The 51,282-nt window shown below is 44.0% G+C and overlaps 1 protein-coding gene across 2 annotated transcripts; it reads left to right on the plus strand.

Moving 5' to 3' along the window:
* Positions 1 to 4,472: 4,472 nt before the first annotated feature.
* On the plus strand, positions 4,473 to 50,939 carry atp2a3 (ATPase sarcoplasmic/endoplasmic reticulum Ca2+ transporting 3). 2 transcript variants are annotated; one of them, XM_068729526.1, is made up of 22 exons: positions 4,473 to 4,822; positions 16,657 to 16,674; positions 16,967 to 17,049; positions 20,701 to 20,805; positions 21,329 to 21,467; positions 29,343 to 29,423; positions 29,682 to 29,767; positions 30,076 to 30,540; positions 37,218 to 37,306; positions 38,123 to 38,225; positions 38,988 to 39,119; positions 40,706 to 40,822; positions 40,943 to 41,161; positions 41,442 to 41,777; positions 42,667 to 42,887; positions 42,987 to 43,189; positions 44,072 to 44,157; positions 44,598 to 44,731; positions 45,438 to 45,555; positions 46,512 to 46,629; positions 46,821 to 46,854; positions 46,973 to 50,939. In XM_068729526.1, the coding sequence occupies exons 1-21, from the start codon at positions 4,705 to 4,707 to the stop codon at positions 46,823 to 46,825; spliced, it is 2,976 nt and encodes a 991-aa protein (XP_068585627.1). In that variant the 5' UTR covers positions 4,473 to 4,704; the 3' UTR covers positions 46,826 to 46,854; positions 46,973 to 50,939. The 2 variants fall into 2 exon arrangements, with proteins under 2 accessions (XP_068585627.1, XP_068585626.1); XM_068729525.1 differs by lacking the exon at positions 46,821 to 46,854.
* Positions 50,940 to 51,282: the final 343 nt, after the last annotated feature.

Genomic DNA, 51,282 nt, shown 5'->3' on the forward strand with positions numbered 1-51,282 from the left:
TGCTTGTCAGGTACAGCTGCTCCAGACTGTTTTTGTTTTTTTCGACTCACGTCTCCTTGATTCAAAGTCAATGGCAGCAGCAGCTGTTTGTCCCCCAAAACTCCAGCCTCCTGTACAGGCAGCAGAGAGATTTTAAATGCACCGAGCTCTGAAGAAAAAACATTGAATAATCTTGTTCTCATATCGAATGTAAAAAAAACTAAAAAACAGGTGTGCAGAGAATATCACGTCTTGTCTTAGATGGAGGTGCAATAGGTTTGTGATGAATCACGTGCAATGTGGAGGGAAACGTCTTTTTTTTATCATGCTTGGAAGCCCACGGCTCATTTCCCTCATGCAAATGAGAGCTGTGAGCAAAAAGGCGGAAGGCAAATGCTATTGGAAGGCTGACAGCTCCGTGTGGAAAATGTTGTGCGACTGGCGCTGAGACCAGCACAGTCCCCCAGTGTGTGCCACTGAGGGGAAAGAGGGAGTGAGACATAGAGGGGTGGGGATGGGGGTAGGTCGGGATTTCCTTTTTTCATGTGAGCTTTGGCATTGAAGGGGTTCTCTCAAAAATGTATGTCACCATGAGTGAGGGGCTGGCGAGAGGGCTTCCAAACCATGAACAGACACCGAAAACGACAATGTCACTGACTGCGGGTAGCGAGGAGAGTTGATGGAACCTGTGGTAGTAGCCAGTGAGTGTGAGTGTCTGCTGCTGGGACACGAATAGCTGCTGTGAGGTCACATTTTTACGAAATAGAGAAATCTTTTGGATCTGAATATTGATGCCTAGGCAAAGACAGAACCTCCAGAGCGAGTGACTTGTGGGCACTCAGCATCCAAGTACTTCATGTAGCCAGCTACCATCCTCCAGACAGCAGTTCTGGAAGTTACGTAAGCTCCAGATATAAATATACTTCTTTTTTTTCTTCACTGTAAGCGAAGAGGCCAGCTGTGAGCGAGGACAGAATTGGAGCACCTTGTTCCTTTTATATTTTGTGCACCAACGAGGTCCCAGTCCAGCGCCCGTGATCTCCAACAGTAGACCCATTTCAGCACATGCACACTGTGGGGAGATTGTGCCGCAGTAACCTCACACTCAGGATAAAGCGACGGAAGGGAAATCTGGAAAACTGGTCTCCCTACTTGCTTTCAGTTCGTTCCAAGTCAAGGATGACTGAGTAAATTCATTAAACTACTACTTGAACTGCTGAGGGCCAACTCCACATGGGGCTCCACACGCATAGAGCATTTTAAATAGTTTAAAAAATGAACAGTTCAGCTTTATAATAGTTTGAGGCCGGCTTTGGGAACCATTATGTTGCGAGGGTGAGGGTGCAGTCACACAAGCAGCCAAGACACAAAGTAAAGTATCTAAAGTTTAAACCAATGGGATATTAGACAGAGGGAGAGAAGGAGTTTGATTGGATCATAGACGCAGAGGGCGGGATCACAAATGTGTGACGGATTTATTGGTTGGAATTTTAGGTGAGGTCACCTTTACCGTTTTCAACGCAGTGACAGTTTTCCAGGAAGTTGAAGGGATTAAAATGTGAAATAGCTTTGGGCAGTTTAATGCGACTGGTGTCACTCTGAAAGCTGTTACGTTTTTATAGACGAACAGGAGGTGCGGAGAGAGTATTGTGTGCATCTATGTGTGATGACTGTTTAAAAAGGAACACACTCCAAACACTCAAGTAGATGTCAAACTTGTTTATAGTACTGTTATCTGTTTGTTGTGCACTTTATTTTATATTCTTTTATATTCCATTGTAAATGTTAATATGTTTCTATTTCTTGCACTGTGTTGATTGTTTGTTATGCACCACCCGCCATGACAAATTCCTTGTATGTGCAACATACATTGGCAATAAACGGTTTCTGATTCTGATTCTGAAAAATAACATTCATCATTAAATTTGATATTAGAATACACCAATGTGGCCCACTTGCTGAAATGTGTTGTCTGTAGCCATTTTTGTATTGTTTTATGCCATTACTTGGCCACGGATGAATGTTTATGTTTTCTATTTAAAACAATATTTCCAGTGGAAATGAATTCATTTACTCAAGTACATTTTTGAGCTACAGTATTTCTACCTTAGTTGAGTATTTCAATTTCATGCTTCTTCATTTTTCCACTCCACTGCTTTTCAGAGGGAAATATTTGACTTTAGATAGATTTTTTTTTTCACATTTTCTTCACATCTTTTCAACTGCAGAAAACAAACAAAACAACAAAATGATACCACAATATACTTGTTTAGAGTAATACTTTTACAAGTCAGATTTATAAATAAAAATTGTTTTTCAAAAGAGTTAACTGAAGGAGCCTGCACGACATCCTCTGGAAGATCGTTCCATGCTGTTACAGCCCAAGTGTGAAGACGTTTAGCTTTTTCTCTTTTGAGGGAAACTCTTTAGTGAGAATCATTTTAAGGAGTTCTCTCTTAATCATATATTATTATGAAAGTGGATGACTGGTTTGGCTGTGATATCATATAGTCAGTATGAACTCCACTACATTTATCTGACTGCTGTAGGTACTTTTCAGATTAAGAAATTACAGTAAAAATATGATAAATTTATGATATACAATTTTAAATCCCCTTAAAAAAAGCAGGTTCTAGTTACTACTACTATTACTACTTATACTACTACTACTACTACTACCACTTATGCATTAATAATCAAATCATTTTTGAGTATATACTTTTACCTTTGATACGTTATTTTACTGTCTGGCAAGTAAACCCCACCCAGCCGCCCGGTTATTTTACTTTTTAATTCAGGACTGTAATTTAATTGTAATGGGAGTATTTTTTGGATGTAAACCATGAGGTAATTTCTCTGTGGTTACTTTTGTTGCATGAAAAATGACAATATTCAATTTTTTTTAAATATGTTACACACATAACCGTACACATGTGAACGTACCTATAATTAACAATCACTTCCTGGGTCTTGATGTAAGCTGTAGTGGAAGTCACTGGACTTCCTGGGTTCAAGCCCGGCATCCTCTGAAGCAGTGGTATTTAACTGTGGCCCTTTGGGCTCGGAGGCTGTCTCTCAATACCAGGATGGACCGTCCTGCCTCGGGGCGATTGGTTGCCCCGTCGCTCAAAGGTCCTGGCGGCCGATCTACCCGGTCACGGCTGTTTTCTGTCCTGGCCCCACAGTGGTGGAATGAACTTCCCACTGACGTCAGGACAGCAGAGTCGCTGCCCATCTTTCGGCGCAGGCTGAAAACCCACCTCTTCAGGAAATGCTACCCTGAGCCTTCCACTTAGCACTTATTGTTTTCATACTAGCTTGTTGCACTTATTGTATTTGTATTACTTATAGCACTAACTGTTTTTCTTGTTACTGTACTTTGGCTCTGAGTTATGCTCTGCTTCATGCTCTTAGATGCTTGTTTGGAAAAGGAAATGTACTTATGACTTCTGGTGACTAGTAGTTCTTTTGATTACCAATGTTGATGCACTTATTGTAAGTCGCTTTGGATAAAAGCGTCTGCTAAATGACTGTAATGTAATGTAATGTAATGAGAAGGGTGTTCATGTCACATTCTGTTTGGCTGCTATCGTGCGGCTCATTCCACCAGCGACAGGACAACATCACCGTCTGAGCGTGTTTGCCTTGTTTAGATTACATTTATTTTGTTGTTTTTACATTGCACATTCTGCCACTCTATTTTTACACGCTCATTGTATTCATTCTATTTTCCTTTTCGTAAAAGCTCTGCATCCAAATGAGTCAAATAAAACCATAGTTATAAAACTATCTGGTACATTTTTATTTTTTATTTTCAAACATCCCATGCAAGCTATTACTCTCATCTCTTGCGCGCACGGCTAAACCATGCATGGAGACATTTGGTGATGTGTGAATGACATAAATTCAAAAATACATACAATGCAGTGATCACAGGCCATCTTAAGGAACATGTTTGTTTTGCGAACTCTACAACGAACCAACAATTAAAGCCAGTGTTTTCACTCAGCTTTTGTCAGCTTTAAGGACGACTGATTGCTGTCTCTGTAAGCTTAAATTTAGTCAGTCTTATTCTGTCTATAGTCTGAGAGCACACCTGAAACTGGCCTAATTGACTTAAACTAATCCTTGAGCAGCTGGCCGCAGGGCTGCTTCCCAAACTCACAGTCAAACTAGTCCTGTCTACACCGCTCTCACGTAAACAGCAGTAGTCTGGGTGCTTGACACCCATTGTGGTAATGGTGTCCTTGAGCAAGGCACTTTGTCCCCCCCTTTCAGCTCCAGGGGCGCTGATGAGTTTACGTCTACAACCGAGGAGATCGTTTCTCGGAGCAAATAAATTGACGTCACGTGACAGCACAAGGCAGATGTTTAAAGTGTCCGCACGAGGCACAGGTACGGCGCAGCCAATGGTAGCGCAGGAGGGAAGGGGGGGTGCTCAACAGCGAAGAGGCGGTCCGCCCCGGCGCCGACAGCGCACACCTTCAGATGGAGATGAAGTAGCAGCAGCAGCAGCAGCCACAGAGCGACAACAGCGCCTGCGCCGCGGATCCGGAGTGTTTTTTCTTCAGGTGGGGGAACAGGTGACGCAGCGGACCGACCGACACTCTCAGCCGCCTCGACGTGCATCGGTGGAAATTACTGTTCCACCCCCACTACCCTCCACAGTAGATGTCCCTCAACTACATGCATTTCGAGCCGATCATCTAAGCCCAGTCCGCCAAGATGGAAAACGCGCACACTAAATCGGCGACCGAAGTTTTAGACAACTTCGGCGTGAACGAAAACACCGGGCTGACTCTGGAGCAAGTCAAAGTCAACGTGGAGAGATACGGACCGAACGGTGAGTAGTAGTCCTCTGTGGTCTGATTCATCTTCATTTCGGGTCAAAGCTGCTGCGTATATCTCGCGGCGCGTATCGAATCGTTTGGCCAAGAAATCCAACTGCTGCTGTTATATTTCAGGCTGCTGCGAATCGTGCGTGTAAAAAAAAAAAGAAACCCTGTTCCCGCTTACGTACAGTCGGAAATGTCAGTGGCACATTCATTGATCCACACGCCTGTATTTAAATCATTCCTTGCATATCACAACGGTTAAAGTTCGACACATCTGGGGGGGGGGGCAAATAAACCCAGTTAGGCTTATTAAGATCAATTAATTAATCCGATTTTAAATTCAGCTCGTCCCCTGAGGTTGCCTCCTATCAGGTCTCGTTTGAAAAAAAAATCATCCAAGGTGTTGACACGGTAATGTGACATCCCTGGCTGTCATGCATGGGGATCAGGAAGTACAGAGCAGGCAGGCCACTGGAGTGGAAGAGGATGTGGCTGTGAGAATGAAACGGATCATCTTGAACAACCTGTTTTCACTTTCAACAGTTGTTCCCTACACATGGCGTATAGTTTCCGTTTCAAATTACGAAATAACAGAGGGAAATATAATAATGCCGTGTCATTTAACATGTTTCCGGTGATAAAGATCGCAAAGAAGTAAACCTCTACTGTCCAAATAGTATCAGTGCAAGTTATGTTACTTTTGAAGTAGATGGCTTTCAGGTGAGGATAAAGTCTCTGTTGAGCATTGTGGCTCAGCAGCAGCTCTCACACAGCAATCCCCCCCCCCCCCCCTTACACTCAGCTGGTGATCAATATGTGTTTTCGTGTTGGGGCCCGGACCACCTGATATCACATCACCTTTCCCTCCCGGCCTGTCATTTGCATGTGTGGCCAAGCTGCCGAGCAGAGCGGCACATTGTGCCAGTCAAACAGTAGCCCTTTTGTTTCAGCCAGCCACCCTACCCAGGGGCCCGTGATGACTTCATGAAAACAGAGCAACGTCTTGCCACAAGATAACATCTCTTTAATTTTTAGCTGTGAACTTCCTGCCCGCCTTGTGCACAGCGCATTACAGATGCATACCAGAGGGAAGGAACACCCCCCCCCCCCCCCCCCCCCTTATTTTTTTGGCTTCTGAGGGTTATTCACTATAGCTGCTCATCCACGAGCCCAAAAAAGGGGAAGTAACTGCATGAAAGTTGCATTGGTTTGTTTAGTATTTTAGTAAATGCTGTCGCAGGCTGCTAAACGTCTCTTTCCCCGTACCAGGGACCGTCCGTTTCAGAGCTGTTGGTACGCTTACCTCGCCCCCACCGGCGCACAATGTTTTATTCTGAGGCATAGTTAGCAGGGTCTCATTACATGCAGGATCATTAACCTAAATCAACATGTCCACAAATACAGATCTCCACTGTGCGTCTCAAACACAGTTTGGACACGACAAGGCGGAATCACCGTCATCGCGCTGCTCAGAGTGTCCGTAGGAGGACGACGATGTGACATGTTTTGGCTCACATGTGACAATCCTGGAAAGGTTTCAACCCGCTCGGTCGGCCTCCAGATATCTTGGATGGATGAGCGGTTTCTAAAAACATTCGAGATATGTCTGTTAGCTGTTAGTGGCCCCTTCGACCCCACAATTAAAACACAACGAACCCGTCTTGCCTCATTGCTTCTGTAGATAACTTTGGAGTGGAAAAGAGGTCAGATGTTTTGGCCTTGGTTCTCGGCTTTTGTATACATGGCGACATCCGTTCAAACTCAAAGCTGAGCGCTCTCATTTGTTTCTCTTAAAGTCAGAATGACTCAAGTTCGTGCACTCTAACCTCATGGGGGGGGGGGGGGGGGGGGCGTATTTTCAATTTTACCTCCTTGATGGTATAGATTCTTGGGTTTTATGATTCTTTTAGTTACAGAAAATTGCATAAAATGTTGCCTAGCTGTAAGTAAAGACATGTGAATGCCGTCCGGGCTTCCCGGCTTTGTGTTGGCGCTTTCATGTGCTTTTGATGGTAAAACCCAGCTGAGCGGCGTCAGGGTTTCTGATCCCTCTCTGAGATGTTGGAAAATTAGCTTAGCCCGCCACATCTGGACCGTCTTTTACTACAAAGCAGTGTGTGCCGCAGACAGGAGATGGCTGACCTTTTATTCACACCTTTCATTTAGAGTTTTATTTGTTACCTCATCACAGGAATTGCAAATTTACTGTTGGGAACTACAAGCATCTCAATTTACAAGGCAGTTTATCACTTTGATTGTGAAATAGATGGTTCTGATGTAGTGGAGGAAGTCACAGGCCTCTCTCTCTGTCTCTATGTGTGTAGGTGCATCAAGAATGTTTGTGCTGTTGCAGCTTGTGGTGTTTGATGGTTGTGTCCTGTGCACTCGCAACCCCAATTTATAAAGCACAGTCCATTCACTTTCAGGAAGGACACATTGTCCTCAAGAGCAATCGATGTGTTTTTAGGAGGGGTTGACCTCGCCAGTGATTCTCAAAGGTGCTGACGAACAGGTGAGGGAGTGTCTGTGGAGGACGGGCCTCTTCACAGGGGTGCGTTTCATTTATTGATCCCTCTCCTTTTTTTTAAAAGCGTTTCAGAGACTTTCCTACTTCGTCAGACTTTGAAATATTAAAGTGTTGTTAAATTGAGAAGCATTATTGATCAAAGCACGTCAAATAAATCCCTTTTTTTTATTCAAGAGCATTCAAGGTTGGTCTTGGTTGTGAAATTGTCCATTTGACACTCCTTTCAGGAGAGGGAGGGCTATTGTGCAACATATTCTGGTTAAACAACCCAGATGCCGCCAGATGCATGCCATTGCACCATCAAGATACAGTATCCAATGTAAGATAGCTTTCAGCTGTATCAAAGACGATCCGCACCACATCCACAAACCAATCCACCTCTTCATCTGTGGTGCACTCTGCACACAAGCTCCACTAAGCCTATTTTCATCCCGTAGACATTAAGACATTTGTATTATTTGAGTGATTCGATTGTTAGACGACGTGTGGGCTTGTTTCCCCCTCAAAAAGTGTTTTTGTTTCTCAGGCGCCAAAGTGATCCCGTGGAGGGTAGGTGACGTTGCTGCTTGTGATTATTGGGTGATGCCATCCTCTGTAAGTTATCCAATGCAGCTGCACTTCCCTCACACTGGTTTCTGCCTCGAATAATGATTACAACCTCCTCTTGTGGGATCTCACTCTGTGTCGTTTCTCTTCCTGTTCTGCAACTCGACTCATTCGCTCCTGCGTTTGAAATACGAGAGTCGTTCTGCCGTTTCCTCCCCCTCCCCCTCCTCCACACGACACACACAGGTTGCACATTGCAGCGCACTCCTTAAGCCGGGGTTTGTCGGACTCCACATCACTGTCACTCGTTCTGGTCCAGTTGAGAGTTAAACTGTGGTAGCAGCACCAGAGTTTTTGTGTGGGCTAAAAAAAGGAGAGTTAAGTTGTAGAAACGTAATTTGAAGTCCTCAGGGTGTTGAGTCACTTCCCTGTTCTAGTGGTGTGTGTGTGTGTGTGTGTGTGTGTGTGTGTGTGTGTGTGTGTGTGTGTGTGTGTGTGTGTGTGTGTGTGTGTGTGTGTGTGTGTGTGTGTGTGTGTGTGTGTGTGTGTGTGTGTGTGTGTGTGTGTGTGTGTGTGCCCAGCCGCCTTCAAAGGAGCTGTGATCCTGTTCTAGCTTGTCACTTGTCTTTCCCGCCTCCCTCCCACCTCTGCATCTGTCAGTCACCATCATCATGCCCTTATTGTTAGATGACGTTGAGTCATCGGGCTCTAATGCGCGGCCGCCTGCCGTCCGCCGAGGAAAGGGTTTCAACCCAAAGGTGTATGTGTACGCTGCACGCAGGTACGTGTCTGATCTCGGGGCCAGGGACGTGCGGTCATCATGACAAGTAAAAAACAAATAATGCTAAAATAAAATAAATATTAATATTTCTCTACTGATCTGTGCTATAAATGTAATTTCTGTATGATTCCAATCATTTCAAGCATTTTTATAATCAAAATCGCTGAATTAGCGCATGTCCTGTTCAAACAGAGGAGACACGTGAGGTGAGGCAGGACGAGCTGTGCCTCACCTCAGATTGTGAATCCCTCACAAACTGGGTTGAGCGCGTGCCTTTTGCTTTCTCATTGTTTGTCACCACTGTAATATTTGTAGACATTTTTATTATATGTCCTTTCTTTCCATAGAATAGGTAATGTATTTCACGTCTGTGTAGAACATATTTAGTGTTGCTGATCTGACAGAAACCGCAGTGAAAAAGCACAGAGAGGCAAACGGTACCTCTGCCTCAAAGAAGAGGGCATGCGAGAGCCCACGGGTCGGGTTTATGCTTGTTCTGTCGTTGCTCTTCTTCTACACTTTTCTTCTTATATTTTGCTTTCTCCACAAAAATGTAAGATTCTATATCCACGTGTTTTTATATATATATATATATATATATATATATATATATATATATATATATATATATATATTTATTTTGCCATTTAGAAAATGGTTCTCCAGTTTGAAATTGACACTAGTTTGACTGGCCTCCATTGCTGCAGGGCTCAGATTGGTAACGTTGTACTACACCAGGCATTTGATTGGATACCAGTGTCGCTCTGGTTTCTAAACCTAGAATGAACCCTATAAATAGCATAATGTTAACACAGATATTTCAGCATGCCATTCGGGGGATCGCAGACTATTTTTCACAGCATTCAGCTTCTCCCATTGGCTTACGCGGGTGGCCGGGTGCCATCCTCCCCGCTAGCCTGTTGGGATATTAAAAGAAAATGGTTCTTCGCACAGCTGTGACCTTAAAGAGGAAGCTCCGAGCCCCGACGAGATATGAGCTCTGTTCTAATCACCTCATGCATGTGCTGCTCAGTTGACAGGCCCTGTTCCTTTTCCTCTGTACCTCGCCAGCAGAACTCATCATACTGTTGACTGCTAAAATGTGGAGCAAGGCGCTTATTTTGGTGTGCCTCAGAGTGTTTGCAACAAGCAGTAAACTGTGTGTGCACTTAGAGACCAGTTGTGTGCAGTGAAATGCAATTGTGGCAAATTCAATTTCTTATCAGATTGACCAAAATGGTTTGATTTCCAGATAAACTAGTAGTTTCAGTAAGATCCGATTTGTGAAAATCCTGAAAATATGCAACTCAAAATATACATGGTACTCGCATGCACAGGTGAAACGCCTTAGATACTCTCACAGGGCGAACATGAGAGTGATGCTGCACTTAAATTTCAGCACGAGCTGATGAGTTGAATCTGTTTTTAATTGACTAGAAAAGATAAAAAATGTCCACTTTGAAACTATTCTCTATTGCTCACAGTCTTTCAGAGACAAGCCTCACAACAGAACTTATCTCTATGCAGCTTTGACAGTTGATGTAATTTCCTCTCTACAGGTTGATCAGTTATTTAAACACACATAGCTGCTGAAATACTCATATTGAGCAGGATAGCTCACCATTATTCGCCACTGCATTTCCCCTGTGCATGGTTATATCATTATTTACCTCTCTCTGAAATGGAACCATTATTTCCTTTGTTTGTCAAGAATGTGCAACACGACGCTAAAGTCAAAGTCATCTTCGCTTGGGAGTCTGGATGTGTCAGCAGGTTTTAAATATTTGCCTAATGTTAGTTGGGAAAATGTAACGGCAGCTCGAGGCTCATCCTGTTGCAACGAACTGAAGAAAATCTACTGTGGTTTGAAACTGCTTCTTAACTCGAGCATTGCAATCCCATTTGCCCGTTTTTTAAACGTTCACTTGGTATTACAAAATCAGTGACAAAGAACCTCAAACCTTTTGCGACATTCTAGGCAATAAAAGGCAGCTTTATTTATATCAAACACAAATTAAATTTCTGTACGCACCAATCAAAAGCATTAGAATGACAACTACAAACAATAAGCATTTAAACCACAATTAAATCAATTTAGATAGAATTTAAAATTAAAAATGAGATTACATAAAATGAAGTTGAATACAAATGGAATAGACCAGTAATACACAGTGCAATAATAAGTTGTAAGTGGCCCCTAAGGCATCAAAGGAATTAAAACTGCAGTAGAGAATATAGAGAACAGTGTGGAAATATTTTACTATAATTATTCCTCCTAATAACTAGATACATACTGATCTATTTTTTGATAAAACATTAATTACTTTCAAATATATAGCAAAATTGTACTACTAATACATCCAAACCAAAGAAACTGTCTGTAAACACATTTCTTTGGCTAAATTACTATTAGCCAATTAAAAAGCTATGCTGTCAAAACAGTTGAGGTAGTTTAGCTCTAGGGGGGATGTTCTAGATGGGGATGTTGATCCGTTGTTTGGTCCACCAGTCTAGTACAGACTGAAATATGCACATTGGAAGAATCTCCTTGAAATTTTGTACAGACATTCATGGTCCCCAGAGGATGAATCCACCAGATGGTCATTTTCATGTATCCTGTGAAATATCTAGAAATATTTTGGATGGATTGTCACACTATTTTGGAAAGACACTCGTGGTCACCAGAGGATGTATTCTACTGATGTATTCCTTCAGGATGGAGTGTAACCACTTCAGTGACCCCTTAATGTTTACAATTAGTGGTGCAACGGATAATAAAACTCACTGTTCGGATCGTATCACGGATCAGTCACGGATTGGATCAGCACAAAATAAAGAAACGGATCAAATAAAAAAGATCCCTGATCATGTTTTTTTGCCACCGATGCTACCGGTAATTGTTGATCAGTGATGATCCATAATGGCAGATGCAGATCCCTTTGTTGTTAGATTATAGCAGCTGTTATCCTTTTACTTTGTTATAGTGATCCATAGTGTTTAAATGTTTAATTTAAATGATTAGGACAGAAAACATTGTATTTTTATGGATTACAACCAATCTTGTCATTAGTAGTTTTAATGATGTATTATAGCTGCTTAGAGCTAGTGTAAATAGGTCATAGTTCATCTCTAATATCTATTTATGTTGCTCCTATTTATTGATTTATCTATTAATGATCTCCTTCAAACAACTGGATTTATTCAAGTTTCTCACAAACACTACATTTTACGAGATTACATGTGAACACATCATGATTACATTTTAATTTACGCAATACTCATTTTCACTGGACAGAGCCGACTAGTATTCCACACTGTGATTGTAAACCTTAAACTGTGTAATTAATCGGTGGTTCACATGCGTGCCGAACTGTGATGAGCAATCCTTGCGGATCATGGATCGACAGTGGTCCGTTACACAACTATTAGCAAGCTAACAGGCTAAACTGAGAAGTTTGAAACATTATACCTGCTAAGTGTTAGTAAAAGATTCCACTTTGCGAGGCGTAATATAAATTAGTTCAGCTCACAAATCATTGTTTGGTCACCTGACATTAGCACCGGTTTCCATGTTTTTACGTGTCTCCAACAAGCAAGCAGGCTCTCAGGAAGTGACGTGCTAATTATGGTTCAATGCGTAAGATGCATAGTATTGTTTCTTCACAAAGTAGGAACGACGGTACACATTTTGAATATGCACGTGTGCATAGAATGTAATTTTGGACGCTGCGTTTTTCTTGGTTTGTTGGATCCTTGGGTTTTGAGTGCAGGAGCTTTAATCCGGTATGAGGGTTTTCCGGGCTTACAGGAGAGTAGCTGCATGTCGTTATGCTGCAGAGGAATGATTAGTGACTAGTTGGTTCCACTTCCTCCTCTGCTCCAGATATTCGGGGTTAGTGATCAGAGGTTGGCGGGGCTGCAGAAGATAGCCGCTGACACTCACCCACTTGACATGGCTGCGTAGGACTTCCTCAGAGAAGGGCATAGTACAGACGTTTATGTAAATGGCGGAAACATTGACTTTGCCGGCAGACTGCAGATGTCTCTTCTGCAGTTACCTGCGATGCATTTATAATTCACATTTGATACGGTTAATGCATTCAGACCTTCCGGTGGGAGAATACATTAGAAGAGTGAGCGGATATAGGAAGCTGTAGTAGACCGTGTTGTTAGGGGTTTCCATCATGGTATTTATAGGCCTGTTTTACATTCTCATGGTCAGCGGATGAAGCTGGGGCCACTTACTGAAGCAGCACAGGTCTTTACCTCCGTGCACCTACTCTACCTACACCTCCCCGCTCACACTTAACCGGCTGGCAGCCGGCTGTTTATTTAGAGGCGTGTCTGCTTGCCTACATGCTAGCAATCCTGCTAACTCTGTATTAGCAGCCTGCGGGGGCTCGGGATTATCGTGTGTGTGTGTGTGTGTGTGTGTGTGTGTGTGTGTGTGTGTGTGTGTGTGTGTGTGTGTGTGTGTGTGTGTGTGTGTGTGTGTGTGTGTGTGTGTGTGTGTGTGTGTGTGGCATCAAGGCGTCGTTGATTGCATAAGTTATTCTTGGTAAATTTTGACAGACACTGGCACATTACCTCGCGAAACTCTCGTTTTGAAGGAGCCTTTATGAGCCAAGTCGCCATGGTAACTGCTGAAAACTTTCTTAGGCTATAATTTGGTAATGGTCAGACTAGAGGGAGAAGCGTAAGAAGAGTTTGCGGTGAAAGCTCCTTTAATAAAAAAAAAAAATTTAAATTAATAATGTATCTATTTTTTTATCAGCAGATAGTTCACAGTGCAGAGAGATAGATTAGTCAGTTTCCGGCTTTTCTTCCTGACCCTCTGGACACAGAAACCAGCTCCTTGCTGTTGTTGGCAACCGTCTCCAGGAAGTGTCTCCCCTCTGCGTGTAAACAAGCGCTTTTATTCATTGTCAGAGAGAGAGAGAGAGAGAGAGAGAGAGAGAGAGAGAGAGAGAGAGAGAGAGAGAGAGAGAGAGAGAGAGAGAGAGAGAGAGAGAGAGAGAGAGAGAGAGAGAGAGAGAGAGAGAGAGAGAGAGAGAGAGAGAGAGAGAGAGAGAGAGAGAATTTAGGAATGTGCCTGGGCAAGCCTCGGGTTGACACAGCCCAGATGACTGTGAGGGAATCCTTGGCAGAGGGAAGCCGGGGAACCCCATTCAACACCTCCAGCCCTTTCCCTCCCTCCCTCTTTCCCCTTCTGCCCGCCTCGTCCTCTCAGTCATTCCATCTTTGTCTCCAGCATTCGAGTCGCAGTCAGCCTGTCTGCCATAAAAAACATTATACAACCAAGGCGGCTCAGTAATGGGGAAACAGGCTCATGTCAGACTGGTGGAGCATGGAAAACAGCAGAGCCCACATTTCTGCTGCTGCTGGCAGAGTGCAGCCAGGAGTCCCCCTGCCAGTTCAACCGTGTCCAACCTGAACTCTGAAAAGACTCCAGACAGCAAGTTTGAAAAGCTCTTCACAACGACTCCTCAGCTGTGATTGAGAAGGCCGGGGATGGTCATTCATGGAGATGCTCTTTGCACAAGAATCAGTCTCCCCAAGAAGGTTGTTATATGAGACGAATAATATTAATACTATCATGTGCAGGTTTGACTTTGAGGGTTCAAAGTTCTGGGCTGAAATCCCTGTATAAGAACCTCCTCTGTTCTTTTAATAGCTTGTTTGTACTGCAAAAATCTGTTTTGCTGCCCCGGGTTTTGTTACAAGCCAAATTAGGAAAAGTTATTTCACCTGAAACAAATTTTTTATCTCCGTATAAGTCATGATGCCAAACAAATCACTCTTTTTCGCCAGTGGCATGTGTAACCTGAGTTGTTGCGAGCTTTTTTTAGTTTTTTGGAAAGACGCTGTGGGTTCACGCCATGGCTCTGCTTTTTTTACGGGCAGCCCGTCTCTCCACAGGGTCACGTTTGATGCTTGTGCAGCGCGTTCTGGACAAAACATGCACAGAAACACGAGGTGTGCTTAAAGGAGAGCACCGACTTTTCCACGAAGAAATGATGAAACAAAACAACAGACTTTGGCAGCAGAAAAATGCACAAAATGGAGTTTTTTTTAAAAAATCGGATGTATGTTGTCGTCACTTGTCGAGCTCGTTTGCTATGTTGGGCCTGTTCGGTCGCTGCTTGCCGTTGGACTTGATGAGGACCTGACAAACGCAGTGACTAAGCACGCCTGTGTCTCACTGCGCTGACGCTGATCAACAGCACTTGTCAATTGGAATGTTTTTTAGAACATGACTGATGTGTTTTCTACTCGCACCAGTGACTCATATATGTGGTGGGTGTTGTGTTCTGCTAATCAAACCAGATAAGATGCTCAGCTTGCCCCCCCTTCACAAAAAACAATAAAAATACAGCTTTTCCTTTTCAAATGAAAAATGACAAGATAATGTGAAAGAAGCAGCGTATTTGGATTCTTGGGTTTGTTTTTGTGGGAGCTTGCCCACATACTGATGTAAAGCAAAGAAGAAGGGAGTGTTTACCACTGATTGCTGAGAAATAAACTCCAACGGTTTAGAGACTGAGGCTGCAGCATGAATGTCAATGACATCACCACAGTTGTGATTAAGGAAAAGTGTTGCCTGGACAATCTAAGAAAGGTTAGCTTTATTCTAAAAGCAATTTCAGATAGGGCTCCAACTATTGATTGTTTCCAATGTTTTATCTTTCAATTATGTTTTCAATTAATTGAGAATTTTTAAAAAGAAAAGGAAAAATAGCCATCACAAGTTCACAGGATGGGTCTAACGTCTTCAATGTGCTTGTTTTGTCAGACTACCCATCCAAACTGATAGACAGTCAATTTGAACTGAACTAATCTGCACACTCTCACATTTGAGACGCTGGAACCAGTCAATGTTGATCTTTTTTTGCTTGATAATATAACTAAACGATTGATTATCAAAAGTGTTGCTCATTCTGATTGAGCTGACACGTATAAATAGAAAGAAAAAAAGAAAATATTATTGGTATAGTTTACCGTATAATAGAAAACGTTTGGCAACATAACCTGTTCATAATCAAATAGTGATTTATTTTTCGGTTAACTGAGTAATATAAGACTCTGGAAGATTTTAGGGATGTAACAATTAGTTGATTAGTCACATTAATTTGTCAAAAATCGCTTACTTTGATAATTGATTCATTTTCAGTAATTTCTTTATGCAAAATTACCAAAAATCCACAGCTTCCAGTCTCTCAAATGTGAATATTTTCAGTTTTTCTTTGTCTTCTATGATATTAAACTAAATGTATTTATGTCTGATTGATAGTTAAGCAACATGAATATGCCAACATGGCCTTATCGAGTAAAGAACTGAAACTGCCTTATTGACCAGACAATTAATTGAAAAAATTAATAAAAAATGGACATGCATATAAAATGGAACTTGTGTTACAAAGAAATATGATCTGACGTAACAGAGCTGAGGCTAGTCATGACAATGGAGATTTTCATTTTATGAGAAGACCACATCGAAACTATATTGAGTCCTCTTCTCTGTGATTTGTAACCGTTCATGGGCTGGCGGACCATCAGCGATTTCAGTTGCCCTTTACACAAGCAGAAGATGAGCAGTATCAAACGTCTTATGAAGCTGTTTGTTATTGGAGTATCTATGTTAATACTGTGTTGATACTGTGGGCCTGAAGCTACGCTAAAAGTACTGCAGGTGGAATTTAAAACATCCTACAAATCCATAAAGGATAATTTGTCTCAATAGCATATCCTGGTAGTTAAACATGTCAGTAAAGATACAAAAGCAGATCATGATCCCACAGTGTTGCTGCTCTGAGCGTTTTCTCATCATAGCCAAGCAGAACGACTCTGCAGGGCAATTTGTATCGTGTGCATGCATCTCAATGTCAGACTGAGTTCATCAAATGTATTAACTGCTCTTTGTCTTTCTCCTCCACCCTCCTCTCTCTCCATTCGATTCCTTCACAACCGACATGGTGTGGCACTCACAGAGCTCCCAGCTGAAGAAGGTAAATATTGATTTTTCCAACGCTCTTAAGATCCTCCTCCTTTATACGACCTGATTAGGCGTCTTGAACCAGGATCTTTTCTTCTTTGTAGACCCAGGGCTAGACTTTGGGAGTGTACTGTATTGTCTGTCTTTGCAACTTAAACTACTGTCAACACATCTTACAGATCCTCTTTCACCCTAAAGTATAAGGGCACACTTTGAGTCCTTACAGTGGAAGCCTTACACTTTTCATTGTGTGTTCTTGATGCATAAAGTTGTGTGTGACGCCTATTTGTCTATGCATATTTCAGGCAAGTCCCTGTGGGAGCTGGTGGCGGAGCAGTTTGAAGACCTCCTGGTCAGGATCCTGCTGCTAGCTGCCTGCGTCTCCTTTGTAAGTACGACCCAGAGAATTAAAAAAATGCCATTGGCCTTCGTCTTTATTTGTTCGTGATCTTGATTTTCTAATGTCCCACTGTGGGATATGAGAGCCAAAATTGGACACTGTCCAGGAAATTGCCACTAATAGGCTTGCTCCATTAGCTTTAGGCGGCTTTATTCCCCTATTAGAACACTGCTCAACCTCGTTTGTGGTCCGTTTTCATGTGGAAACCTGCGTATTACAGGCTTGTCAACCCAGTCTTGGTATGGTTTCAGAGAGGGGGAAACGGGCGGCGCACTTCTGCCGAGCTGGAAACAAAACTATCAATCAAAACTCCCTGCGCTGCTGCGACCCCGGTTGCAGTCTGAGGGTGGTGGAGGTCTGAAAGGGGTTTGAGTGGTGGAGACTTTTTTTTTTTTTCATCTATTACAGCACCGGTGTCTCGGGATGGAATTGCTGTTGCTATTTCTGAAAGTAGGAAAGTTGCTCTAAAACTGTATATGACACAACACATCTCTTCCAGCCTTTGTCGTGTTAGCAGGCGTGGGCTGTAAGTGCAGGACTTTGGAGTGCGGGCTCCACTTTTCTTCATGTAAAGCAGGCTTAAATAGGTTGTTTTTAGTGGAACAAGGTCCCTGTTCCACTGTCGCTCAGACCCCAACGCTGTACGATGTCATCGCTGCCTGGAGTGGTTTCAGCTCGGTAACTAAAGCGAGCTACCTTGTGACCTGATCTGACCCAAAAATCGCATACATGCCACACTTCAGAGCAGCTTGTTCTTAATCTCTCTGTTTTGTACGTCAACAGGGAGTGGCAAACGTAGAGAGAACTGCAATGAAAGTTGAACTTGAACCTGGGACTCATTTGGCTATTGTTTTGAATATATTCAAAGTGAGCTGATGAAACTCTCCTGCCTCCTTTGCATGACACAAGAGCGGAGTTCATCATCAGACAAAACAGGGTCAGGTTAGGCTACTTTGTCATGTACAACATGATATAATTTACAGCAATTCACAAACAATTCGGTGAGCTGCATATCATCAATGGTGCCTCCAATTTATCACACCAATTTTATTATGTCCTTTTATATATTATCTCTTTTTCATGTTGCTGAAGCCACAAGCAGCCCCCTTCTCTGGCAGGGCTTTACTAGGGCAGAGCCACACAGAAAGCCACATAAGCCAACTGAAACAATCCGTGCACTTCCTCCCTTTGAGTTGAAGCAAAAAAGAGGGCTGATCTCTTATTTGGTTTTCCACGTCACTACGTGGAGTACAGGAAGGAGCTTAAAAAGTCAATTGACAATTGAATTGGATTTTTAGCCTCCTTTGTTTACCGTTACTTCAATAGGTGACCTTAAGAGTGTTGTTTTTTTGTTTTTTTGATATGAGTGTTTTTCCATTTTGCTGGGCACCGTGCGCTGTTCCAAAACATTCAGCTATAATGGGCCATCTGTCTGCACGTTTCTCAGCGTTCAGTAATGTGTGCGGGGTGTGAAGAGTGCAATGTTCAAAGCTGTATAGAGAGATTTATTTTGGTAATGAAGCTTTGATTTGGAAGAACGTTAAATGAGTTGTCTCGGATAGCCAAACGCAAAGGCAGTTAAATTTCCAACAGATTCCCTCAATGAGTTCTAAAAACCCAAATGAAATCCTGCTCATCTCTCCATTTGAATTCCTATTCAGTGTGAAAGTAGCAGTTGGGTATTCAGACTCCTCTCTAAATGTGCGCTGATTGTGTAAAATGTCTTTTGAGCCATCCTCACTGAGAGGACTGCCATTGTTGCCCTCCAATCTCAGCTCAGTCACAGGGGAGATTTACCGTCCCAAATGATGGGGAATGATGAGCTATCGACCAGGCTCTGGCCGAGCTTGACGCACACCCTGCCGCTCAATACACCTGGGAGACCATTACCCTTTTTATCATTTGATAAGCCCCATCAGATCGTGGAAAACTAGATCCACGTTATGATCTCCCTTCTCTCTCTCTGCTGCTTTTGCTGTGCAGTATTTTTAGTTTCAGCGACGAAATGAAAAGAAATGGCCGTCTAAGTCATTTCGGTGTTGCAGCGGGCAGCTTTTTGTGTTATGATCTTCTAAAGATGCACTTCATTGCTTATTACAATAGCTAACATAGTGGCTGCCATCTCTGACACCTTTGACACCTCAGAAACCATTAATATTCAGCTGCCATCATACTTTATCTGGCTGTAGAGAAATGGCAAAAGTATAGCGTGATTGTATGGTGCCTTCTCAGTGGAGATAATATTTGGAGCCAGGCCATTAACATATATTCAGAGGTGCAATATACGAGATTGGGAGCTTTTGCCTCTCAATGGCTCTCAACATGGCTACGGCTGAGCCAGCAGCTCACGGCTATCAGTGCTAACAGCCGCAAAAGTGCTGACAGAGCTAACGGTGTTTAATTGAAGGGGAACCGGAGGGTGGGTGCCATGCGTACATGACAATGCTGTTGGTGGGGACACAGGCAAAGGTTAGACAATTAGTACAACAGTTGTTTGCTGCTATATTAATGCTCTTAATATTGCTTAATATGTATGCCAGGATGACGTGACACCTGCCTCTAAAGTAGTTTTACGTTAACAATGGATGATATGACTTCTTGTAACTGATAGGGGCACTCGTAGCAACAAACTCACAAAGAGTTATCACCCGACTCAGCAGTTCTGTAGAGCTTTACGACGTCTTTTCAGCTTTTTGATTTCAGTTTTCCGGACCGGTTTTCATTCACTGTTCTCGTGGGCCGCAGAAAGCAGCTGTTTAGCATACGGACCTTTTCATATGTACAAAAATATATGTAACACACTAAAGGAAAAGGAAAAAGAGGGAAAACATAGTAGGGGCTCTTTAATTATTATTATAATTATTATTTATTTGACTCAAAATTAATTCAATATTGTTTAACTGTCCAAATTCGTGTGGCTGCCAGTCTCTATTTGAGCTGTCGACTGTCTTTGTCATTGAACCACTCAAGCCTCACATCCTGGTAAGCAGTCCTCCAAAAAGACACTGCACCACAGAGAGAAGTAGATCTCACACAATCCTTATGTAAATGTGAATTTGTGTGTGATTTTCCTACCGTCCAGGAGCTTTGGTGTACTGGATCTAAACCGTGCTACACAATAGACTCATGGAGAACTGGGCTCCACAAGAGCTGAGTTTATTTAGAGTAATCTCTCTGATTTTCACATCCCCAAATGATCTAGTTTCCTGCAGGATTTAATTTGTTTTTCTCGACCCTCTCATTTTAGGCATCGTCCCTTTTTTTTTCTTCTTTTTTTTTAAATTCTGAATATTTTGTTTTAATTTAGTTTTTAAATGTTTAGTTTTTATAAGTAGCATGACTTTTCCAACAATAAATGAGTAATACAGTCTACTGAGTGAAATAAATAAATGCATATTGGATTAATTCAAACTGCATCATTTAATTGTACTTTTTATAATGTTAATGTTAATAAGTTACCATTTGAGTTTGTTTTTGTCTTTCCAGATTTCCAGAAAGTTCAAGCGTTTTTTTTTTTTCTCCCAAATTGTGTTTCATATCAAGCCATCCCTGAAAATGCATACAATGCAGCCGGCATGGGACTTGAATTGCAGTATAAAATGTTAGTGCTAATGTTTTGTGTACTGTATGTTCATCTAGGTGTTGGCTCTTTTTGAGGAGGGAGAGGAGACGGCCACCGCCTTTGTTGAGCCGATTGTTATTCTTCTTATCCTCATCGCCAACGCTGTTATCGGGGTCTGGCAGGTGAGATGCACTCTTCATCCCGTGTCTCTGTGCAAAGTGCTTACGCGCATGAGTAACATTACTTTCACATGGTTACAAGGGCTAACGAGACTGTAAAGTCTAAACATTTTATCCTGGCCACCAGTTGTTGGCGGATGCATGGGGTTCACCTTTGGAGTCTTGTTACCCGTGTGCTCTGTTTAATACTTGCACCACGTGCTAACATCCATACGTCCAAACGACACATTTTCAGTGTTATGAGGCTGTTGAGTCCTCGAGTTCAAACATAAACAAGCCAGGGAGTTCATGCAAAGTGCCCATAAGCATGAATTTTTGATGCAAGTGTCAAAAATAGAGATAACTCTATTTCCTTTAGAGTTTCCTTTTTTTTTTTTAAAGCTTTGTCTATTAGTGTGTTTGCCTTGCATGCTTTTTTATGATTCCTCTGAATTAACCTGCTTGAACAATATTAGTTGTCAAATTACCTCGAGGTTTTAAAATTGTCCTCTGCTTGACTCTCGCTTCGTCACATCTCACTGTGCAGGAGCGGAATGCCGAGAATGCCATCGAGGCCCTGAAAGAGTACGAGCCAGAGATGGGGAAGGTGTACCGCATGAACCGCAAGGCTGTCCAGAGGATCAAAGCCAGAGACATCGTCCCTGGAGACATAGTGGAGGTGGCAGGTAAGCTGCGGCCGCCGCTCCCAGCAGCCCCGATCTTACTGTCACTCACCCAGACTAATTTACACTTTGTCTGCCTCCAGTGGACTCTCACTGCTGTCACAGAGCTGCCTGCGCAGTGCTGCCACCGACATGCACACACACTCACGCAGCCTTTGCTACCCATTCATGAGTCATTCCAATAGTGTTTCCAAACTGGATTACATAAGAGTCTTTTTTCTGGATGCGCAGGTGCCAGCACTGAAATCCAGTTGTGTGTGTGTGTGTGTGTGTGTGTGTGTGTGTGTGTGTGGCTGTGGTCACCACTTGTATTTAAGGCCCAGTTTTATTTTCCACAGCTTTCCCCCCTTTTTTCCCCTTTGCTTTCCATGCTCTCAGTCTCACCACCTGGACGCTGCTGAATGTTTGTCAGCTCCCTCCATGTTACACACACACACACACACACACACACACACACACACACACACACACACACACACACACACACACACACACACACACACACAAAATCCCCCCGCTGTAAACTCCCCCGTGTGTGGGCAACCTCGTCTAAAAATAGTCCTGTTGTCACTCCGGTTCCAGAACATCTGTGTGTGCTGGAGTTAACGTGCGAGCGCAACAACGTTTGCCATCAACATTGCTGTTGCCTTTTTTTTGGGGGGGTTTGTGGAGAGAGAGAGAGAGAGAGAGAGAGAGAGAGAGAGAGAGAGAGAGAGAGAGAGAGAGAGAGAGAGAGAGAGAGACTCGGCCTTGCATGGTTTGCGAATCGTCTCAGACTGCTCCGAGGGACGTCTGGGAAAGGAGGGAGAGAGCTAGATGTGTGTGAGAGATCACAGCGCTCATTCATAATCGTGGCACGGAGAGAGATTATACATAATGCGTTGGTTACAGCGAGGCCTTGGCACTGTTGGATTTTTAAAAATGAAATCATCCGTCCAAATAACTACCACGGGGTGGTACCCCACGTTAACTAAATTGTTTCCCTGCCCTTTCCAGAGAGTCTAACTGCCATTACTTTCTTGGGAAGAAACTACACCGTGTGTGTGTGTGTGTGTGTGTGTGTGTGTGTGTGTGTGTGAGAGAGAGGTAGCACTTCCCTGGAATTTTGGGCTTGTTACGGCCGGTGTCCTCCATCAATCAGCCAGACGCTAGACAAGCTAGCACAGGTAGCAAGCTCCAAAATGTATGCTCAACCCCCCCCCCCCCAACCGTACCACCACTACCGCGTCACCTCCAACACCAACAGTGTCACCATGGCAACGTTCGGCTCACCTCTGAAGTTCACCGTGGGTCGAGGTTTAAACGACACCTGGGATGATGGCCTGGAGCAGAGAACAGATAGGACTGGAAATGAACCAGCTGCTGTTTAAATAAGGGACTTAGTTTGACTTGTTTGGTTGTCCCATTCAGGGGAAATGGACGGGGGGGATGAAATCAATTTAGAATAGCAACCTATTAGAATCCATTAATAGTCTGACCTAAACTCATACATATATTATAGTGGACATTAAAGGTTTAGGATGATCGAGAGACGGCATTTGTCTCTGTTGTTGGCATTGTGCACTCTATTTTCAATGTACAGCATCATCGGTCTGATGCCATAAACGAGGTGAGGATATTTCCTTTTGCAGACAGTAGAGATGGCTGGACACGTATGTGCGAAACCTTCTGCTGAAGACGAGGCAATAATCAAAGCTAATCAGCTCGTTCCAAGCCCAGAATGCATTTCCAGTCAAAGGTTACTTTGAGAGAAGGTATGATAGAGATGCCCTGCACACTACTGCATTTTTTGTAAAATACACACAGGGGTATCAAGCTCTTTGTTCGTTCTGCCTGACATAACGTTGTTGCTTAGCAGTTTATAACAGGAGTAAACAGCTTAGAAAAATGTGTGTCAGATCGTCAAGCACACCCTCTTGACTGAAACATGTAGGGATACGGCGACAAAGAGAACATGTTAATATTTTCCTGATTTCTCAGGTGTTCCCTCGGATTAGCCTGAGGTTATTCCATGGGAATTGTACGCTAGGGGGTAAAATAAACTGTATATGGAGCTGTTGGAAAAGGACTCCTTGTTGACCACAAGTGCCTTTTGAGGGGAGAAAAGAACATAAATGTATTTACTCAAGTTTCCACTGCTGCTGCCTTCTTGGAGGTACACTGCCGGCGATGCCAGCCACGCTTACAACACAGTTGTGATTTGCAGCTCCGCTGGAACTTTCCTGGTTAGGGTTAGGGAGTGACTACAGCGGTCAGGAACTCTTGGAGGATTTACACAGGACCTGAAGAGATGGAAACCTGCAACGAGCCATTCCCACTAACGAGTCACGGTTAGCCTGCACGTGAACGAAGACCTCTCTGCCAGGATATTATGCAAGAGATTTAGTTAGGAGTCCAGTTTTACCAAATGGAAGGAGAACTCCAGCTGGCCACACCAGCTGACCTCATTTGTTTTGATCAAATGTGCATGTGCCGCATTTCCATTTCATTCATTCTGCGGTAGATGCTAATTATAAATCTTAATTATAATTAAGTAGATCTTAATATCTTCTTCTTGCTTTTTCATACTTCAAAGCACTACAAGTAATAGTCAGACAAATGTCTGATGTTTCTGATGTTTAAAGGACTGTTCATCTGAAATCAGCGTGGCTGTCGTAGGATGCGTTTCTCTTCCAGCAGATGGAGAGTGTCAGTGGGAGGCCTGTGGCAGAAAGTGGACGGGGGAGCAGGAGTAGGCGTGGGTAGGCGTTTTGAACAGCCTCTCTCTTCCTGCCTTCGGCGAGTCCTGCTACTGTGGACCTGTAGCCCCTGGCCGTCTCCCACACAAACACGGCACGCACTCCTCTCCCCCTCTTCCTCTACCACACTCATTCTCTCACAACCCATGGGTGTCAAGATGGAGAGATGTGGAAGAACATAGAAGTTGGAAGCACTGGCTAATTCAGGGACACACAGTGCGGCCTCGTCTTCATTACTCCGTCTCTTTCGCTGTCTCCGTCCCATCAGGATAGACCCCGAGGTCACAGAACATCGAGCGGCTGTCAAGAGGAGATGATGGAGCTCTGAGAGAAGTGGAGAAAGATCAAGGAATAAACACTCTGAGTTTCACTTAGTGTGAGATCGCTTTGAAAAATTTTCGTTGTGAAGTGGGCTGTTACAGAAGAAATACGTAAGAGGGGAGGTGGGGGCAAGAATTCAACAAGATATCCAGTCAAATTCATGCTGAAAAGCCACAGTAGATTCTTTTTCCTGGTCTACTGTGCTGGAAAGAAACAAGTGAAGAATATCACACCTGTCTCACGTGTTTGGAGCAATTTCCCACTCCTCTGTTCTGAGATCATTGTCAATGACTACATCAAACCATCCAAACTCGCTCTGTCCTGCCATTATGATATAATTTCCATGAAATGTTCATTGTCAGGCTCTAATAAAGAGGAAGCAATAACCTTTTTTTGTTTTGGAGCATTAGAGACTTATAATCCGGCTATGAAATACGAGTTTAATATCCAGATTTAATAAGCAGACAGTGAGACAGTGGCAGGGAAGATGAAATGCATTTTGTAGATTTAATGCAGGCTTCAACTGTGGTTTATGTCTGACATATGTAAGGAAGTGGTGTATCACAGGAACAAAGAGTGAAGAGGGAACAAAGTGGAGGTGAAAGAATTGATCTTTTTTTTTTTTTTTAAACAGCAACGTGACTCCATCAAGGTTGTATTGAGCCATTGTTTACCTGCGGCTGCAGCTTGAGCTCCAACCAGCTGATGTGTCTTTGCCCAAGGATTTATTGTTTGAACACGGACATTCGACATGGTGTAACTAAGGGTTCACCTGCAGCTACACTCACAAGCACAGGAGGACTTTCTTGAGGGACAAACCTTAGTAGAAGTACATCTTCTCCTACTACTCTATAGCTAGGATGGTCTTCTGGTCATTGTAAGCCATGCCAGCTGTATGGCTCTATGGATGGTAATGTCGGCCCGTCGGTACGTCCACCACTTTGTTCCTGACTGAAATATCTCAACACCCATTGGATTGACGTGAAATTCAGTACAGAAATGTTTTGGTCCGTAGAGGATGGAGTCTAATTACTTTGATGGTCCCCTGACCTTTCCTCTAATGCTGCAAACAGGTTGACATTTGAGGTTCAGAGTGAAATATCTTGAGAACTATTGATTGGTCATTTTCTTATAATATTTTCCTCTAGCGCTGCAGGTCACGGTATTCACTTATTCAGTGCAAATAGCTTGACTGCTCTACTAGATGGATTGGTACAAAATGTTGTGCAGACATTCATGGTTCATAGATGATGTACGAGTCCCTGACTTTTCCTTTTTGAGTGAAATGGCTCAACTACTATTGAACACAGATATTTAAGGTCGCTAGTCTCATCTCATCTCATCTTCAACCGCTTATCTGTGATCGGGTCGCGGGGGCAACAGCTCCAGCAGGGGACCCCAAACTTCCCTTTCCCGAGCCACATCAGCCAGCTCTGACTGGGGGATCCCGAGGCGCTCCCAGGCCAGTTTGGAGATATAGTCCCTCCACCTGGTCCTGGGCCTCCCTCGTGGTCTCCTCCCAGCTGGTCGTGCCTGGAACGCCTCCCTAGGGAGGCGCCCAGGTGGCATCCTTACCAGATGCCCGAACCACCTCAACTGGCTCCTTTCCACGCAAAGGAGCAGCGGCTCTACTCCGAGTCCCTCACGGATGACCGAACTTCTCACCCTATCTCTAAGGGAGATGCCAGCCACCCTCCTGAGGAAACCCATTTCGGCCGCTTGTACCCGCGATCTAATTCTTTCGGTCATGACCCAGTCCACATGACCATAGGTGAGGGTAGGAACGAAGATTGCCCGGTAGATAGAGAGCTTTGCCTTGCGGCTCAGATCTCTTTTCGTCACAACGGTGTGGTAGAGCGACTGCAATACCGCCCCAGCTGCTCCGATTCTCCGGCCAATCTGACGTTCCATTGTTCCCTCGCTCGCAAACAAGACCCCGAGGTACTTGAACTCCTTCACTTGGGGTAAGGACTCATTCCCTACCCGGAGTGGGCAATCCAGCGGTTTCCTGCTGAGAACCATGGCCTCAGATTTAGAGGTGCTGATCCTCATCCCAACCGCTTCACACTCGGCTGCGAACCAATCCAGTGAGTGCTGGAGGTCACAGCCCAATGAAGACATCAGGACCACATCATCTGCAAATGGCAGCGATGCAATCCTCAGCCCACCGAACTGTAAACACTCCTCCCCACGACTACGCCTTGATATCCTGTCCATGAATACCACAAACAGGATTGGTGACAAAGCGCAGCCCTGGCGGAGGCCAACCCTCACCGGAAACGAGTCTGACTTACTGCAGAGAACCCGGACACAGCTCTCGCTTTGGGCGTACAGGGATTGGATGGCCCCCAGAAGTGGCCCCCTCACCCCATACCCCCGCAGCACCTCCCACAGTATCTCCCGGGGGACCCGGTCATACGCCTTCTCCAGGTCCACAAAACACATGTAGACCGGATGGGCGTATTCCCAAGCCCCCTCCAGGATCCTTGCGAGAGTGAAGAGCTGGTCCGTTGTTCCACGGCCAGGACGGAATCCGCATTGTTCCTCTTCAATCCGAGGTTCGACTATCGGCTGAACCCTCCTTTCCAGCACCTTGGAGTAGACTTTACCAGGGAGGCTGAGTAATGTGATACCACGGTAATTGGCACACACCCTATGGTCCCCCTTTTTGAACAGGGGAACCACCACCCCGGTCTGCCACTCCCTAGGCACCGTCCCAGACCTCCACACAATGTTGAAGAGACGTGTCATCCAAGACAGTCCCTCCAGACCCAGTGCCTTCAGCATTTCTGGACAGATCTCATCAATCCCTGGGGCTTTGCCACTGTGGAGTTGTTTGACTACCTCAGTGACTTCCACCAGGGAAATTGATGATGCTCCCCCATCAGCCTCCAGCTCTGCCTCTACCATAGAGGGCGTATAAGTCGGATTCAGGAGTTCCTCAAAGTGTTCCTTCCACCGCCCGATTACCCCCTCAGTTGAAGTCAACAGAGTCCCATCCTTACTGTATACAGTTTGGATGTTTCCCCGTTTCCCCCTCCTGAGGTTCCGGATGGTTTTCCAGAAACACCTTGGTGTTGACCGAAAGTCCTTCTCCATGGCTACTCCGAACTCCTCCCACACCCGCTGCTTTGCCTCCTTCACGGCAGCGGCTGTAGCCCTTCGGGTCCGTCGGTACCTTGCAACTGCCTCAGGAGTCTTCCGGGATAACGTATCCCGGAAGGCCTCTTTCTTCAGTCGGACGGCTTCCCTGACCACCGGTGTCCACCACGGTGTTCGAGGGTTACCGCCCCTTGAGGCACCTAAGACCTTGAGACCACAGCTCACCGCCGTAGCTTTGGCAATAGAAGCTTTGAACATCGTCCATTCCTGTTCGATGCCCCCAACCTCCACAGGGATGCTAGAAAAGCTCCGCCGGAGGTGTGAGTTGAAGATCTCCCGGACAGGGGCCTCCTCCAGACGTTCCCAGTTTGCCCGCACTACCCGTTTGGGCTTACCAGGTCTGTCCAGAGTTTTCCCCCACCCTCTGACCCAACTCACAACCAGATGGTGATCAGTTGACGGCTCCGCCCCTCTCTTCACCCGAGTGTCCAAAACATACGGCCTCAGATCCGATGATACGATAACAAAATCGATCGTCGACCTTCGGCCTAGGGTGCTCTGGTACCACGTACACTTATGAACATCCTTATGCTCGAACATGGTGTTCGTTATGGACAATCCATGACTAGCACAGAAGTCCAACAACAAATGACCGTTCGGGTTTAGATCAGGGAGGCCTTCTATGTTCTTCCAATCGCGCCTCTCCAGGTATCCCCATCGTTGCCCACGTGCGCGTTGAAATCCCCCAGCAGAACTATGGAGTCCCCCACTGGAGCCCCATACAGGACTCCAGTCAGAGTCTCTAAGAAGGCTGAATACTCTGAACTGTTGTTGTTCGGTGCATATGCACAGACAACAGTCAGAGTTCCCCCCATCCATAACCCGCAGGCGTAGGGAGGCGACCCTCTCGTCCACCGGGGTAAACTCCAACGCAGCGGCACTCAGCCGGGGATTTGTGAGTATCCCCACACCCGCCTGGCTTTACCACATCCTAAGTTGTACTGTGAGCTAAGTGCTAATAAGCAAACGTTAGTATGCTAACATGTTAAACCAAGATGGTGAACATGGTAAAACTTATACCTGCTAAACATCAGCATGTTAGCATTGTTTTTTTTGATTATGTAAGCATGCTGGTGTTAGCATTTAGCTCAAAGCAGCGCTGCCCCAGAAAGCTGCTAGCATTGCTGATACCTCGTTACTTGTTGAACTTAAAGGGCCAGGGTGTAGTATTTGGCAGCATCTAGCGGTGAGGTTGCAAATTGCAACCAACTGAAACTTCTCCTTTATGCTAAGCATGTACAAAAAAAAACCTCATTCTAAGCTACGAAAACACAACTCATTTTCAGGTGATTATACACTGAAGAATACTTCAATCAATATTATATAATATATCCCCCTAAGTCTCATTATCTTGAAATTTGTGTTTACATTTTTTGAAAAACACATTTTTAGAAATCTGCTCCCTATCAGTAGGTCAGATTGCTTCCAAATTGAAGTCTTACTAAGTTTTTTTTTTTTTGTTTTTTTTTTAAGATATTGATTAATGAACTTCAAAAGGTCGTGGCTCAGCCCAAAACCCGCTACCTGTGATTTTTGCGATTGAGCCGTTTCTTTCTGTTGAGCGAAAAAGGGCTTGAACCCAGAATGTCCGCTTGCGGCTATATCTAATGTAATATTTTTTTGCAATCCCAGCCATTCCTTTTTCTTGTTTCATCAGTTGGTGACAAGGTGCCTGCTGACATCAGAGTGACCTCCATTAAGTCCACCACCCTGCGAGTGGACCAGTCCATCCTCACAGGTATTTTCCATCTCTCTCGTCAGACATCAAACAATCCAGCTTCAAAACGTTCACATAATTCAGATAGAGTATGCTCCCTTGCACATTGCATGGACTTAGAAGAACAATGGTTATACATTTTGTTTAAGTGTCTGTGTTGGTTCTTCCTACTCTTTAGACTTTAAACTTTGGCTCCGTCCCTGTCGAATCATCACATTGTTGGTCGTATAATCACCTGTGGCACTTCCAGATCTAATCCTGTACAATCTTTCCTTTTAGGGGAGTCTGTGTCCATCATCAAACACACGGATCCGGTTCCTGACCCCAGGGCTGTCAACCAAGACAAAAAGAACATGCTGTTTTCTGTAAGCACATCCCCCTGCAGCTCGCTGAGTCATGTTTATCTTCCGCCTTCATATCGGAGATTGATGTCTTTTTTGGCACAGCTATACAACCCTGACTTTTAGTAACGTCGTTGAACTTAATGTTTTCTCAGAAAGGTTACATTCCTTCTCTGGTGATCTAAAGGCAGCTTAATGTACGCGTGTTTGATTCATTGCCGCTTGAAGGAAACTCTTCTCTTATGGTCTGCGAATGACTTGAAATATTTTTCACAGATTTTTTCTGCTTCACTTTCCAGCACTTATTTCTCCCTCTCTTCTTTTTTCCTCAGGGCACAAACATTGCAGCGGGCCGCGCCATAGGCGTGGTCATTGCTACCGGCGTCTCCACAGAGATCGGTAAGATCCGTAATCAGATGGCAGCTACAGAGCAAGAGAAGACGCCGCTGCAGCAGAAGCTGGACGAGTTCGGGCAGCAGCTCTCCAAGGTCATCTCCCTGATCTGCGTGGCTGTGTGGGTCATCAACATCGGCCACTTCGGGGACCCCGTCCATGGCGGCTCCTGGGTCAGAGGGGCCATCTATTACTTCAAGATTGCCGTGGCCCTGGCTGTGGCCGCCATTCCCGAGGGCCTGCCCGCTGTCATCACCACCTGCCTGGCCCTCGGCACGCGTCGCATGGCCAAGAAGAACGCCATCGTTCGCAGCCTGCCATCGGTGGAGACGCTGGGCTGCACCTCTGTCATCTGCTCCGACAAGACGGGCACCCTCACCACCAACCAGATGTCTGTCTGCAGAGTAAGTGGCGACGCTTTAGTTTTTATTTTGACTGCTGGCCATGCAGTTTTGCATTCATTCAGCTGAATTAGTATTTCATATTCACATCCTGTTGTTTCATTGCCTCGTCATAAAAAGCTTCTGGGAATTTTTATTTGAGTAAGCACGAAGAAAAATCCTTGTGGTGTTGGAAAGTTTGCCTCTGTTTGGCAGGTTTGAGATAACGGCTTGTGGAGCAGCACAGGTTGGCATGAGCCGGCAGCTACAGTATATTACCTGATCAGCTCACACAAGCACAGTGAAGGCTTTCCAAAATGTCACATGGCCTGAATAAACACAATACAGGGATCCATATCCTGAACTGTCCTGAAGGTTTCAGTGTATGGATAGTGTCTATATAATTACATTAGACGACAAGCACTGAAAGGTCTTATCCACAACTACTCACTGGTGGTTTTGTAGCACATGGCCTCACCCTTTCCTTTGTCTGTTGTGTGTGTTGCCTGAAAGCCGTCTTTGCTCCAAACGCAGAGTAAACGCCAGCGCTGCTGTTTACCTTGGCTCCTGTTCAGGGCTTTAGCTCCACACACACACACACACACACACACACACACACACACATAATCTCCGTTAACACCTCTTGTCCTTACATCCTTCATCTCACCTCAGCTAAAGACCTCAGAGCTTCTGGTGGCCAGAATTAAAGCCATGTTCCATCAAAGATAGAAAATGTGGTTTATTTATTACTATAAGGAGAGTTATTAATATTGTTACAATTTGGACAGTTGTTATTAGGTTTTCATTCATCTCAAAGTCTTGATCTAGATGAGGTGCTAGAATTTACCACATGTAAACCCAACCTGAACCCGACGTGCATAAATAAATCTTGAAAAAAGAGAGACCCGATCCGAATAGACCCAAGGATAACTGGACCCGATCCAAAGTTGACACGAACAGCCTCTAAGGAGTATAATATTGTCCTAAGAATGAATGTCAAGTCATAGAAACTTTATTACAAATATATTAATTTGCTTTAAAGACAAATTTCCTGTTTTCCACCTCCTTCATCAACAATAACACATTCTGCCTCTCATTCATCCTCTCATTTTGTCTTTGGAAGTGACAAAAAATGATCTAACTAATTTCATATCTGTGACGAAAAGTAAAAAAACAAACACTTTTACAGAGGCTACTGATTTCCCAAAATATTTTCTCCATGGTGACATCAGAGCTAGGGCTGCACAATTAATCTAAATTTTATCAAAATCGCAATATGACCTATTGCAATATTCAAATCACTGGAGGCGCAAGATTTGTTAAAAGGCAGATTGTGTTTCAAAACACCATTTCAATCAAATACTTGCTGCAGAGATATCGTGGCCAACATATCATATTCTACTGAATTAAGAAAACATCTTTGTTTGGTACAGATCCCCGCAAAAGTCACACCAAAAATCATTTCAATATGTTTTACATTAATGAAAATGTAATGAAAAATTATTGTGATGATGAAAATCATTTTTATTTCATTTATCGCAATCATTTTTTTCCCATTTGTTTAGCCCTAATCAGAGCTGATACTCAGGTATTAGACATATTACTAAACACACAAACCTGAGGCCCGAAGCATTAAAACAAGACTTTACCCAACCCAATTAACCTGAACATTAACTTGGACCCGGTCCACCTCCGGTTCCATGTCGGATCCTGGTTCCTCAGGACCCATGAAGACAAATGTGACAAATGAACTAGATAACAGTTATTGCTAAAACGTGTTTATTAAAGTAATTTAGTCCTGATATTCAAAGACAGTAGTTTATGCAGAGGCAGATTTTTCTGCAGACTGCATGTCGTTTGGACATGACTTCCTCTAAAAACCAGCAGCAACAATATTTTGACTTCTGTAGATCTTTGTCTGTGTGTATCCATTTTATTTTCTTACTGTCTCAAAATGGAGTTGGCATCAGAGGACTGTGCACTTCCTTTACAGCAGAAACTCTTGCGGTATAAACGCCCCTCCCTTTGCTCCCCGAGATGACGCGGAGTGTCTGCTCGGTTCATGCGTAGCCGCAGGGAGTTCCCTCCAGCAGGAGGGACATGGGGCAGTGATCTCACCACAACCCCGAAACCCTCCCAGACAGATTTAGAGCAAAGGCAGGCTGACGCTGGCAAATATTGACCTTCTGCTTCCACCTGTACTCCCCGGCCTGCTGCTCTCAGCTTTCTGGTGGAAGATAAGGGGGGCACACACTCATACTCTCACAAAGACAAATCAAACTCCCACTTCGCAGTTGTTGTTTTTTTGTCATGGTGTTTCCCGGAGATAGTCATTTTTGGGGTTGCATAACCTCATCCCTCTTCGTGTTTGTTCTACGCTTGGACTGCTGTGTTTGCTCTGTTTTTTTTATGGGGTTTTTTGTGCGTCAAGGTTTAAATGCCCACATGAATGTTTGCCCAGGCTTATCATCTGTGCTTATTTTTGGACTGGTCTCCAGCCAGAGGTCCTGAGAGCACCATATGTCTCCCCTGCCTCGGGGCTATCCCCATATCTGCAGGATTTCCAGGGATTCCCCCGCCGTATCGTGACTTCCCTCCTTTTCCCTTCTCACGCACGCACGCACGCACGCACACACACACACACACACACACACACACACACACACACACACACATGAAGAGACACCACACATAAAAAGGGCTACTCACATGCTCAGAGGAAGTGAGTAGAAGAATACAAACTTGTGCCACTACCACTGAGTCACATGGCTCACACTGTACCGTGTTTCCTTGGAGACCACAGCAGATCAGTTACGGAGGGCAAAGTGACCACGGATGAAAGACCAACCCTATCTTATTCCGTTGGCCCTGCTTTGTGTGTGTGCTGTACGTGCTTCAGTAGAAGTCGTTAGGTCCCTGAGTCGTCATTGTCGATCTGTTATAGAGCGAGAACTTGTCGAGCCTGATGACCTTTGTGAAATTAGGAATTGAGCAGAAGGGTGAGGTTGTTTTAAAAGTTCCTTAAAGGGACAGTACATCGCAAAATGCAATGAAAAATTTGGAGGTAGACCTGTGATGTTTCAGTGAGACATTTCAGGATATCTTCTGAACTTAAGTACTCTCCTCCAACCAAATACCAATACAACAGAAGAACAGCTGGTGCAGGCAAACAAACACACAATGTTTTAATAAGAAAAAAGTCAGGCGCTATAATTGGCCTTTTTCCATTATGCCATGAGTGTGTGTGCAGTTTTCCACACAACAGCAGGTCACAGTAAATGTGGTTACCTCGCAGAGATGTTTGAGGTTTCTAGCCTGTCGACTGCAGCTCTTCATCTAACAGCTTATTGTGGCTGCTCCTGGCTGTTCCACTGCTCCCTGTGATATTTAACTCTGTCAAAAATGACCATGTCCTTTGTTGTAGACATGTTTTTGATGAACGATGGTGGTCAGCACAAACCTCAATGACAAATATTTGTGACTGCATCACACAAAAGATTTAAAAAAAATGTTTCACCGGTTTGATGTTTTTAATGTGTTTTAGCAGGGAAAAAGTGAGCAGTGCTGAGCCCGCTGTATTTCCAAAGTTAGTTTGGTTAGAAGTTGATTAAGCACAAGCAAGAATATGCATCATGTAAGCAGAATATCAGTGGAAATATTTAAACAAGCCAACCTCGATTTTGACACAGGGTTACTAAATTAATGTCTGTATAAATGCAGGAATTTAGCAAACGGTCAATTGCCTTAAGGCCCTTACCGGTTCCAGTTTGGTAACTTCCAGCTCTGGTACTGTGTTCGGAGTGTGAACAGACAGCAGAGAGGCTGATTTAAATGACATCAACAATACATTACATTACATTACAGTCATTTAGCAGACGCTTTTATCCAAAGCGACTTACAATAAGTGCATTCAACATTGGTAATCAAAAGAACTACTAGTCACCAGAAGTCATAAGTACATTTCCTTTTCCAAACAAGCATCTAAGAGCATGAAGCAGAGCATAACTCGGAGCCAAAGTACAGTGCAGAAACAAAGAAAAACAGTAAGTGCAAAAAGTAATACGAATAAAACCGTCTCGTCAGTGAGGAAGGGACGAATCCTCCTGATTTTGTAGAGCAGGAATCTGCAGGAGCGTGTAACGGATGAAATGTTTGCTGAGAATGACAGTTGGTCATCCAGGGTCACACCCAGGTTCCTCGCAGTCCGAGTCGGCGTCACCACGGTATCATCAATGGTGATGGACAGGTCCCGGTGCGGGCAACCCTTCCCCGGGAGGAACAGTAGCTCAGTTTTGTCTAGGTTGAGCTTGAGGTGGTGTGTCGTCATCCACTTCGAGATGTCAGCCAAACACGCAGCGATGCGCGTCTCCACTTGGGTGTCACCGGGGGCAAATGACAAGACCAGCTGGGTGTCATCGGCATAACAATAATGCTGGGTTACATGCATGCTTTGTTTTCTGTGAATCCCTTGTGCATACTTAGGCAATTCGGAATGGTGGACTTCGCCACTACAAAAACTACTGCAGTATATAAAGTTTTTTTATTTTCTTTTTTTACAGAAGGGGAATCAAATTGTTGGCTATATAATTTAATTAGCTACCACTTCAAGTCTCCATCTCTAGAGTGCCATTGTTTACTGCAGTTAAAGAAGGAAATGTTAATGTTGATGTCAAAAATTACAAATGCAAAATTGCATGTTTTCACAAAAGCTATAATCTCACAGAGGCTATAATCATGATTTAGTATGACAGCTATTTATAACTGACTTTCATCTTGTCCAGACTAGACTACATCAGTAGACTAAATGCGGTAACCCTGTTGCCGCAGTGTTGTTAAGGAACAATTACTCCATTAAAAGGCTAAAACCTACCTTTTAGGCTGATGTGTTAGAGGGACGACGGCTAGCTCTCATCTCAAGTCTGCCATCGATTTTGTGTTCCTTTTTAAATTGGTGGAGGCTGGAGAGTCAGTCGCACGCACACACACACTCTTAAGGAGGAAACCAAGTTTAACCAAATAACTGCTTCATTAATTCTTCAATCAGTCCGATTTAATGTAGTCTCCAACAGAGGTAAGCTTGTGTGTGTGTGTGTGTGTGTGTGTGTGTGTGTGTGTGTGTGTGTGTGTACTCTTTGCAGAACTTAAGTGTCAAGTTATAAAAATAAGTAATATAATATACGCTAAGCAACCGTGAAGCCCTGAGGAATAAAGACCGGTTCAAACCACGATCTGCATTTCATCAAAACTCTGCAAATGTGTGGAAAAAAAATGCCGACACATTTCATTCATTCTTCGTCTTGTTTTGGACATCGGCCACAGAAAAATGCATGTCAGTTTTTGCTGTACTCCAGCACACTGGGTGGTTTGAAATAAAACAATGATTTATATAATAATATAAAAAGAATATTAGAATGGAGGTCAAGGGCAGCCCTTAAGTCAGTTGTGAATGTATGTACAGTATGCCATTCAGATAAGGTGTGTAGATGCACACAGAGGCCTTGGGCTGTGAATTGTGATGTTTCTCATTCTTATAAACCACCAGCCACACTCCCTTCCTTTTATTAATATATATACTGTATATTTATATTAGTATTATCAGAGCATAATTCCTTGGGGAATTTCAGGAAAAAGAGTTACCAACAAGACAAAACTCCAGCTTTGTACCTCCTTCTCTGACTTCTTTGTTTTGATGATGAAGCTTTGCATGAAGACGTGTGAGCAATGCTACTCCCATGTCGCGTGCGTGTTTGTAAGAAATCATGGGGGAAGTCGTGACAGTACAGCGACTGCTGGAAAAGCAGATTTTCTTTGTGTCACCGGCCGTAGTTTGACCTCGACCTCCTGACCCTTTTTTACAGCCTGCAGAGTACTTCCTGTTTGCAGCTTCCTGTTTGATTTTCATAATGCCTCACAACCTTTAATTTATCGGAGCACGTAGAGAAGTAAGGCAAGAATAATTGCTCTTTTGTTACATACATCCAGCTTCTTAGTAAGTACACAAGATGCAGCCGTGGCTGTTTTTTAATTTTATAAGTGTTTTCTGACACCGTGGGGCGATGTGTGACGATACTGCCATGGCAGTAAATCAATTTTGACGGCTCGAGTTGTACTAACATCTCTACTACAATTCCACGTTGGCATACTGTGAAAACTAAGGTGTTATGTTACCTCTTTGAGCAGCTTAAGGACATTCCCACACCTTAAGAGCTGCCCACCACCACAACAACTGCTTTCAAATGAATAATTCGATGATTAACCCCTCGACCTGGGATTATGTAACTTTTTGAAAAGAACAAATAACTCATTATTTATTCTACAAATGAAAATTCATGAGCAATGATACGCTCCCTTGTTGTTATTTCTACCACAGCCTTACTTACATGATTTTGTAGGTGCACCATTACACAAAATGTGAATATTCCAATAGTCCTGTTATTCATTTTATACACGTTTTCAAACATGGTAAGTCACAATCTATAATATTTGACCTTCTAAATTACAGATATACATTTATAATGGCAGTGTTATTGATGAAAATATATTTGTCTGCTTGCGAGCGACATGCTTTGATAGTTAATCCACTGGTAGGTTCAATAGGGTTGTAGGCAATAAAGTTTCCTTTAAAATATTTTTTTTTTACTGTAATCATTATTAATATGACTTTAGCTACACTGACTCTGTTTGCTTTTTCTCCTCTCCAGATGTTTGTTGCAGACAAGGTGGAAGCTTCAAGCTGCAGCCTCCACGAGTTCTCCATAACTGGTTCTACATATGCCCCTGAGGGACAAATGTGAGTGTCACAGTTTCAACATGTATTACTTGCATCGGTGGAAAGTCTGTCCTCCCTAACTCCTTCATTCTATGAAACATGTCTGAGTGCCTCTCAAATTTCACCAAAAAAATGTACATTGAACTGGAAGAACCTCCACACCCTCTTTCCTCTCATCCTGGCTCTGATACAAAGAAAATCAGAATTGCTTCTCTTTTTTTTGCATAGAAATGTAGTCAAGCAAGCTATGATGTTGATCTCTGGTCTAATGATCCCCCCCAAAAAAAATGATAGCTGTGCTTCATGTTGCTATGGCAATGTCTGCAATAACCGGGGAAATAGTTAGAAACCCTAGATGTTGTTTTGTGTGTAGTACTTGTGTGTTATTTTTTTTCAATTTTGTCATGATTTTGATCTCTGACATAGAATGCGTTTTTATATCTTAGTAAATGTGCATCTGTGGAGGAATGTAGGCGGCCAGTCATTAGGCAGGAGAAGGATTCTACTTGTGTTTGCATGTTGTTTATTTAGCTGTTTGGTGAGTACAGTGTTCTGACTCTGCATGAACCTGTTGATTTCATAACCGCAGAGTGTGGGTAATTGTGTGGGAGCTTCGCTAGCAACGGTTGCAGTCTCTACTGGGAAGGGATCCACAGTTGTCATGTAATCCGCACTGCTTGTCAGGAACACACACACACACACACACACACACACACACACAGACAGTTTACTACCAAACAACCACTGTTTCTTCAGTCAACTTTGGAATGCTAAACAATTGAACTGTCTCTCACTCATAAATATTGATTAGGTTTTTCCCTTGTGTTTTGCTTCCAGACTGAAAGGAGACCGGCCCATCCAGTGTGGAGACTATGATGGACTTTTGGAGTTAGCCATTGTGTGCTCTATGTGCAATGACTCTTCACTGGATTACAATGAGGTCATTAGCACGCACGCACACACGCACACACACACACACACACACACCTATATGTATAGGTATAATTTGTTTCCTCTATTCCTGACGCAATTTTAAATTTTCATGCAAATCAAACCCATCTGTGACACATGCAGCATTGTGTTTCTTTGCAAATGCCAGTATGTAGATACACACACTGCAACGACTCCATAAACGGTAGAAATGGAATACAAACGCATTACAAAAAGTAATTCTCTTCTCTCCTTCTTCTGAGCTAATTTTTCTCTGGTTTGGATTGCTTTTCTCACCTCTTTGTCATCACCATGGTATCATGGTAACCGCGCTGAGAAGCAAGGCCAGCGATGAGGCACTTTTCCACTCGTATGCATCCTCCCAGACTAACTGTTTCTGTTCTCGTAACCGGTCGTTTTGCCACCAATTTTCTACGTTTTTTTAATAAAGGCCCTGCGGAGTGAGGGAGATCAAAGTGTGCTAAACCAGGGGAGAGAGGGGAGCTCTGTATTTTATTGGCGAGTCACACCAACAAATGATGTGTGGTGCGCCATTAGTGGTCCACTTTGCATGTAGGAAGTTTGCAGAGGAAGAGGGGAATGACCTGAAGATTCACTCACAGCATGTGTGTTGGGTAGTGCTTCTTCAAAAGGGTTGTTCACATTTAACAATGGAGGCTGTTTCTCCTCACGTTTGATCTAAAATGTGTCACCATAAAGGGGTCTGACATCTATAAACAGCATGTGTTGATGCATTTCTGTTCTCTCGTAGGCCAAAGGGGTTTATGAAAAGGTGGGTGAAGCCACAGAGACGGCTCTCACAACCTTGGTGGAGAAGATGAACGCCTTCAAGACTGACCTGTCCGGGCTCAGCAAGGTGGAACGCGCCGGTGCCTGTAACTCGGTAAGCTTTGTGTGGAGATGTCTTGTCTGTGGTAAAAAGGAACTTCAGGGGTGCCCCCAGTAACACACCTGGTAGACCCCACACCATGTACTAAGGCTGAGTCCTTAACACAGGCCCGGGTTAGAATCCGATCCGCTGCCCTTTGCTGCATCTTGTCCCCTTTCTCTCCCCCTTTCTCTTTGTTCCTCATTTCTGCTTTACGCTCACGGCTAGAGGCTAGATCAGCTGCTACGAGCATACCACACCCGTATCTCTGACCCAACTGTCGGTGGTCAAGTTGTATTATGGGTAATGTTGGCGCCAAGTTTTGACAAGAAAGAAGAATGTGTAGAATAAACAAGACAATATCTCTGGTTCTGCATCAATTTTATTCAAACTTTTTTGACAGTGTTTTAGGAGTGCAACGCTAACTCTGCGGAGTAGTCGTTTAATGTCTGATCAATGCTTCATGAGGCATTAAAACTGTCTGATCAGTATAGTACTCATCTTCATCCATTCATCGACAGTGAGCATATTGTTTGCTTCAATGTAGTCTCGCATAGCTAGCACGCTAGCTCCCGCTATCTTGCTTGCGCAGATAGCGAAAGGGGGAGGAGAATACCGTGTGAGATCCGCAGCCAATGGCAGGCCCACACCCACAGGCAACATCCGATGAGTCAGACCAGCTTCAACTTATCTGCTGCAGGCTTTGCACTTCTCAGCATGAAAGTGAGAGAGACTGTAATTGCTCTGCTCATTATGCCATACGGTACGCTGCCTGGTTGTGGGGATGACATAATGACCTAGCGTGTCCCCTGGTTATAATAATTTGTTCCAGATTATTTAAGCATTGTTTTATTTATAAAGACTTGCAATGAGTCAACTAGCTCAGGGTTTCTTTACTCGAGGGCTGTTTAATCAAGCTCAAGATTGTTGATAGGCACATGTTTGACATCAGGCAGTGAACCTGTGAGTGTTTAAAATAGTCAAAATGTAGTTTACGACAGATCCAAAGACAGCAGGCCTACCCATGCGTTGCTTTGAGTGTAGGTAAATTTTGCACAAAGCTAGAGAGGAGAGGTTTGTCATATGTTTGAAGTCTGACAGACCGTGTGTGCATCTCAGGCATGGTGTTAACCTTTCAGCCTTTTAAGTGTAGTGGGATAAGCACAGACTGAACTAGAGAGACACCTACTGGTGGAACAGAACGTGACATTAAACGCAGATGATGCTGTATGTAATGAGAAGGGATGTTTCTAGGCTTTTGAGTTCCTTCTAGTTAGCCTTTTGCTATTATTTTCTACATACTTCCAGCTGTTGTCGCTAGCCGTCCTCAGCCAGGTCTACATTATCACCATGTGCTGTTGTGCAGAGACATCTGAGGCGGCAGCCAGACATCCAGACAAGGTGGTTGAGTGCTCGGTCTAAAGTGTTATCCTTCAGCTGTCAGTAGTTCAGCCAAACCTCTCAGTCAGCCACTGGCTGCCGGCCTGACAGCTGCTCTCAAATACAGCTACTTAGCTCTGCCTCTAAGTTCTGCCTCTTAGTCACTTTTTTCTTCTCCTCATTTCTACTCTTTTCTCAATCTCTTGTTTTTTATCCATCAGGTGATCAAGCAGTTAATGAAAAAAGAGTTCACCCTGGAGTTCTCCCGTGACCGCAAGTCCATGTCTGTTTACTGCACCCCCGTCAAGCCGGGCTCCCAGAGCAAGATGTTCATCAAGGCAAGAATGAATGATATGATCACAAACACACACACACACAGACGTGCTTTTCATCACTTCCATTCGTCGGCGTCGCTGCTTGACGTTCTTCTCTTGTGTCAATGTGGTTCCTCCTTACAGGGCGCTCCAGAGAGTGTGATTGAGCGCTGTCAGTACCTGCGGGTGGGAACAGGGAAAGTGACACTGACGCCAGCCCTGCGCGACCAGCTGCTGTCCAAGATCAGGGACTGGGGGACAGGCAGGGACACCCTGCGCTGCCTGGCCCTGGCCACTCACGACATCCCACCGCGTAAAGAGGATATGGACTTGGAGAATTCCAACAAGTTTGCAGAGTATGAGGTAAAGCAGATGTTTGTCTCAGGAGCCAATTTGTTCTAATAAGCTCTTATTAAAGTCATATGGAGTAAAACACACAACACACTGGATTTAAATATTTTTGCATTGTTAAATGTGATTTTGCATGAGGTTTCCTTACTTCTGCAACAGAACTGATAAGTTTCACTTGGGCTCTGTGTTAATTAACGAGCTTTAGAGGTGCTGGTAGATTCTGTTTTCAGATATCGTCATGTGCGACCTAATCCCCCTCTCTCTTTACTTTTCTCTCTCTGTTCACGATCAGTTGGGTCTCACATTTGTTGGCTGCGTGGGCATGCTGGACCCGCCCAGGAAGGAGGTGATCGGCTCGGTGAAGCTCTGCAACGAGGCGGGCATACGCGTCATCATGATCACGGGGGACAACAAGGGCACGGCCGTGGCCATCTGCAGACGAATTGGCATCTTCGGCGAGGATGAGGAGGTGACTGGGAAGGCCTACACGGGCCGCGAGTTCGACGACCTCCCGCCGGAAGCCCAGAGAGAGGCCGTCAAACGGGCGCGATGCTTCGCCCGCGTCGAGCCGGCCCACAAGTCTAAGATCGTCGGATACCTGCAGGCGTTTGATGAGATCACTGCCATGGTGAGGAGAAGGTGGATGCACCACTTCCTGCACTGGCACACACCGCCTTCAACTTTTTTCTCTGCTTCCTGCAAATCCACACATTGTATATTTCCTTTGTGACATGTTTCTTTATGCCTGTTTCAAGGGAGGGGGGTGAGGGAGTCATTCTTTTATGTGTGTTATGTGAATGACTTGAAAAATGCATTAGAGGAGGCCGGTGAGGCGTGACATGCTTCAGGTGTCTGCGAGGCTGCTCTCTCAGACACCGCTATCAAAAGCTGTCATCTCGGGCACGCTCTGCTGCTTCCTATCTGACACACGTCTCAGAAGAGGGGTTGATCCGAGGGGTGGATGGGAGGGAGGGAGGCTGCAATATCACCATTTGCCTGTCAGAGTAACCGGAGCAGTCTAGAGCCGCTCCAGGCCCTGCCATGACAGATTGATACACTGCTTTTGCTTTTCCCTGTCTGGATCTGAAACGATAATGCGACTGTGCACAGTGAGATAGTGGTTTGTTTTCAGTCATCGTTAGTTTGTTCGACTATCTCTGTTTGAAGAATAATCACCCCATTATTTGTAATGTGGGCTCAATATCAAGCTGAAGCAGTTTACTTTACTTTTATCCCTCAAAGAGGTTTCTTCAGCTTTTTGCTCCCCGAAAATATTCTCTTTATTTGACACTAGTTCTTTATGCTGCAGCAGTGTCCATAAAATCTGCCTCTGTTTACAAGTTTTGTCGTAGCCTGAGAAAAAAATAAAAAAGGTATTCAAATTATTGGGCTTGACATTCACGTCTGCATACATAAGTCATGTTTTGGGACTGTTTAAGTAACCAGAATTTTAATACAATCCTGTGAGTCTGGTTTTCCGATGCATCTATGAGAGATGAGTTTTTTTCTCGTCGCAGACGGGAGATGGTGTGAACGACGCTCCGGCCCTGAAAAAAGCAGAAATCGGCATCGCCATGGGCTCCGGCACAGCGGTGGCCAAGTCGGCGTCTGAGATGGTGCTGTCGGACGATAACTTCTCCACCATAGTGGCCGCCGTGGAGGAGGGCAGAGCCATCTACAACAACATGAAGCAGTTCATCAGATACCTCATCTCCTCTAACGTGGGAGAAGTGGTCTGGTGAGGAACACATACACACACACACACGCACACACTGAGACGCATGTCTTCACCTTCAGTCGGCTGATGTGTGTGTTTCTCCTCACTGTCCATCTCCAGCATCTTCCTGACCGCCATCCTTGGTCTCCCGGAGGCTTTGATTCCAGTCCAGCTGCTGTGGGTGAACCTGGTGACCGACGGCCTGCCGGCCACCGCCCTGGGCTTTAACCCCCCAGACCTGGACATCATGGACAAACCCCCCCGCAACCCCAAGGAGCCTCTCATCTCTGGCTGGCTCTTCTTCAGATATATGGCCATTGGAGGTAGCTTTAGCTCAATGTGTGATCAAGTCAGGAGTATAGACGGGTTTGCAGTCTACAATTGAGGATGGGTCGAACAAAAGTTGCTGGAATATCATGATATATGGACATTTTCAATATTTAGAATGCTGAGAATAGTAAAATTACTTTTTAGAAGTGCCTTTTTGTAGACATCTATCGACTAGCTATCATGACACATAGAATTCCAGGGGAAAAAGTCAGCTACTTTCAGCACTCTTAGCATGTCATCCTGGTTAGTTTTGTGGACTCCCTCTGACCTCACGTTAACCACATTCATGTGAACACGATATCTCAGGAATGCCTTAAAGGAACAGTGTGTGAGGTTTAGTGGCATCTAGTGGTGAGGTTTCAGATGGCAAGCAACAACACGACCCTCCGCTCACCCCTTCCTTTCCAAGCATTAAAAGCAATTACATTCAGAACAGGATTCAAATTTATTTATATTTTAAATATTGCTTCTAGAGCAGCAACAGTAATGTTTGAAACCGCAGTGTCACTTTATAAAGTCATTACTATCTCACTGGAAACAAATCTAAGATGTCAATAAAAGAAATAACATTCCTGAGTGAAGTTTATAAATGATAATAATCAATAATGAAGAACCAAGACATCAGATAGTATCAGTCATTCCTCCTGTCCTCCGGGCTGCTTTATCTCAACCAGCAGAGAAGTTTACAAAAACAAACTAAACAGAATGGTAAACTTCAGACAGCCAACTTCTGTTACAGCATTGTAAAAAAAAAAAATGCTTTTGGCCGATCTTTTGTGCTGTGCTTATGTAAACACTCAACTGACTGGGTTGGTGGTCAAAGGTGGAGGCATACAACTGTGAGGCGGTAATTCTATTTTTTGTTTCTCCTGCAGGATATGTGGGTCTTGGAACAGTGGGTGCTGCCACATGGTGGTACCTGTTTGATGAAGAAGGCCCACAAGTGTCTTTCTATCAGCTGGTGAGTAACAAACCGTCGCTCTGCTCTGTCTGTCTTCCTTAATTTGTCTCAGAATGTAGTTTTTGTTTTTCTGTTATATTTTGATATGCACCCCCTTGCAGCTTTCTGGAGACAACAATGTTTGGCGATCCCAGTGGTGTACAGAAATAGAAAGGGAAGTAAGACCCATGTGGCGTGATTGCACTCGGGGGGGTGGGGACGAGGCCGTGGTTCTGCAGCTGTTCCCCCATCAGATCTGAGCGCCATCAAACCAGGTCGCAGGGGTCCCGGAGACTTCCTGCCGACACACACGCAAGCGCAGACGCTCGCGCAGACACTCGCACACACGCTCTTAATCCTGCTCCGTCTCTCTCTCTCTCTCTCTCTCTCTCTCTCTCTCTCTCTCTCTCTCTCTCTCTCTCTCTCTCTCTCTCTCTCTCTCTCTCTCTCTCTCTCTACAGAGACACTTCATGCAGTGTACCGAGGACAACCCCATGTTCCAGGGCGTAGACTGCGAGGTGTTTGAATCTCGCTACCCCACAACCATGGCCCTGTCCGTGCTGGTCACGATCGAAATGTTCAACTCTCTCAACAGGTCAGTCGTCCTCTGCTGCGATGTCGGGGCAGATGCTCCGTAAATATCAGATATTTATTAAAAAGAAGACACTGTCGTCCAACAGACAGCACTCCCCTTTGGGATGGAATGACCCGGCCGTTGGAGGGATAACAGCACAGTCTCCATACATCACAAACTTGTTTTTTTAACTGCTGAATCACTTAGTGTTGCTGTTTGTAATGCCTGTGTATTTTATAATCTGCTGTTGGTGAATGTGGCTGAGGACTCAGCCACAGATCTTATTAAATGGAATAACGGCTATTTAGGGAGGCAGAAATTAAAGGGAACAGTGGTATGAAGCGAAAGCTCCCAGTGTTTTTGCCAGGATTGCTCATGGAGCAAGTCGGTCACTGGCTCCCTATAGAAACACATGGTAATGTCTCATTTAGGAAAGAATCTGAGAGAGGGAAGGTTAAAATGTTATCCCCGACCAAGACAGTGACTTTACACATGCTAACCTGGTTGCTATCGCCCATATAAGGAGGCAGACTTGTTGTTCCGATGCATTTAGTGACAAATTGAATGTCTTAAATCGTAATGTGGTTGAAACCTTGTGAGCTTGCCAGAGTCCTTCTCATTTGATCTTTGCAACGTGATAAAACAACTTCCATGTAAGTCCCTGACGTCAGGTTGAGCAGTTGAATCGTCAACATGTTTTGATCTAATCCATCTTATTCTCCGCCAGTTTGTCTGAGAACCAGTCCCTGCTCAGGATGCCTCCCTGGGTCAACATTTGGCTGTTGGGAGCCATCATCCTCTCCCTCTCCCTCCACTTCTTAATCCTTTACGTGGAGCCTCTGCCGGTAAGTGTTCATCCACTGAGACACCAGTGAGCCTAATGTGGATCTATTGGGTGTTGCTGCTAATCACACATATTATGGTTCCAGATGATAGATTCTTCTTGACAGTTTTGTGTTTCTAATGGCAAACTATACCATGAGAGACAAGTACAGTGGCCCCTGAAAGCTCAACGCACTGCAACCTGAGAGACAGATAAACCGAATACTGAGAACACCACCAAATGCAGAATCACTGCAAATTGCACAACAACAGAAGTTTCCAGGTGTCACCAAGTATGGCGGTCATGTCCGTCCCTTTTTAGTGTCCCCTGAAAACTTCTTTTCTGTTGTGATACCTCTATTTGCAACGTTTAGTTTTTTTCTAAATGCTGCACGTGTTTTCTTCATTAGCTTGTGTTTATTTTTTTCATCAAGCAATACTTGACTAAATGAATGACTGTGTGTATTATCAATTACTCACCCCATGTTGCCTTGAATTGTTTTTCTCTCATACCTCACTATACGTTGAAATGGAGAATTAAATCAGTTGGGACTCGTCTGCACGAGCAAGCGTGAGACTGTTTTTAACCGTAAGTGTTTTAAGTACTTATGTTTTAGCAAAGATGCAAGTGTTTGGAAGTACTGAGCATACGACTGGATTAAGAAGAATAGGATTGCACCGCACACATTTTGTGAGTTTGTGAACGGATGTTTTGATATAGTTTTGCTTTTGTTAGATACCATTGATCAAGATTGTTTTTTTTAACCATTTTTGGATTCTTTGTTCACCGTGAAGGCATGAGAGAAAAGCATTTTCTTCAAGGTAGCACAGGGTGAGTAACTGTTATACGAAAGGTTATTTCGTGGGTGAAGTACTCCTTATAGTTGCATTGCGATTGAACTATCGGGGCCGAGAGAGAAAAGCCTTCATTGCATTTCATTGTCCAGCATTTCTGACAGTTATTTCCTCTGCCCTTCAGTTGATCTTCCAGGTGACCCCGCTGCACTGGTACCAGTGGATCGTGGTCCTGAAGATTTCCATCCCAGTCATCCTCCTGGATGAGGTACTGAAATACATCTCCAGGAACCATCTAGAAGGTATGTGGAGCCTCTTTGGTCCACTTCAACCCACAGAAGTGTGTGTGTGTGTGTGTGTGTGTGTGTGTGTGTGTGTGTGTGTGTGTGGAATGAGTCTGAAATGTAAAGTCAGTGAATGTTGTTAAAAATCTGATTTTGACTGACGAGTCTCTCTATCTGATCTTTTTTTCTCTCCTGCATTTCTAATTCAGCCTAAGCTCTTTTTATCTCACCTTCTGTGAAAAGGTACTCTATTTCCAACATCTTCATGCCTCCTTCCCTCTCCTTTTAGAAAGAGCTATAGACTGATCTCTCTTTTTACTACGTCTTTTAAATGATGCGTTTGTTTTTAAATCCCCGGCAGGTGATGAGGAGAAGAAATACCGGAGGAGGTGGCAGCAGCTGAACTAAGACCTCTCCCTCAACACACTCGCACACTTAGACACACGCCTACCGTCTTCCCTTTAGGAGCTAGAAACCTTTCCTCTCCCCCTGTCCTCATTCCCAACTCCTACATGTCCGAAAAAAAAAATACAAAAAAATGACACCACTATCAATGAGCAGGACTCGCATGAGAGCGAGTGCGCAAGAAAGAGTCGCATGCACGTTTTCCAGCGAGCATGGCTTTGTACAAGTGTGTGAGTAAATGACGTGTGTGTGTGTGTGTGTGTGTGTGTGTGTGTGTGTGTGTGTGTGTGTGTGTGCATACAGACAGATGCAGGCCTGTCTTTATAGTATAGAAACATCTGCCGAGAAGAAGGGGGAAAAAAAGAAGATAAAACTGACCATGGCTCTTTTTTTTTTTTTTTTTTTTTTTTTTTTTTTTTTAAGATTTCTGCTCATTGTTTTTTTGGCTGTACAGTACAAAGGAGAGGGAGGACAGGGGAACGGGGGTTGAGAATACTGGGCGGGAGGGGAGAGGGAGGGAAATTAGAAATTAGCACCAAAACAGAGATTGAGAGGCCTGTCGTGGAGAAGAGACTGGTGTCCACACCTGCAGAGGAAGAGCGTCAGCAGGAATGTGGAAGGTAACAGTAGTAGTCTTTTTCTTTTTTTTTTCCCGCCCGAGTGTGCATCCTCACAAACATTACGTGTGAGGTACCACCCAGGCTTCTGCCACCCACACTACCGGCAGTGACTTCCAGCCTAGCTCCGCCTTCTCGGCACAACAAAATTGTAACTATGGCCAGTTTGTCACAGTGCTGCTCCTTTGTCGCCCCTCGTCTTCACTCTCCCCTTGATCGCGTTTTTTATTCCCGTCTTGCTCTCTCTTCCTCTCTGTCTCTCTTTTCCGGCTCTCTGTGGAGGGAGGCGTCTGTGGGGCCCGGTGGGGGGGAGGGGGGTTTCAAGAACGTCATCGGGCGCTTTAGTTGGAGATGTTGCTCCGCCTAAAGGTGTGAATAGCTTTCGCTGCTTGGCCGCTTCTTTCGCCTCTTACATTCGAGGAGCTGAGGTCAGCTCACGGACTTGGCAAACATATACATATATAAAACATATATAAATAAATAAATATGTCAAACAGCAACCGAACCAGCATATCAGTAGTCGTCAGCCAGTCCACCCAGCTGGTCCTGCTAAGCCTAACTTTACCATCCATCTGCTATCAGACTTTAGCTGTCAAACATCTAAACTGAAGGCAGATCGGGGCAGGAGGATGAAGCTCCATGACATTTTGTGCATAATAATTGTCTCTGAGCCTCGTGTAGTTGATCTACCCTTTTTAATTTAATCAGTTATTCCGTACCCTGCACCTGTGTGTGTGTGTGTGTGTGTGTGTGTGTGTGTGTGTGTGTGTGTGTGTGTGTGTGTGTGTGTGTGTGTGTGTGTGTGTGTGTGTGTGTGTGTGTGTGTGTGTGTGTGTGTGATGGCAAGTAAACTGCTCGACTGTGTTAGTCTCACTTGGTCATGAATCATTGAGCGTTGAGCACATTCAACGTCCATGCCCGATACAGCCCACTGCACCTCCACATTGAATATGTGGTCGACATGAATGTGTTTCTGCGAGCCCCCAACTGCCGCCACTCTCACTCATATGTGCTCCAACAGTGAGATCCTTGGTTCGAGGTCTGAAAGATTCTGAATGTCCCCCCTGGTCTGAGGCATGTTTAATAGGAATCTCTTTTTTTTTTGTGCTTCGTGCGCTGCTCCCTCAGCTCCTCCTGCTCTCTCAGTGCTTCAGCAACTCACTTTGGTATTGTTTTATAACGACTTAATAGTAATGTATTTGACTGAATGAACGCACGCGGTTTGGATTGTGTCTTTAAGTCTTAATTATGGGTTTATGTGTTGGGGCCCTGGGGCACTGCGGACTGGGTTCAGTGGTGTCTTTGGTCTCTAATTGTGTCCATAAGGGACAGAGGAGTGTGCACATTCAAACAAAAATAATCCCGCTGGGTCAAAAACAATTCAAAGGAATTTGATAACGCCACGAGATCTTGACACAATGTGCAGATCTTTCTTCCTTTTCATTCCTTTTCTTGCCTCCGCACTAGTGTGACATAGAAGAGCATGGTTTAGAATCTAAAAGGAAAGTCCGTCCTTCAACACTTCCAACATTAATGACCAATCTGCTACTGCTCACAAGACTGTATGTAGTTGTATTCATCCATTTTGTTGCCTGGTGATGTTTTATTTCTTACTCCAGAGCATAACTAGCCAAACTTAGATGGCGTGACATCATCGAGTGCAGATATTTTCTGTTTGACATGCTCTCTGGAGCCATTGTTGGAAATGTACGGTAAGAAATCGCTCACTTAAAAGGGACATATCATGAAAAACTCTCTCTGTGCTTGTGCAAACACATTTGGGTATCCGGAGTGCCTGCCAACAGACAAACTGTGACATAAAACAACCCAGTCAGTTATTTTTGTGGACTGTGTAGATCAGAAGACATGTGCTTCAACAAGCCATTCACATGTCTCCCCTTCCCATGTCACATGCAGGCTCGTTACAATGTATCCGAGTATCTCCATCCACGGCTTGACAACTACCTTTGCAAAGATGTGCCATATTTTTTTTGCAAACCAATCAGACCAGACTGGGCTTTTTTTGGGTAGGGGTTCTTAAAGAGACAGGCGCCGAAACAGAGCGTTTAAGTCTAAGGATGAATGCAGCTGTATTCAGATGGACAGTATGAGAAAAATAATGTTTTTTTACATTAAAGCATGTAAACATGTTCTGGCAGAAGACTGAAATACAAGTATGAACTTGGAAATGAACATGTTATGTCCCCTTTAAGTAGAAGTTGACCAAGACAATTGAGAGAAAGTACCCTATAGAGACATCACCAGATTGAAAAACACTCCTGATGACAGTGTGAGAAGATTTAAGGGTGGAATATTCCTTCTAATTTTATTCCAGAATCTGGATATTGTCTGTAATGAATGGCTTTTTGTTTCACCACCATGTGAATGTGGCACCTCTGTCCAGACCAGCAGACCACTTGTCCCTGTCCCAGGTCTCCATGGCTCTGTAACATGCTGGCACTCTGGCCACCATGCACTATAGGTCTGTATAGCCTTGTTATTTACTACTGAATCCTCAACTCTGTACAGAAGATGAGAATATGATCGCATGGCACCTTGTTACTGTAATAATAACCTATACAGTATATAATATTTAATTTTTTTGATAACTTACATCAATGAAACCTACTTACCAACAACACACAGACCTGCAAGAAACCATTTTTTATTTTTCTTTGAGCACAAGGTATCTAAGGATCTCCTTTTATTTGTTATTGTTTTATAGAATAGAGAGGTTGTTTCTTCATTTTTCCCATTTGGTTTTTACAGTTGCTGGGGTTTTGTGTCTTTTACTGTAGGGGGAAAAAAAAGAATATGACGTTATCGTGTTTAAGATAGACAAGAATCATGCTTACGCTAATTAATGACGATGACGCTGATCATGTCAGTGATGGTTATCCGGTGCGAGAATGTTCAAGAATTTGTGAATGAACTGTGTCTGGTTTACACTGAGCGATAAGCAGTGATGGATTATGAAGTTTTATGACTGTACATTGAAGGGCTTGGTGTGGATGCAGGCTCTGGAGATCCCCGACAATCCGTTTGGGTCTGATATCTCCTCTAGAATGGTACTCAAGGTCCTCCACCATCTGTTAAAGAATAACAACCTTTACTGACAGTGAAGGAGTGATTAGCCTCATATGAATAACATCTTGTTCTGTCTGTATAGAAAAGTAAACGGTCTCTAGAGCCTGAGTTCACCTCTGAGAAATAAAAAAGGATTCTCTGTATTGCCTTGTTAATATTGATTGTGGACACATAATTTTATAAATGACAAAGACGTGGAAATAAAGATAATTTATCTTATTTATTCAGAGGTTGTGTTCTTTTTTTATTTACTGTATTAAATCTGAGAATATGAAACCGTTTTCTTTGGAACATTGCAAACTAGCAATGAGCTGACATTTATTTTAATTCAAAACCAATTATACAATAAGCAAAATAACATACGGGTATTCAAAAGGAAAATACTACAACAAAAACTTTTCAATTAAGATCCCAGACAGCTCAATCAAATCGTCACCTCAGACCTGCAAACATTAGGTGGTGATGAACAGAACTGTGTATAATGAGAACAAATATGTAATGCTTTCTGCTCATTTCATCATTCATTAGCATCAGACCACACCAGCTGTAATATTCAGACATC

This window comes from Cebidichthys violaceus, unplaced genomic scaffold (genome assembly GCF_023349555.1).
Source record: "Cebidichthys violaceus isolate CVI_PGR_0920_01 unplaced genomic scaffold, fCebVio1.0.p SCAF_46, whole genome shotgun sequence".
Taxonomy (NCBI): domain Eukaryota; kingdom Metazoa; phylum Chordata; class Actinopteri; order Perciformes; family Stichaeidae; genus Cebidichthys; species Cebidichthys violaceus.

Excerpts from the sequence above, each read along its gene's own strand:
- atp2a3 (XM_068729525.1), top strand. The coding sequence starts at position 4,705 with ATGGAAAACGCGCACACTAAATCGGCGACCGAAGTTTTAGACAACTTC. Across the intron at positions 37,307-38,122 it reads TATGCCCCTGAGGGACAAAT|ACTGAAAGGAGACCGGCCCA; the intron begins GTGAGTGTCACA and ends TTTTGCTTCCAG. Across the intron at positions 46,630-46,972 it reads CTCCAGGAACCATCTAGAAG|GTGATGAGGAGAAGAAATAC; the intron begins GTATGTGGAGCC and ends AATCCCCGGCAG.